Source organism: Leucopleurus acutus (assembly GCF_964270905.1).
Source record: "Leucopleurus acutus genome assembly, chromosome: 4".
Taxonomy (NCBI): domain Eukaryota; kingdom Metazoa; phylum Chordata; class Mammalia; order Artiodactyla; family Delphinidae; genus Leucopleurus; species Leucopleurus acutus.
The window spans coordinates 86,768,051-86,840,139 of NC_139146.1; the positions used below are offsets into that span (position 1 = coordinate 86,768,051).

Below are 72,089 nucleotides of genomic sequence, written 5' to 3' on the forward strand. Positions count from 1 at the left end.
GTACATAATAGTATTACTTACTATCTGTAACAATAATCATTTTACTGTGTCTTTGTTTCTTTCTTAAATATTAAAGAATTAAATACATTTTTTTCTGAGCTTAGTTTGGCCTCAAATCCTGAAAACGCTAAGTATTAATAAAGTTTGCCAAATTATATTTTAACTGTGTGAACTAGTGTATCAATACTAGAAGCTCAGTAGTAGAATTGAATTTTATTAGGTTATGTAATTTTTTTAGGCTACTAATTTGATTAGGTAATTTTCTAGCTCTTTTTTTTTCATTATTGTAAGATTCCAAACTTAAACGGCACATGTGAAATAATTACAGTTCCTCTTTAGATTAAAATATAGTTAATCTATGTTATAGATTCAAAGAGTAGTTTGTTCTTTTTTTATAATTATCCATTTAATTTTGGCTGAATAAAGATATTGATATTGGAGACCACATGTCACTGAAATACGCCTAACAAATTATTTCCTTGTTCTAAGTCTGCCTTTGAATAATTGACAGTGAGTTCAGAACATTTCTAGGAAATGCATTGTGTTTATTTTCCAAGCATTTTATCTGTGACATCTTAATTACCTAATGGTCATTTTAACTCCCCTTATGATTTCAAATTTGTGATTTTATGCCGAAAGCATAAAGTATTTTCACCACCATTTATCTATATTTTAACCCTTTTAAATAAAACTAACATCATTTCATAAAGAAATATCCATAAGCTTGCCATGTTTAGAGATCATAAAGCAATTAGTGTACTTTGAACTTTTACACATCAAAACGCTAACTTTAAATCAGTAGAGGTAGCAGAAATCAAAAAAAGAAAAATAAATTTGACTTCTTAAAATAAGAATAGCCCTAAAAAGTTCAGCATATTGATATAATGCATAATGACCTTTTTATTACTTAAGAATATTTAAATTATTATTGGGTAATCACATTTTATTTCTTTTAACCATCAAAGTTTTATTTATTGGCTAGAAAGTCAAGCTTTTAGGTATTTAGGGTGCATTAAATGAACAACACTGATAAAGATGTTTGTTTTTTGGTACTTATACATTCTAGAGGAATGTGGGCAGAAAGTAAACTTTTAATAGACTTATTTAAAAGTATACATTAGGATAGAAGATGGTACAGGCTATCAAAAAGAAAAAGAAAGAAAAGAAAAGAAGAGAAGGGAAGGGAAGGGAGAGGAAAGGAGAGGAGATGAGAGGAGAGGAGAGGACAGGAGGGGAGGGGAGGGGAGAGGAGGGGAGAGGAGAGGAGAGGAGAGGGGAGGAGAGGAGAGGAGAGGGGAGGAGAGGAGAGGAGAGGAGAGGGGAGGGGAGGAGAGAAGGCTAAACGGGGTCAGTATGTTGCGATGGCCAAGGGAGAATAAAGCTGAGGAGAACTCATTGTGAGAATGTGCAGGCCATATAGAAGGCATTTGCTAAACGGCACATGTCTTCCTTTTTGCTACCAATTTATTCATGATTTCAAGAAACAAAGTACTTCTGTAAAATTAGGTCTAACACCAGTGTAAATAATGTTTTCTGAAAGAATAGATTTGATCACTTGGACGTACTTCAAAGGTTATCACTTTTATTTTGTTATTTCCAAGTTCCAAGATTAAGTACATGCATTTGGAATAGCATTTGTTTAGTTTTGGACAAATGATAAAGGGCTATTCCTGTTTACATACCATCCTAACGTAGTTTAAAGCTAATTTTGAGTGACAGATTTTTGGCCAAGGGCTCAAGTCACATTTTAATTATGATATCATCAGCTGGGTTTATCTATGCAGTTCAACTATTTACAACAAAATAGTTAACTGGTTTTCATAGAAAGCTGTCTAAAACTTCAAAAAGTTACTATATAGTATACTACAGATTATTTCTTGTCTTTTCCTGTTTTTCTTTGCACGTCTTCTTATTTTATTTTCCTACTTTCCTTTATCGGCTAGCACACATACCAAGACTCTATCATCATTGAATGATAGAATAATTGCAGGATTCTTGTTGATGGGAATAATATGCACTGGAAGGACAAATATATACTAATAGCTGTTATTTGCACAGTGTTGGAACATTTGTTTCAGACCCATAAGCTGATCCTTAATTACAGATTGGAAGTTGCTGTCTCTGACGTACAAAAGGATGGTATATCTCAATCCAAGATAATATTTCCATGTTTTAAATATATTTATTTGCATATCTATTTAAAAATATCGCATCCTATTAGCTGCAACACACCTTGAGGGTTACAAGAATGAATAATAATGTTTAACCTGTCAAAGAAAGAAAGAGAGAAAGAGAAAGGAGGAAGGAGGGATGGAAGGAAGGAAGGAAGGGAGGAAGGGAGGGAGGGAGGCAGGGAGGGAGGGAGGAGGGAGGGAGGGGGAAGTATAAAGGGAGACAGGCAACAGTGCAACAGTCAACATTGCAACATTGTGCAACAGTCATTGTTATAGACATTATAACCCTATAATACCTTAAATACCTTAACAGAGGTCCAATATACTATAAAAGTTTAGAGTGAGTATAAATTACTTTCAGCTGAAGCAAGCAGGGAGGGTTTGTGGATGAGGACATAGCATTCTTCAAGGAGAGGGAAAGAGTGAGGAATAATTAATTTAAAGTTATTGGGCACCTCTATATTCCAGATATATTTCTAGGTCCCTTCCTTTTACAAATTTTATTTCACTTTATCTTTATAACAACCCCAGGAGTCATCATCATCTTCATCTCCACCTTTCAGGTAAAGTAAATAAAATTCAAAAAATCTAACTCTTCAAAATCACACAGTGAGTTTTCTCTTCTTCAGAGACTATTATTTTATGAGAATATCTTAATGAGACACCATAAAATCACATCCTGTGTGACCATAGAAAATTGAGACCCCTCTGGAATATTGCTGATGGCTTTTCTAAACATTTTTAATCCTCATTCTGAGCAAGTGCTCCTGGCACCAACTCTGGCAATTGCATCTAAACTTCACCAGTCAGAATGGCCATCATCAAAAAATCTAGAAACAATAAACGTTGGAGAGGGTGTGAAGAAAAGGGAACCCTCTTGCACTGTTGGTGGGAATGTAAATTGATACAGCCACTGTGGAGAACAGTATGGACGTTCCTTAAAAAACTACAAATAGAACTACCATATGACCCAGCAATCCCACTACTGGGCATATACTCTGAGAAAACCATAATTCAAAAAGAGTCATGTACCAAAATGTTCATTGTAACTCTATTTACAATAGCCCAGAGATGGAAACAACATAAGTGTCCATCATCGGATGAATGGATAAAGAAGATGTGGCACATTCATATTGAATTCTTCTTAATGTATTGTTTTCTTCCAAGCATGAACACATGCTTCCTTTACTCACTCAGATATCATTTACACAAGGCTGTTGAATTTGTTAGAATTTCATCACCACTTAATGATTTCAGAAGAGGACTTTTGTGTAGGGGAAAGAAAAAATAAAAACACCAAAACTGAATATTACTCTAAGTATCCCTAAAGACTATTAGCTAAAATCCAAGAGAGTCTTCACAAGATATGACTCTTCTTGACCCCAACATGCTCTCCTATGCTGTAGTTTGCCACTTTTGAAATCAGTTACCCATATTCTGTCATATCTAGCTAGATTCAAGGTCCCCAAAACCTTGTCTTGAGGTGCCCAATGGAAGTCAAAAATCAGCTAGCAGGTAAACATGTTTCTCACACTTAAAGGATATTCTTTTATATCATTTTGCTGAACAGTTCAACACCTCTTTAACCTAAACTTTATCAGTCAAGATTTTGTAAAAATAAACAAGGCGAAACAGGTTTTTAGGAGTGACAATGGAATGAAGAAATGTCTGCATTGTATTTTGTATCAAAGACAACTTTTATATCTTGCCTGAAGATGCCAGTATACAGAGCTTGATGCTGAACTAGTGTCTATTTTATTCCATATCTCATTTTTTACTATGTTTCTTTCACATAAAGTTAAGTATATTTCAGTAGTTTTGGAAAGAGAGTCATGAAGGAAGAGAAGGGAGGAAATTGAAGGCAAGTTTTAGAAAAAGCAATCGGCTAGTTGAATGAAGCACAGGTTATGTTAAGGAGGGTATTGTAAGAACTGATTGGAAAGATAATTCAATTTCACTCCAAATATGAATAACTAATAGTAAGATGTTTGGACACAATTCACCAGGCACCATGTAGCCAACAAAGTGGAAACTTGGGAAGATAAAAGAAGCAAGAGATAAAAGTTCCACAGCCTAATGTAAAAAATGGAGTTGCATCAGTTGTGTCCATATAACTAACCTGGAACAATTACTTATTCATCCACAGCATCCCACGTAACTGCCCACCCATGCCATTGCCTTAGTTCCAACTTTTGAATATACTATTCTATATATTGTCTAGACACTAGTGCAATATTCTCTTTTGGGATTTAGTAACTGTTCTACCTTTGCCCTAGTAGACTGGAGGATTCAGACTGTATTTACTTCCCGATATTGCCCCTGACTAGCTACCCCAACTGCCTTAGATAGAAAAATGAATAACAACCAAAACAGTATGCCTTATCTTTAGAAAAGTTTCATTAAATTAGTGTGCTTAAATGTTTACTTAATTTTTTATCTCTAACCACATGCTCTACTTTTTCCCATAAATTTTCAGTAAGGCACCAAAGATGAAATTATCTTTGTTTTTTCTATTGTATCTTCTCAGGAGGACTTCTAGTTTTCCTCAGAGTGGTTCTGTGTGCCCTATTGATTCATTATATTACTTGTCCAGTTGCTTTACCTATTTTAACCGTAGAATGAACTGGGCTCAGACAGAGGTATGTATCCATGATTTTACTTATAATTTTAAGTTCTCCCCCTCATTCTCTGGTTCTTTCAGACCTCTTACTTACAACAGCAAAAATTGGAGATGGAACTTTTTGATTTTAATTCAGCATAATGTGCACAATCATACAAAAAAATCAGGATTACCTTTTCTACATTTTCCTTCCCAGGGTATGTGTTAACAATATGGCATTCATCTTCTCACCATCCAAAACATTCATGAAGCCTCTGCAATGGCTGCTTTGATTAAAAGCTTCCAACAGAATGAGAACATCTCGATTAGATTAGAAAGGCCTATTCAGGTATTGCTAAACTATCTTTCTAAAAGAGTATATGTATGTTTTTTTTCCTTTGTTTCCTATGTGAAGAAGGTAGTAATAGGGACCTGTAATAGTATAGTCAACCAAGACACATATGCTCTTGATCTCTTGGTTTTTGTAATATTTCCCAATTTCAAGACATTGGACAATTATTAACTAAATTCCACATATTTTTAAGTTAGCAAACTCACAGTTCATGGAGAGTCTGAATTTCCTAAACTTGTCTTGGCAATCCAGGTGCAGCCGGTAGGCCACAGAGTTTTTTCTAAGAAAAGTATGATCAATGTACAATGTTTTGTATTGTGTGAGTTTATGGATATACTTCTATAAAAAAGATCAGCTTAATCTCCGCAATGTTTGCCAGATATTTGTCAGATGTGTTTTAAGAGTTAAAGAATATTCTAAGTGCATTAATAACTTTTAATCTACTCTGTTTGCCTGTGCAACATGATTTTATTGTTATATTACATGAATAATTCTATTACTGTAATAATATTGTATAAAATTCTGTTGCTATTATACTATTACAGCCAGAATATTCTTCTGAATACTTAAGGGACACAATATAAGTGCTGGAACATTGTCTCTATAAGCAGTCAATTTTATCAAAAAAATTTTTGACCTCTGTTCTTAGGGACTATGATCTCAGTATTTTAACTGGTCTTCTTTCATGTGTTTGTTCATTCATTCAAAAATAACATATTAGTGGAATCTGTCTGCATAGTACTTGACATCTACTGACCAATTACTAATTTATTTTTTATTACCATCTGAATTATAATTTTCTCAGCTAAGAGATAATATAGCCTATAAACTACACTAGTTCCTGGAAAGGTAATGTTCTATATCATGCCTTACAAATTATAAAAACCCTTGCTTTGTGGTTTATACCACATTTGTATTATAACATGACCAAAGAATATTCTGTCTTGGTTACTCTCAGCTTATTAACAAAAACTTCTTTTCCCCACTGGGAAGTCATCATTTTCTTTCAGAATAGCCAGTGGAAAATCATTTGTCGACCTAGATATGGACAACGTACACCACTAAAGGGCCAGGAAGTCACTATAAAAAATGAAGACTGTGTGGAACTTGTAACAACAGAAGATGAGAATATGTGATAATAATAATTTTTTTAAAAATCCGAGTTGCATCAAAAAGGCTTCTTCCAAATTATTTGTTCTAGTATTTCCCAAAAATTTCAAAGAGATGTAATTGATAAGTCGTAAAAGAAAGAGTTCCTTTATCAAATATGTTTTTGAAATACTACATTCTATAATGTTTCTCTAGGAAATTTATAAACACCTTAGTGACTTAAAGGCTCTGAAAACTCCTATAGTTTAAAAAAAAAAGCCTTTGATAGTCTTTAAACAACACTTATCAAATGTATTTGATCATAGTTTTTTTTCCCCCCTTACCTGGTAACATTTTGCAAAGTGCTATTTAGTTTGCAAAAATGCAGAGTCAGATTTATCAGTTGAGTACTGCAGGGAAAAATATAAGTAACAATCTCAAGACTGTTGGAAAACAACTGATTGTCACACAATTTTTAAAATTTATTTTATTCAGGATCCTTGAAGTAGAATAACCCTCACTGCCAAGAAAGAAGGCCCTTCTTGTGCCAAAACTTGTAAGTCTCCAAGGGTTAAGTTTCTAATTCAACCTTCTTGGAATTTGAAGGATACCCCATCTTACACTAATCACTTTCAGAGTTATAAGGATAAGAATACCTTCCATGGTGAATACAATATGTAAATACTCTTTTAGTGAGTTCTTTTCATAGATTTGAGAAGCCATATTTTTTCAAATAAAACACTTCCTGAGCAATGTTTTTTACATGATCAAAAGCCAGAAAGTCATAAAAATAGGTATGATTGCAGGGCACTTCAATTTTCAAATTAATTAATTATATGAGCATTATTATTGTATAATATGAAAAGAACTCAGAAAATAAAATTCATAGAACTTATTTTTCATTTCCTATCTATCTATGGAGATACATTCACTTCTCTATCTGGCACACATACCTCCAAGCATGGTGCTAGGCATTAAGATTAAGACAAAAAAGATTCTTGCTCATACTTTTACATGTACCTGTCCAGTTTTCCCAGAACCAGTTATTGAAGAGGCTATCCTTTCTCCACTGTACATTCCTGCCTCCTTTATCAAAGATAAGGTGACCATACATGTGTGGGTTTATCTCTGGGCTTTCTATCCTGTTCCATTGATCTATCTTTCTGTTTTTGTGCCAGTACCATACTGTCTTGATTACTGTAGCTTTGTAGTGAATTGAGATAACTTCTATCCACATTTGAGTAGGGTTTATATTGTCTAAAACTTCAAATTTCTACTTTTAAGTAGCTCTCTGAATTCCTTTTGGAGATATTGATTTCCTCTATTTTATGTAGTCTTAGTGTGAGGGCATGTACACATACCTGGTTTCCCACTAAGGAAGCTCAAAGAACAAGATCCTAGTTCTTCATGCTTTGTTATAGCCAACATGACCCAAGCTTGACAATCAGATCTTCTCTCCTGGAATTGTAAATCTTTACTGAGTAACCCCAATGTGAAGAGAAGTTTAGATATTATGGTCCAGCCACTGTGTAGGGTTCAGACTATTCCAGCTAGCTGCCCTTGCTGTTCTATCTTCTACCATTCAGAGCTACCTTTTAAATTCTCCTTGAGTTCTGAATCCTCCTCTCCAATAACATTTTGCTTAAGATAGCCAGAGCTGGTTTCAAGGGTTTGTAACCAAGGACCAAAAACATCAGGTGTTTGAAAAGCCCCTGATTCCTTAGTTTTAGAACAAAAATAGAGAAATTTAGATGCAAAGAGAAAAATGACAAAGCCTAAAAGTGGTGAAATTTCAAATTAGGCACTTACCTAGTCTTTCTCTGACCACATAGGTGTTATTATTTCACCAATACCACCAAGAACTGAATAATGTTATGTTACCCAGGCCCTCCCATAACATTACACCCCCTAAAAATCCACACAATCCAGTCACTTTCCTTTGCTACATCCACCAAATTCTAGGTGTCCTATGTCTCTCACTGGCATAATTCTAAAATCTTCTAAGTTACTGAGTCTGAAAAATAAAAAAAAAATTATTGAGTATGGAAAATCAAGTTAGATCTTGATAAGGAGTAATTAGGTGAAATACTACCTTTACCAAAATTTAGGATTTAAAACAGGTGAAGTTATGATTTTTGGTAAAACCCCATTATTATATCACCCAAACACAGCTACATAGGACTTCTCTATTATATGTCTTTTTTTTTAACATCTTTATTGGAGTATAATTGCTTTACAATGTTGTGTTAGTTTCTACTGTATAACAAAGTGAATCAGCTATACATATACATATATCACCAAATCCCCTCCTTCTTGTATCTCCCTCCCACCCTCCCTATCCCACCCCTCTAGGTGGTCACAAAGCACCGAGATGATCTCCCTGTGCTGTTTGTTTCATAAATTTTGTAGACTTACATATCTTCAGTAATAGTCCAAAAATTTCTATATTTATAGGCCCCTTCATTTAGAATATTAGATGAAAGAGAATAATGTCACAAAATTAAGCAAAGTAACTGAAAGTGATGAAAAAATCAATGACTATAAGTTAATCAAATCTTATGGTGGAATAAAAAAAAAAGCCACAACTAAGGAAGATAAAAAATTAGAGAAATGCCTTTTCACAAATGTAACTTCATAGTTCATTTTACTTCTTTTTATTCCCCTTTGTGTATTTCTCCCCCTCTTTTCTTTCACTGCTTCTTTCTCTCCTTTATTTTAGAAATTTTCCTTCCTTATTTCTGTTAACACTGGTGTACAAAATGATCAAGCCTAATGGGCATGTGGTCTCAAAAACCTTAACCTCTAACTAACTAAAATATGAATAATTATCAATAAAACTGAAAGTCTTGATTCACTACTTTTTGAAAAGTTTTGATAACTTTTTTGACTGATATAGAGTGCTTTCATATTTAAAAATCTTATTAAATTGTCATATTCACCATATTGTTTTCAAGATGCCAAGAGATTGAAAATTTCTTGATTTACATTTATTTTGAAACCCCTTTACACAAGTTATTGGTTTTGTGCCATAATATCAGTAATATTCCAAAACACTTAAGGAAATTATTCCTATGACAATTCTCATTCTCCAATGTAAATTTACTTAAGTCAATGAAAAAGAGCTTTGACATTTTATTCAGGCGGTGCCTTCATTCTTGTGTTTTGCTTTCTTGCTCATTGCTTTCCTCTTTATTTATTTTTTTTCAGAATCATTCATCAGAGAAAAGCTTGACCTCATTTCTGATGGCTTCCTTGGCATTCATCTCCTTCCTTATTACCTTCTGTCCCCAAATCAACAGCCCCAAACAAAATCTGCAAACTTGGCTTGATTAAAATATTTCCATTGAATGGACTCTGAAAGACTGTAAAATGTCTCAGGACCTCAGTTTCAGAAACTTTGAAGGGTCCATGATTTTATCCTACTTGTAACAAGATGGCCTGCCACAGTTCCAAGGATACCAGCAGAAGACTGCAACTCCTGAACAGAAGACTAAAGCTTTACTGGACGCAAGCAACCACAGGAGAGTATCAGCATTTGCACTCATTTCCCCAATTTTTACAGTGTTGTATGAAAAGGCACTGTATTACGGGGAAGAACTCTAAATGTAGGGAACTCAAATTTTTATAATGAGCAGTAAGTTTACCAGACTTTTACCCTGCAATGAAATATGATCTTTGTTATAACTGGACAGACGACAGCCTGCCCTTTATTCTGAACAGAGACACTATCTCTGTCTTTCGAAGATGTTTACTTAAAAAAAAAAATCCTTGGGAAGATGGTTGAAAACAAAGGCAGCCAGTGCCTCTACTTGCTGGACTTGAGGAAAAGCAAAAGATCCATGGGGGACTGTCTCTCAATAACTAGTGAAGGCCCAGAGTGGGTATCCAAATTCTTCTGTGAAGATAGATTCTATCCCAAACATTTTTAATTTTCCCTCATTTTTAAACTAATCCGTATTTTTAACTTTATGTAGTCTCTGCCAAAATGAATTCTGGATTTTAATATTGATTGGTGAGAGATTTATAGAAATAGTTGTTTGTTAGGCATATAGCACAGGCTCCCAACCCTTCTTCTCCAATATACATGGGTAAAAGAAATAAAAGATAATATAAAGGAACAGTTATGCTTCTTGTTTGTTTGTGCGTTTGTTTTAAGAGAATAGAAATGGAAGCATGGAAAAATCGTTGTATATCTGTATAAGATATAAGGTAAAGATTACATCCTACATTACCCTCTCCCCAAAATGTGAATGTGACATTAAAATAAGACTTTATAAAACAACTATTATGTTCAAAAGAAATTGATGTTTAATAAGTTTAAATCATATATACAGTACAATTTAACATAAAGATTCATGTATAACATAAATTACAAATGAATGATAATTTAGATTAAAAATTGCCCAAAGTTATATGATGTTTTTATTGAATTTAAATACTATAATATAGAAATTTATTGGTTGTCCTCTTTCTGAGTTAAAAAAATATTCTAATTAGATGTCATAAAGCGGATACTGTTCAGCCTTTAAATATTTCATTGTTGTGTCTTTTTTCCTCTTTTTTTTATTTGTGGTATGCGGGTCTCTCACTGTTGTGTCCTCTCCTGTTGCGGAGCTTGGGTTCTGGATGCGCAGGCCCAGAGGCCATGGCTCAAGGGCCCAGCCGCTCCGCGGCATGTGGGATCTTCCCGAACCGGGGCAGGAACCCGTGTCCCCTGCATCGGCAGGCGGACTCTCAACCACTGCGCCACCAGGGAAGCCCCTATTTCATTGTTCTGAAGAACTCTGATAAACTGTACAACCTACATGATTGAGACAAGGACATTTTTAAGGACCATATTTGATATACCACAGAAGAGCCATTGTTTTCTAGATGATGGATGCTTCCTTGTCTTGAATGACCTATCTTATATTATCCAGGATGATGCAGTAGCTTTAGGGCCAATGAAATGTCCTTGACCTCTGTCTTTAATGTCACCTTAAACAAAGATAGAGCTGAATATTTTGACTTCCTGTTTTGACTTAAAAATTTGTAACTCAGAAATAAATGTAAAGACTGAAACCAGAGAAAATAAATATATATAGTAATCTGAAATTAAAAAATAGGAAAGCCAGGATCAGAACTGGGTGTGAGGTTAAAGATACTCCCTCTGAAGGTTTGGATGCTTAGGATTTTCCCCTTCGATTTTGGAAAAAATAATTTTACTGCAGAAATATGAGTTTTTTAACCCATTAGAGAAAATTACATTTATTATATCAACACAGTGAATAAAACAATATAAAATTATGATAAATATATATATTTTAATTTCAGAGACAATAAATGCAGAAAAAAAAACACCATACAATGAAAATTTGATTTGTTTGATTATCTAGTGTTTGAATACTTCTCAATATCAAACCCATCATAACATTATATTTTGTGAAAATATGTCCACAAAATTAATGACTGACAAAGGTAAATATTTTTATGATTGAGTAAAAACTTACAAAAATATAAAAGCATTTCCCAAGAGAAAGGCAAAAGATACGAAATCATTCTAAAGGGTAGACACGGCCAACACACATGTGGAAAGTGGCCCACCCGGCTTATAATAAGTAAGATGCAACTCAATATTAAAATGATACAATTTTTTGTTCATCATTTTATGAAATTAACAAAGACATAAAACCCCCAAGTCAGATAAATAATATTTGGTGTAAAACTCATGGCCAAACAAGTACTTTCAAACATTAATTCTGCCTTTATAAATTGAAAATTTACTTTCTGAAGGGTATTTGGAAATATTAATGAAAGGTCAGAAATGTTTATACTCTTTGATCATGAATTTCCAATTCCTCTTCTAGAAATATATGCAAAAGACATTGCTAGAGGGTATGCAGTAAAATTCATGTACGTGTGTATATGTTACAGCCATATGCATAAAGACAGAAAACAAAACCAAACTCTGAAAATTAAAAAAAAGTCCTTTAAATGGTGATTAAATAAATTGTAATGTATCTAAAATACAGAAAATTGTGGCTCACAGAACCTGAAAAGAGCCCCAGGGAATGAAAAAGATTATATTCCATCAGGATTGGAAATATTCCAACCAAAGAAATACGCATTTATCTCTTACATTTCGAGCTTTAAAGAACAGGATCAGTTGCTTAAAATTTGTTACATATTAATAATCTATAAAAATGACACTAGGAAAAAGTGATAATGACATAACAAAACATGGGTTAAAAAAGTAGTTTATGGTCCCACGTGCCGCGCAGCGGCTGGGCCCGTGAGCCATGGCCGCTGGGCCTGCGCCTGCGAGTCCGGAGCCTGTGCTCCGCAGCGGGAGAGGCCACAACCACAAAAAAAAAAAAAAAAAAAAAGTAGTTTATGAAATCAAGGTAAGGTACTCTACACAAACACTTGTATATATAGTTAAAAAACATGCCACATTTTTACCAGTGACTTCTTATCTTTGGGTTGAGGGTTAATGAATTGTCTTTTCTTTTTTTTTCTCTTACTGATTTTTAAAAATTGTGTAAATATTTATTTAAATAGTTACTAAACTCAAATCTACAACTGTTCTATATTAAGTAAAAGCTTGTGACTCAAACCTTATACCTCATTTTACAAGTTAAATGTCAGAAACTCTAAAACTGACTTTAATGTTTCAATAATCTACTTGATTATAAATTTAAATAATAAAACAGAGAAATATGGTAAAGCCATTTGTTGAACTCTTATCTAGGACGCAGAAAGCCTTTGGGGGTACATTTTAAAAATAAAGCACAGTGCTGAAGAGTGGGATCTCTGGAATAAAATAGCCTGGTTCAAATTCCAGCTAGCCATCTATGTATTAACTTGGAAAAGTTGTTCAACTATTGTAAGCCTTAGTTTCTTCACCTCTAAAATTGAAATACAATAATATTTACTTCTCTGTGTTGCCGTGAGAAAAATCCTAGTAATGAGAAAATCCTTTAAAAGTACTAACACAGTGCTTGAGTGTCTGGCTTGTTAAAAGTGCTCAGTAAATGCCAGCTCACACTGCTGTTGGAAGAATATGATTACATTTGAGAGTTGGCACCACAATAATTGATACATTGAGGAGAATGCCCTTCCTTGTCTCCTCAGGTGAGTGCTTAGAAACAAGGGAAGCTGGAGGCCAGGAACATAACCTGTGAATTGTTGGAGCATAGAGGGATCTAGTTCCTTTATCCTTCTCAGAGAGTTTCCAGGCAGAGGAAGAGGAAGGTCCTGGAGGTACTTGGGCTGAAACAATCCATGACCATCTTGATTTAAAACAACAAAAGGAAGTTACAACACCCAGGAAGAGCTGGGATGAGGAGGAGTGGGGCAGATGTGAAGAGCACTGTAGAGCTTCACCTCAACACTCAAGAAGAGGGAGCCAGCCTTTCAGGCTTCTGCCTTCCTCAAAAGGAGAATTTACAATTCTCAAAATTCAAGTTCAAATTCTTCCTTGTACTGCATGGTCTTCTATGTCCTGCTTGCTGCCTTCCTTTTCAACTGTATCACTCATCACTTCCCTGGTGATTATGGTACACTTCAAACCAAGACCATTAACACACCTTCCCACCTCCACACGTAACCCCCCTCCCCTGTTTCCACATCTGAGTTCATACACTTGTACTCATCTCTCAGGACTCCTTTCCTAATCTTTTCATGTTGAGACTAACACTTGCTTTTTTGTGCCTTCAACATTCTTGTGTTCCTCAACAATTATAGTACCTTTCAATATATAAAATTTATTAATGTATAGATTTGTCTCCCCAACAGAATTATTTTTTAGTTTTAATTGCGTACCACTACACACTTGCCATTAGCACTTTCCTCATCTGTAAACCTCTCTTTCACTTCTCAACTTTCAAAATCTTACCCAAATATCAATAGTCACTTCAAATTTCAGGCCACTTCATTCCATCATATGCTGTCTGTCTTCTGGACTTCTATTGTACTTTACTTATTATATCAGCCACTTAGAAATTAAATCCTGAAATTACTTCTACTTGTTAGATTTTAAATGACTTTTCATGTGTCTCTGTGAAATCATTTCTACTCTACTACATTCTTCATCACTGTAGATTTTTTTTTTACATCTTTATTGGAGTATAATTGCTTTACAATGGTGTGTTAATTTCTGCTTTATAACAAAGTGAATCAGTTATACATATACATATGTTCCCACATCACTGTAGATTTTAATCATCAACCACGTTCAAAAAATCTCCAGCCTGGAACATACCAGCTCCACAGCCCCACAATAGTCTTTTTCACTGGGTCTATAAAAATTTAATTATATTGATAGTAATCCCTTTCATCGTCTTTATTTCCAAGAAAGACAGACATTTGAACTTGAATCTCCCAGAAAAAACTATCTCATTTTATTACCTTCTCAAAAGGGGGAAGGTATCCCTTCTGTGTTGTCACCTGTATCTGGAGGTCAGAGGAGGGGAAGGAATTGTCATTCTGCTTCTACTTCCACTTCCTGTTACTTTTTCTACTAGCTTTATTCAAGTAGCCTCCTTACCTTAAAGTCTCTGTTATTTTAAGTCTGGCCTATTTCTCATCTCACTGCTGCCACTGGTTTGTTCTCCGTTGCATCTTTAAACTCGCCATGATCCTGGACTATATCAGTGCCCACACAAATGGCCCAATCAAATTCCTGATGTCTTTTGCTTCAGCAACCTTCACCTCACTTCACTAGTTTAGCCCCTATGGTCATCAGCAAAAACTTGAAAGATTTTTAATCCTAAAATTTCCCTCTCTGCTCTAACATTTACACTTAGACACGTCAGTACTTCCATAAGAGTGGCAAACATTCTTACCAACTGTTAAGGATTAGTTAATCAATGAGGAAATATTATTATTATTGATTTTGCTGTAGTTAGTGTAAGAAAAAGGGTTAGAAGACTTTTGTTGGATAATGTTGGATCCAGGGAACTTTCCTATCTGAAAGGCTGCAGACTTGTGCAGAAGCATTTTGAAGTTTGTCTTTAGCAATGCTGAGACCTTTTTTCACTCTGCTAGGTCCTTTTACTCTAACACTAGCCTTGATGGCTTAAGTCAGTTCATCTTTTATGCATGTTAGGCATTCTCCACTTGCAGGGGTGTTCCTTCCTCCATTATCTATCCAAAGATATAACTTCTTGCATACATTAAGTATTTTTGAATAAAGGAGTTAGCAGCATGGTATATTAGAAAGAGCACAGGCTCTGGTGTTAGAAGATCAGAGTCATCATTTACTTGTTACCTGTTGCATGACCTTGTATGGAAATTAATTTACTTAACTTATAGAAGGTTTGTTTTCCTTATCTACAAAAGAAAGGATAATGTCTGCTTTCTCTACATGATTCTTGTAAGGAGTAAATGGATTAATAATTGTAAGAAGACTTTAGACATTGTAAAGAACCATATACATTGATTAATTAATGCATATATTCCACTCTACAGTTGGATGGCTTATTATCTTATCTGGTACACTATGGTCCTGATAGCTAGTAATGCATGTTAAATACATTATATCTTCATAATAACACTGTTGAACATGGGCAACCAGTGACTAGAGCCAGGAAAGCTTATCAATCATGAAAACCACATTTTGTCAAGTCAGAGGAAGAGAGATTTCTGATAGGAAAAAATCTATTTACCTGCCAAATTACACAGTCTTTCAGAAAGAACTCACTATGTAGGATTTAGTTAACATAGTTAAATTTTAGCCCATGTTTCCCAGGTGTCTTAAGTAGATGAAAGCCTCGTTAGTGTAAGATGAATGAATTTTTGGTTGGAGGTAAAAGGAGAGTAGTGGTATTAGTACAATATAGACAGATAAACTGTTACTAAAGGGATATCCTACCTACAAAATCATCTAGGGTTGGATAAGGCAATGCTTTATTTTAGACATTGTTATAAAGGTAAACACTTTCATGGAAACACAATTCAGCATTTTTAATGTCTTTGTCCTATATATGTTACATTGTTTTTATAATTTTCATGGTTTTCCTGTATATGTTACATATTTTTACAATGTTCATGTTTTTAAGTATTTCTTAATGGCATTTTGTATACAAACTTTCATTATTTGGTAAGTTTAAAAGAGAGGACTATACCTTACATTTTAAAATCTCCCAGTTCCTAGCTACTCAAAGTGTGTCACATAGATCACCAGCAATGACATCACCTGAGAACTTGCTAAAAATGCAGGAACTCATGATGCACCTCTGACCTACTAAATCTGAATCTGAATTTTAACAAGACACCTTGGTGATTCATAAGCACGTTAAAATTTGAGAAACACTGTCTTAGTTCACTGTTCTGTGAGAATATCAAATAATACAGGATTTCATTAATAAAAATTCTCATTAATAAAAGTAGAAAGTTCTTTCTATTCCCCTCTCATAGTCCATTCCAAGCTTTCTTTAATTTTGGTCACTATTAGAAATTTTGTCTTTACCCTTCCATACATTTTCTATGCATATATAAATGTAAAAATATAATTCATAAATTCTCAAAAGTTAACAAATCCATGAAGGAGGAAGATAATTTGGGCACAAAATAATTATTTGGGATTCTTCAAAAATCATGTTCTAATAATGCATAATTTTAAATGAGTACTTACTTTGTTTCAGGCACTCTTTTAAGTGAGTGACCTAATTTTTTCCTCTCAATCACATAGGAAGTGGATATTATTGAACAGATGAGAACATTGAGACACAGTGACTTTGCAAGATTACACTGCTGTCTTTGAGAGACAGAAATTAAACTTACAATTTGACCCTGAAGCCAGGGTCTTGCAACACTACATTATACCTCTTTACTTAGACTATGTGCTTCATTTAAGATCTCCAGAGACCTACTGACAGAGCACCAAGTTAAAAAGGACATTGTTCTAAATACAGACATAAAATCAAGCATAGGTTCCATATTTCCAGTGCTATCATATATTCATAATATACAACAACTTCCTGGAAATAACTCTATTTTAGTTCTGGGTGCCAAGGTTCTATTTGTACAATACCTAAAAGCAATTATTAATAATCTATTGTGAATCCTCTCTTAGATTCCAAATGGCATCTGGGTTTCTAGAGAAAAACAAAAATATCTTTCACATTTCTCAGTAAATTTCCTTCTGGAAGGTTAACTGTTTGTTACATAATTAAAGGACACTTTCCTACAAGACTCATCAGTAATAAACCCAAATGTTTCAGAGAGAATTTTGACAAACTAGCTTTGAAACTTATTATTCTTTGAATAATTCATGTTCTGAATTATTTACTGTCTCATACAAAAAGAGTCCTCCAAAGAGGTTTGAATCTGGACCAGAATATGTAACAACAGTGTACAGAACCTTGCAGAGTAAAGTGTACCTCTTGACTCATAGTTTTGTTTTGTTCTGTTTTTTTCAAAAATCTATGTCTATTGCTAATAATGTTTCCTTTCATTTTTGTGCTAGTTTTTCTAGTAAGTATGAATCCAAGAAAAAATATTTCAATATTTAAACTTGAAAGAAAAGAAAGCTTTCTACTTAGTTGTCCCTTATCTGACCTATCACCACTTTCATTTGTTTAGGGATTCTGTTGGATTTTCAAAACCAGTTGTGATATCACTAAAGTAGCTATGCCTTGGTGCACCTAAAATAGTCCTGGTTTATGTCTATTGTTTTGTTATAATTATTAAGAGTAGACCCTTTTATTATCATAAATGTTCAATGTTGGGTGAACAATTTTATGTTCACCCTACATATGACTCTATTACCTCAGAAAATTAATATTTTTCTTTACTCACAGGGCAAAGGTCCATTTGACTACAAATGGTCTAAATATGTGTCTCAAATTTGAACCTTGTTTTAGTGGTTGGAACCGAACAGCTTTAAGTGATAAAGCAAGTGGAAAATATCAATATAAAGCAAATAAATGTAAGCTAAAATTTTGCAGGGCTTGGCATTGTATAAATCTACAATGAACCTGTTTTCTCAAATTATAATGAGCAGTGATGTTTTACAATGATAAGAATGATTTATTTAAAAAACACAAAACCTAATAAACTATATTCAATACCTAGTTAAGACAAAGTGGAAATTGGTCCTTATCCATAGGGGATAGAAAAATATGGATTTTGAGTTCATGAGAATTCCCACAGTAGATTTACAAGTAGATATATACTTAGGGAAGAGGTGGCTTGTCTTATGACACAGATTAGACACTTTAAAAAGTCTGATTGTTCCCCTTTGATGGCAAGCCTTATTATCAAATCTATCTAAGAAGTCTTGTCTGATGTGGTCCCATCTCAGCTGTTCATAAGTATTCTGGAAGCCCTGTTCAAATCTCTTATTTTTGGATTATCAAAAGTATTAAAATTATTAGCTTCTTGTATATTAATTATCCATCATAGTATGAGACCAGGGATTTGTCTTGCTCTACTTTTACATCCGCCTTACATTGTCTAGTTTCTTCACTTCTGTGAATAAATAAGTAAATAAAAGAATGAATAAACAATGAAGATACAGTAGCTTTTCAAAAATTACTGTATGTTTCTGAGTTGGGAGTAAAATAAGTCAGTTCTCCTGGATACACTCCTGGGAAAAGACAAAAGCAGGGTATTATAATGCAGCAGCAGTTGCATGTTCTCAGCTCCTTGAATAAATCAGCCTAAATAGAAAACACTAGTACCTTGTTGAAATTGGTGTGATACAGGCAGCAAGGAAGATACTATCTAAAGAGAACTTCAATATGAAAAATTATAGTCTTTTCTATCCCCAGTGTGGAGAGCCTGAACCACTTTGAAATTTCTTTTAATCCAAAATGTTCCTGTCATATGACTGTGAATAGGCTGTAAATATCACTATAGATTTTTGTAATTTAAAATATATACTATGATTCCTTTCTTGTAAACAAGCAGTCACAATCAACAATTTTTAAAAACCCTATGTATAGATATTTTATTCAGCATATAATATTTTTCTATAATGTACAATACCAGTTAATTCTAGGAGTACAATTGGGAATTGGAGGGACAGATTTTTATTTTTTCCTTTTATTTATTGACTTTAAAAGATGGAAAATCAGAGTTATTGTTGATTTTTGCAGTATTTAAAAACTGTAATTCTTGAATAATTATTACTTTTAATTAATCAATCTATAATGAAATTAATGAATGCTATCACAACTGGTACACCCAAAACAAAGCAAACAAAAAATTACTTGGTGTAGTTAAAATACCACCAAAGTTTATAGGACAATTGCATTTTCTTTTTGGGAAAAAAATGATTAGACGACATATAATGTAAGTTACTTCACAAAGTAAATTCTTAGAATAAATAATAGGGAATAAATTGAGGTTTAAAAAGTGAAATAAATAATGAATTCTTCTCATGGTCTAGTATGTTGTTAAAAATTGAAAACTTTTGAAGACTCTCTTTTGTCCCAAGAATTTCTTTTATAGGTATTGAATTTCTCAAAAGATATAAAGGGAATTTTATTGATAAATTGGTCTTTCCAATTATTCATTTAACATAAAAGCATGCTCTCATAATCATAAATCTAGATTTTTTTATATTTTAATTTTGAATAATGCCATTCCATTTCCTGTATAATTTGCTATCATAGCATGAATCACTCTTTTGTTGAAAACTCTACTTTGAATTTCTTGGGAGAGGAATTGCACAGAAAATTAATTTCCTATTTGAGAGAATTCTTAGAATTTAAATGGACCTATTGGTTGAACTGAAACCACAAAATTAGCATTTTACTAATCGTTAGGTTTAAATATCTGTGAAGCAAAGAGATCTGCCATCACCTTGATCATCAACCCAGCTTGCTGCTTCTTCCCAGTCTTGGGTTCAAGGTATTACGTTTACATATAGCAAAATTACTATGATTTACTCTGTCTAATCTTTCTTTCATTCTTCCCTAATATGCATTTGTAACTCTTCTATGTGATTGCAAGTATTAATACTTTCCTATGATATACTGGTAGCTTAAAAATGCATTTGTGAATGTTGACACCATCCATCTCAGAGCTTTAGGTGAAAAATTAAATAGTTTTATAAAGACCAAATAATTTTTTGATTATTATTTGAATAAATTTTCATATATTGAAAAAGTAGATACATAATTTCATTATAGACTTGTGGTGAAGTAATTTGAATTACTTTTTCCAAATTCTGTGAAAAGTTGTTATGCAGAATAATTTATAATATTTTTAATTATCATAGTGAAGATCAATTCTGGTAGAATATTTCAAAACCATTTTTATTCTATGTCATTAGGTTAATAAAATTAATTTTATAAAGGATACATCAATGATAGACAATTAGATATAAAAGACTGCTTTTGTAAAGATGGTTAAATTAAGATACTAGGAAGGATACAAATGGATGAAAAAAGAAAATTTATTTTGGGCTTATAAATATGTCTTCTTTACTAATGCAGGTAGATTCCACAGTTTGTAAACTGAAACAGTATATATAAAATAAGCTGGTATTAGTTTGTTGACTAAGGTATAAACAAATTTCATGTATAATCTGATATTTTTCCTAATTTATCTGGAACCCATTTTTCCAGCACATATAAATGTAAGTATTTCTGGGTTCTTGTAATCTGATGGAACTGTAGAAGTCAAACCTGATAAGATATCTGAATCTTATGATTCTGTTCAGTTCAATCACCTTCATACAGTCATGTCATGGATATATCAGTGTAGCAAAACATAAAGTAATAACTAGATTCTTTTTTAAAAGATTGATGGAGGTTAATGGTTTCTACATAATGCACCTACAGTGTTTTTCATTGAAGACTCTAAAAGAGCAGGATGATTTTAAAAAGACTTAAAGGAGGGCTTTCCTGGTGACGCAGTGGTTGGGAATCCACCTGCCAATGCGGGGGACACGGGTTTGGGCCCTGGTCTGGGAGGATCCCACATGCTGCGGAGCAGCTGGGCCCATGTGCCACAACTGCTGAGCCTGCGCTCTGGAGCCCGCGAGCCACAACTACTGAGCCTGCACACCTAGAGCCCGTGCTCTGCAACGAGAGAAGGCACTGCAGTTAGAGGCCTGTGCACTGCAGTGGGGAGGAGTCCCCGCTCGCCAAAACTAAAGAAAGCCCGCATGCAGCAACAAGGACCCAATGCAGCCAAAAATAAATAAATTAAAAAAAAAAAGACTTAAAGGAGAAAGACATTTTCAAAAAATTTCAGATAAAATTAAATGCCATTTCCTAGTGGATTTTAGTGTATTATCAATTTTAGCAAGTCTGATGATCTAAGAAGATTTAAAATTTTTTTTAATTGTAGTATTTTAAAAGTCAGTAGTATTTAAATGATGATGCTTCTCTATTCCTCTGACAAAACCCTATTACTACTTCCAGGATCAAATGCTTTGTTTTAAAGTATAGTAGGATTGTTATCTCTTATCTCATATAAGCACTAAGCAAGATAATTTGAATGATAAATATTTATATTGAATAGCAAAATTAAACACTAAATGAATAAAAATACTACCTCTCAAATGAAACTACTTTTATCATAATATACTCCTCTGTTGGAAAATCAAGGATTTTTATTTTCATGAATCAAATTTTATTATAAGACCTGATGCTTTTTATTCTGTTTTCTTCCATAGGTCTTGACAACCATGAAACTTCTCATCCTTACCTGCCTTGTGACTGCTGCTCTTGCCAGGCCTGTGAGTACAGTAGAAAATTTAGAAGGTTCTAGATTCTTGCTTGAAATCACCTGGTATCTCATCAAACACATGACATTGAGGATAATAATCTTGAAGAATTGGATGGTCTCTAATTAGCTATTGAAATCTTGATCATAAAATTATGGTAATCCTTCACATTTTGATGATTATTATGTAGTTCATTCAAAGCCTTAACTCCAAATAGAATCTCTGATTTGAAATAAAAACACCTCACAATAAAAAAATTAAAAAGAAGAAGAAATAAGGGATTGAACAACATACTAAAGAACATCAAAGAATGTTATTAGGCTCTTTGCCTGGGTCCATTACAGAATTAACATATTTGTAAACATGTGTGTCCAATATTTTCTTACCGAATATACCATTAAGCCACATATTCCAGTGTATCTTACTCTTGGAGCCTAAGTCAAACCCTCATGTGAGATGGCTCATGCCAACCAATATTTCCCAAGATATAGAAAACTGGGCTCATTCTGCTGATTCAGACATCAAATTGCTTGGTCTCTGTAGACAGTAAAACTAGATAATGTAAAGTAAAATAACCTTTCTTCTCAAAAATAAAAGGAAAAGATTCTGTTACTTATGTGAAGCAAAAAGTTATTCTGTTCCCTTGTGATGTGTAGCTAGTGAGGGTGAAATAAATGAACAGGAATCACCTGATAGGAAAACAGTTTAAATAAGGTAATAGTCTTGGATATTTGGACACTGAAACTATCAAATATAGATGCAAAAGTTTCTGAAATGCTGAGATATTCTATTGATGAGACTCTTATTTTCTAAGTTTGTGATTGGGTCACTAATACCCAGCTTCTTAATCAATATTCTGTCTGTGCTGCACCCTAAGCACCAATAGAAAGAAGTATCTGACAGCAAGTTACAAAAAAAAACAGATCCAAGTTCTTCAGAAATGTGTCATTGGAGTAGTCCATATCTTCTCCTTTTACAAATGAAACGGATATAGGTTCCCCAGAAAACAGATTCTATAATCTTATTCCAAATAAAACATCATTTTTAATGCTTCAATTTAACAAACAAAAATCTTGTTCTCACAGTTAAAATTCAGATTGAGTTAAATTTTTATATAATTTAATTGATGATAAAAATAAAATCCAGACAAACAATATTTAATTAGTAAAACATATATTATTCTTCAAATATTTATCATGATTTAAAGTCACCTTTAAAACTACCATATAATATAAATAGTTCAGAAAATGTAATAATACCTTTATCATTCTGGATTAATTCAAACTAATTCAGGTTTGTGTTTTTTTCCATCTTTTTACATAGTTTTCTCAATTCTCCACCATGCTCTAAAGAGAGAAGATAATTTACTTTTCTTTGATTTTTGTCAGTAAAATCATTGTTTTATTCCTCCTAGGGAAACTTGGTGTCAGAAAAATTTAGATATTAAAATACAGACTTTTCTTAAATAACAATGTTAAATGTATAGTATTATATGTGTATTGTGATATTATTATTATTGTATTTTGATTGCTTTTTGTTTTACAATTCTTGCATTTTTTTTTCATAGAAACATCCTCTCAGGCACCGAGAACTCTTTCAAGTAAGTGCTCTATTCTATGTTCCAAGAACTCACTCTAATTGTGACACTCAAGTGATGATGGATTGGTAATACATAGACTCTAGTTCCGTTCCTCCCTTCTCTAGAAAACATCCAGTTTCACATTCACTGAGCTGTAATATCTTCAAGTATTGAACTGAATATAGATCTGCTCTCACAAACGTTTTTAGAGAGGAGGTTACATGGACTTACATATTTATGATTCATAATATTACTCAAGAGCAGTAGTTAATTAAACAGAATATGTTACCGTGGTTTATTTTAATGTATTATTGCTTCTTTCTGTGTTTTCTACTTGCACTCAAACATATGATTTGCAATTTGGTCTCATTTTACACACTGAATATTAAGTTAGATATCTCTACCACACCTTTCTACAAGAACCATTAATCCTCCACTCTATCCACTGATTGAATTAATGCCTTTTAATTTATTTTTTATTCTTTGCAGAATGAACCAGATAGCAGAGAGGTAAGATTCTTTCTTTCCCCCAACTAATCTCTCTTTCAGTAAGCTATGATGAATGTTGAATGTCTTCGTCGTTTCAATTTTTATTTAACTACAATTGTATCCAGGTACTCAGGTACTTGGATTAATCTCTCAATTTTCTGTTTTGATTACATTCTTATTCAATTCCTCCTTTGACATTTGATAAGGATGAACTTACTAAACCTTTAGACCTGGTAAAGAATGAACCAAATATGGTGTCTCCTTTAGATTTTAAAACTAGATCATAAAACTAAAACTAATTATCTTTTATTTTACCTAAGAGATATTTTGGTTTACCTAAGCAAATGAGGAACTTGTGTTCAAATGGAAAAACATGCTCCTTTTTGGTGTGTGTTTTTCATTTTTATAATTCACAATTTAATTTCTACAGGCAGTCCTCAAAGAAAGAAAGTTTCTCAGGTTTGCTGTGGCGGTAAGCATCATCCACTTATTCTTCTGAAATGACGAACATATTTTTCTCGAAAAATAAACTTAATTTTTGTTTATAAATATAGTTTTCACTTGACTTGATCAAACCTTTTCTTCTTTCACTCATCCAAGCACCCACAAAGAATATTGAAATTATATGTGCAAATATTAAAAAGCTGCTTTAAATAATAATTTGTACCTGTACTTTTGACTCTTTGCAAAACACTTATGCTTCCTTTTGCATAACCTATGTAGAGTTTTACAATTTTCATGCTCATTATGTTGGAATGTTCTGTATCTCTAAACGATACCCTGTGTGTGTTTTGTATATTATTTTCTGTAATTTTGCGACTGAATTGTCAAATAAAACACAAATAGAAATTTTACTTCAAGACCACTATTTAAAAGATTTGATAAGCAACCCAACTTTTTCTGAATGGTGTGTAACATAATTTTCCTTTTTTTTGTAGCCTTTATTAGAACAGCTTAGAAAGGTAAGAAATTCTCCACAGAATATGCTATAAGTTAGCAAAGGGAAGCAAGTTTTGTTCTGTCCAGTGAGTGTTGTGGCGGTGTGCCAATTCTTTATTGCCTTTTTATGGAAAAAAACACTAGATTATTGAATCAGACAGAAGAGATCAAGAGAACTCAGAGCTCTGACTTAAACAAGGTTAAATATAGTAACAGTAAAATTTAGTGGAACAAAATTTTAAAGTATTTTTAAGTGCACATTTACATACTGACAGCTTAAATTTAAAAAGCTTAGCAATGAGACACAAGGCAAGGAATTATATAGCAAGAAATATTAATGCATTCACAAAAAAAGCATATTTATTTTTTAATTTGCAGCAGAACAATGAAGGTACGTTTTCTCATAGATATTCATTTATTTATGTCCCTCTTTACTAACGTTTCTCTCTTTTTTTCTATCCTTAAGGAAAACATCAATGAACTGAGCAGGGTAAGGAATATCAATGATATTTAAATTATTTTAAAATTTAGTTCTTTCAAAAATGCATTTTATAACCTATACTTTATTGGTTTCAACAGAGAGAACTTCTGAGAGAAAAGCAGAGTGACGAACTCAAGGTAACAAAAATTTTCTTAAGACAGTGTGTCAAAAAATGTATTCTGCAGTAGGAAAAATGTGTTAATTTAGAAAAAAAGTTTTCCTGTGGCATTTATACTTTCCTTGAACTTTCAAAATGACTAATGAATTCTACTGAGATTCTATATTGATTTTATTGATTTAACTTTGTAACTAGGAGGAGACAAGGTATTAGTATAAATGAATGAATGGATGAATGAGTGAATGAATGAATGAGTGCAATTATGGACTGACCAACTGTTTGCACTTATCACCAAAACTGAATGAATGAATGGATTCATGAATGAATACTAAGAGTATTATATAAAGCAATATATCTGCTCCAAGAATGTTTTACATAGTCATGATTATTCACTTTCTTTAAACATGATTTTTTGATCTGGGTTGTCTATCAGGTTTTTAATAGATTTAGTATTAAGAGACCACACAGGTACTCAAAATTTATGAGATAAAATGTATATCCTTTTAATTATCCTTCATAGCTGAATGATCATCTTTTCTTGGCAGGATACCAGGAATGAATCAACTGAAGTAAGATTCTTTATTTTAAAACTATTAAATATAATATAAAGAAAAGAAGGAAGTAAAAACATTTCCTTTAAATACCCTAACCAAAATGAATGAATAATTCTCTTAGGTCAAAACTAAGAAAGATATCTCTAATTCAAAGAAAAAAAGATTCAACATATATGTTGGCCAGAATTATCTGGATAACTAAACCAATACTAATATTTTGAGCTTAAATTCTATGGTTCATGTCACTGCTCTCTATATTGCTATGGTCATGAAAACTGAACACAACATACTAGATGGAGAAAATCCATTTTTCTTAAATATTTATACATCGTTGAACCAATGTTTTGTGCACTTTTATTTACCACATGATCTTTAATCCAATGCTCTGTTTTGTCATCCAAAAGTCAAGTTAAAAAAAGATTAGGCTAGTTAAAGGAAAATGTAGGATTATTTACATAGATTTACCACTACATATAAGAAACTACAATAGTTTTTATTAAACTCTGAAATGCAGATTAAAGGGGTAAATTCTTTGGTTAGTCTGGTAGGTAGGCTTTTTTGTTTTCCTTATCATTTCACTATTGCCACACATTTCTATTTCCTTTGGCATCTATTTTATTTGGTAATTATCATTTTACATTTGAATGTTTGTCATGAAAAATAAAGTTAATTCTCTTTTCTTTTCTAAGGATCATGGCATGGAAGATCCTGAGGTAAGACCTTTATTTTAATAAACTCTGTGCTTATATATCATAGATAGTATACACTCTATGCTTTAAGAAAGCTATCTTCTCAAATCGAGCAAGATTGAACTTCTCAAACAGGGCTTTTATACCCAAGAATGTACAATGTTGAGCTAGATAAAGTTAAAATTAGAAGAGGAAATTTGTCATTTAAATGATAATCAGGAAGAACATTGCTTATTTATTTAAAAAAAGAGTAAAAAGCAAAATGTGTGTAAGTATTCAAAATGAAACATGAGACTCACCAAAATAAAACCCTGCTTCTGCCATCCTAGGGTATGAGCTCACTCTCGTATGTTGAGGGCGGTCCTCGGCAGACAGAATCTATTTCAGCAATTACCTTGGATCAATGGGCTATGCTACCTAATCTAAAAATATGGGGAAAACTCTCCCAAAAGACAAATAGCTTGTTGCATGTTAAAATTAATATTTTAGTATGTATTTGGGAACAAAAATTATATCCATATGTAAAGATAAACATCCATGACTTAGGAAAAAAACTAAATATTTCAAAGGGTAGGTGGTTTAGAAGCTAGTGTAATTTTATTCCATACTGAAATTGCTTGTTCTATTTTAATATTTCCAATTTATTCACATCAAAACTGCCCCAAGAGTATTAGAGAATAGAAACTCAACCCAGGGTTTCAGGCAAGCCAGCTCAACAGGGCTCTTCCTTCCAGGTTTCATTTTTACCACAGGAATATATGCATTTGCATTCTACTCAAGCATGTATCTGTGTTTGTCTTAAAAAAAATTGTTTTTAAGTTATCAGGTAAGTTATTATACTCCCCTCTCCAACATATTTTAAATAAAATGGACAATCCAAGAATGTACATTATATTGGCCTTAAATCTTTTCATACCAATTGTTGTAATTCTAAACAAGGAGTTAGCAACCCAGCGTGAAAGTGTGGAACTAGTTTCCTTCCAATTCTAAAAGTCACAGAGTCATGATTTTCTTTCTTTTAGCAAAGGGAATTTGGCAGCAGTTCATCAAGTGAGGTAAATCATTTTGATGTTAATTCAGTATCCCAATTAGAAAATGTTTATGAAAGCTTGTTGTACCACGAAGGTTACCTGTCCCCTAAGGTCTCATTGTACAAGACACTATGTATACAGCTCTATCCTAATTTTAACATACAAGGAGATCAACCCAACAAATGTAAGAAAGCAAATATTTGTCAGAAACAAAATTACAGAATTCTTTCTGGGCAAACAATACTATCTGTGTATCTTTGGTTCCCAAACTTTTTTTTTTCTAATATGTTTTGACCTTCCCAGATTTTGGTAGACCTAGATCTTGTTAAAAATTACAATAATGGCTATGCTTCTAAATCAATGATATAAACATGATATATCCTTTGTAGAAATCGATCAATTCTAGGTTAATCAGACACTGGAGTCCTTTGCTCTTTGTTAACCTGGAGGAGAAAAAGAGCAGGAATACAGGGTGATGAGGTCCTTCCTTTAACTTTGTGAGAAGACCTTCATCCAGGTTACAAAATAAACCCAACCCCATTATGTGGAGTTTCTGTGAGTTTGATAAAAGTGAATATTTCACATCGACCTCCAATATTCTGAATAACTTCCCTGGTGAAGGCGGTGAGAAGAGAAAAGAGAACCTTGGAAACGACATGTACCTTGAATTATTTATCTCGTCTAAGTTACCCAGGAATTTGTGGCTAAAATCAGTTTATCACAGTTAAGCAATGGAGTGTCTGGTTAATTGGTATTCTTACCTTGAATATAAATTAATGTCATAAAACTAACAATGCATGTTTTTATTTTTTAAGGAAGTTGTTCCCAATAACAATGAGGTGAGATATATTTAGTAAATTTAAAATATATTAACATTTTCTGGGATATGTTAAAATTTCCTTAAACTTTTTTTTTAGCAGAAGCGCTTTCAAGGGGAAGATGTGCCCTCTGAACGCTATCTGGTAAAATTTTATTAAAAGTTTATCAAAGGCAAATGTACCAAGGAATGAGTAAGAATCTTATATTGATAAATTATTTCTCCTTTTTAATATCTGCTAAACTTTAATACACAGTAAGCAGTCTAACAGACTCTAGATGTTTACTGATCCCTTCTGAAAATAAAAGTAACAACTTTTTTACCCCAGGTATTTAATTCATGCTTTCATTTGAATATTTGTGTGTTATAGTCTACTTTAGGATCTGAATAGCAGAGTATTGGAATGGCACTCTATAGATTTGGCCAGAATTGAGTTCGACTTTAAGCTCTACCTTTCACCAGCATGTGATGTTAGACGGTTTACTTGTCTGCTATAAGTCTATAATCTAAATTCTAAAATGACAACACAATAATAAATATTTAATCATGTAAAGCAATTAATACAAGCAAGACATAGCACAAAGTAAGCACTCAGTAAATGTGGCTTGTATTAGAAACATCATCTTTTCCCACTTCATCTAATATTCTAACTTACTCCGCAAAAACCAGAAAGCAAAAGCCACTTTCAATTTTTTTAGCAATTCTGACGTGACACACTGTAAGTGAAATTGCCTAAATACTCATTTATATCTTACTGCATTATAATTTATTTTAAGTTAAAAATAAGTTAAGAAAATAGTTTTTCTAATGGTTTAAAGAAAATAACTGGATTAGTCCAAATTCTCTGTGGTAGAAATAACACTAAAGTAGGATTACTAGTTCCTCATTCTTTACTCCTGGGAAAGGGCACTTTAGTATTCTACCTTTATTACTTGAAAATGATGGAAGTGGACTGAATGGTATCCACAAAATTGACAATATTTTTTCTTTTTGAATAGGAACAGCTTCTCAGACTGGACAAATACAACCTACACCAACTAGTAATATTTTATTATAATAATACAAAATAATATTCTGCAGAATTAAAATAATTAAATTTTAAATTGGGTCCACTTCTAAATATATAATTTTTTTTCAAGAAATTAGTTATTCTAGCCTTGCCATTAATAATAATTGACAAATGATCCATATGATTGCCTATGTATTTACTGTCACAGCTATTTCTTTCTACTTATGCCAAAACTAATGTTGTATATCATATCCATAATTGTTAACCAGGGAGAAATTTACTTTGACTAAATTCTACATCAAATCCTCTTAGAGCCTCCCAGATGATGCATTATATTCAGGAATTTATTCTGTTTATTTTCCCAAATTCAGTTCTGGATGGTGATTCCATAGATATGCCTCCTTGTGAAAGCACTGACATACCAAATAAACTTTCCATTTAAGGAAACAGTGTAGTCTCTGGAGAAAGAATCAGGAATCCTAAACATTCAAATTGCTTTTGTCAAAATTCTCTAAGGAGGAGCTGGCAAGTTGATTGATCTAATTGTCTCTGGACCTGTTTCCTTATGTGTGAAATGGAAATACAGTTATTCTCACTTCCTGGTGTTATTTTGAATATTGAATGAGCAATCTACTACTCAGCTATCCCTGAGTCTAGCTTGTAGCAAGTGCAATAAAATGTTCATTTCCACTTCTCCTGCCCCCACTCCCCAGTCTCTGTAAAATTTGCTGTGCTCATGCGATTTCTGACAACATTACGAAGGTCTTTCATCAGGATGTGCATTTGAACTATAACGTCATAAACTATCTGCTGATAGTATGGATAGATCAAAAACATATCAATTAGCACAACCCTCTCTTACTATTTAGCTTCGACTTTTTTGAGTATCATAGTCTTTCACTTGGGAGGCCAAAATTTTTTCTTTTAGTTATATAGCAAATAAACTTGACTTAATTAGGACTTTAGGGAAAAGGGCTTGTCTGAATTTAGCAAAATTACATTTTCACATTTTCTTCTGTTACAAATGTAAGGAGAAGGAAGTCAGTAATGAATTTAATTTGGACCTCAATTGTTACTCTTGTTTCAGTTTCCAAGTTGCTTGTGTTTATAGTCCAAATAAATTTAAATATATCAATATCCCACTGGAATGCATCATTACTGATTTAAGAAATTACCTGAATAATATATTTTAGTACCTTAGTTATGATATGACTAGGCTGTAACCTCCACAAGTGTTAGAACTACATGGTCCTGCTCATAGTGTTCATCACATTTCATAGTTGGTCCCCAGTATTTATCATAGACCCTAAGTGAATGAAGGTATCTAGTAAATGTCTGCTATTCGTACATGGATAAAATCAATACACTAAAACAAAATGTTCTCTCTTTCTTAGGAAGCTACTCATGATCATGTAAGATTATTTATTAAATCTAGAATATTTTAGTATTTTCTTCACACGTTATGCTTTTATAACATGTGCTCCTCTTTCTTTTTTTAAACAGAAGTATATTCCAAGAGAGAAAATTTTCTACCACCCATATCTGGTAATATTTTATTTAAAATTTACAAAAGATAAATTTTAAACAAGTGATTAATAGTCATGAACAGAAAATACGTAGTCCTAGGGAATTGGTGAGTTATTATTTTGCCCCCGGGTATGAGCCTTACAGATTCTTTATTCTTCCAAACTATAGTAAGTCTAGCCTTTAGTTGAATAATTTTCCTAAAGTTAGAAAATAAAAAGTGTATTGCTATTTTTCATAGTTTTGACATAGAATACTGCTTATCCTAAATTTCCTTGTATATTGTAAAATGAATGTGATGTACCAGAAGATGTCTAAGTAATTTGGAACATATTTCCTTCTACATAGGAACCACTTCACAGAACAAATGAGGAAGACCATGCCCAACTGGTAATATTTTGCTTAATAAATTATACAATGATATATTGTGAAGCTTAAATATGTTTGTTTTTAAATAGCCTCACACTTCTGAAGATATTTTTTTCTTCTCAGGCAGTTATTTCTCACTCCCAACTTTCTGAAATAATTTATATTAATCAATCTGAGAGAGGAGAATGATAGTCTTCTTTGGAATGGGAGCTGTCTGTTCTGTCTGTCTCACCTGATACGGGCAGCACATTTATAATTCTAAACACTATGAAGTGTTAGTTTCCATGGTTACATTAATTTGTCTCTTAAGATATTCCTTAATTTTATATCTTTATGTCCATGCTTTGATTCCTGAATTCAATTTACATCTAGGAAAGTCAAACTCACTTACAATTAGGCTCTTTTAAGCAAGCCATATTGGAGATTTACTATTTGACACATTTTGAAGAAAACATCTGGAGAGATATTAAATGTCTCTGTCAAAAAAACTTTCCAGTCCTGTTTTATCTCTCATCTGTGGCATGAGTTTATCTATAATACATAACAGAAACCATTTCTTCCCCTGTCCTACATTCCATTGATTCCATAGTGCTCCTGGGGCTTCTGATTTCGTTTTTAAGGTGACAGCCAGTTTCTGTGAAATATGTGCTGCTATTACAATTCTGATTCCTATCAACAGCTACACCAATTCCAATTCCAATCATGGAGCCCTTCAATCACTACTTGCCATTCAGTGAATCTTAAAAGAATTGTTGAGGATGTTTTATATGTCTTAGAAAAAATTGTATCTAGGTAATGCAATTGGCAAAATTATTAGGGTGAGTTCCCAGATCTCTAACATGAAAAGCATTTCAAAAAGTTTGCTTCTTACATCTTTGGTTTTATTCAGCCTTAAAAGTTAACCCTGATTGTCTTTTTCTTTCCAGAGAGAGCCTATGAGAGTAGTGAATCAGGTAAGTGTGTGTGTGTGTGTGTGTGTGTTTTATAATATTGCCCCAAACTATTAACAGTCTGTTTTTTGGAAATTATTGTACTAGTTGCATCATGAACTAGCGCTATGCTAGTATTTCTTAGTTGTTGATGAGTGTTGGACTCTCCAGTGCTGGTTCTAACATTGCTATGGAAGATCGGATCTAAGTTGCCAAGGAAAATGAAAGAATGATTCTTTGGCCATCCCTGAGTGAAGATAGCTTCAGGTCAACTTTTAAGTCAGAACAACCTCAACCAACTATTCGTGTTATTAAAATTTGACTTTTTATTAATCTATAGTACTGTGTAGTGAAAATAACTTGAGTTTTCAATCTTAGATCTGATACCTTCTAATCATATGATCTTGAGTAAATTGTGCTATTCTCTTTGAGCATTGCTTTTTCATTTGTGGAATTAGTATGGATCTATCAATTTATTTCTCCCCAAACTCCCATATCCTGATTTTTGCAGTGTTCTTTTGTGTCTTCACTTTTACAGGTAGTAACTGTGCATTCAATTCAGTTGCTTTGGTCCATTGATGCTTCAACATATATATGGCATGCTAAGTAAAAAAATAAAGCATGCAAAGAAAACCATGGAGTTTTCTCCATATGGACATGATTATGGATTAAAAACTTTCCTCAAGATTCAAAACATAGTAGTCATCAATCAATTTTATGATAATGAAGCTTCAAAACATAGTAGTCATCAATCAGTTTTATGATAATGATTCCTCACTGTGCGTCAGATTTTACTCTCAAATTTCTTCCAAAATTCTCTCATCACTCAAGGGCCAAAGTAAGAGGGAAGAAAAGGCAATTACTCACTTCATTTGAGCTCTAAGGAGTACACTATCTTCACCTTTCCATGTAATTAAAAAAAAAAGAGGGTGATAATTATAATCTTAATGAAAGTATTTGGTAGTAATATTTTAATCCATTATGGTATTTAACTGGATTTAAATCACAAAATTATTTTTACCTCTCTCTCTGTTAAGGAACTGGCCTACTTCTACCTTGAGGTAAATATATTTTATTTTATTTTTTTATATAAATGACTTAATAAAGAGAAAGTATCAGATATCATTATTTATTATAAACTTTACACAGGTAACCACAGCAAAATTTGAAATGCTTTCTTTGGTTTTTCTAATTCCATTGAAAAACACATATTTTCCACCTGAATATATAGAGAATTACATTAATACATAGAAGAAAGTAAAATCTCATGATAGATTAACAGATGCACCTATTCCAAAATTTCAGAAAGGAAAATAATGTTTTGGCACCAAAACCTTATGATTATGAAGGGGCACTGAGCTAGGAATTGGAGCATTCTTTTCTCTTTATTCCTGGCATTTCTGAAAGACCTGTATTGACCCTGGGTGGGAGGTTCTTCCCTTTCTTTGAGCTCAGTCTTTCATGGAAAATTAAACTATAAAATTAAATGGCAAAAATTATACTTTCCAGTCCAAATGTCCATAAGTTTATAAATTATATAATAATTAAATCCACACTACTACTTTCCTCTGGACTCCGGCAAATGGACCTGTGTTAGTAATGCAGGTTCTTAGAGTTCAACACTGAATATTGACCTTGAAGAAGTGATTTATTCATTGCCCCTCAGGTACCCTAAAAAAGTCCTTTCCAAAAATTCTTTTACCATGGTCCCCCATAGGGAACAGTGTGATTTCTCATTTTTTCTCACAGTGTAAACATCTCTTGTGATGCTAATAGCCATGTCTGAAATGAATGCAATGATTCATTTTCAGAGATTCAAAACAGCAATTTCTCATACACTGTTGCTTTTTCTATGGTCTTTCTCTCTAGCCTTTCCAACAATTCTATCAGCTTGATGCCCATCCCTATGGTGCCTGGTATTATCCTCCACAAGTCACACAATATATTGCTTCTCCATCATTCTTCGACATCCCTAAACGCGTTGCCTATGAGAACAGTGGAAAAACAATTATGCCACAGTGGTGGTAAGTTCATTTAAATTACTGCATGCTGATGTTCTATCAAAGGAAATAAAAGAAAATTGCTTACAGAACATACCATAAAAACATTTAGAATAAACATGACACATCATGCTTAGTGCCCCATACTAGAATTTTCTGAAATGGAAAATTGTTGATACTTTTTGGTATATGGTTAATGTTAAACTATTACTCAGGAATATGTGGAACAGTGCTATCTATTCTATAAGTGAAATTCAGTCTGATGAAGGTAGGGGAAAAACTTCTCTCCAAAATAAAAATACAATAATTCAACTTTATCCTCCTTGCACTTTTATTAATCTTTAAATGTCTTTCTTTTGATTATACGCATGATATATATTAGAAAGCAGTGCAGGGAATAAAGCACAGATTCTGGCATCCAGAAGTCCTAAATTCAAATCCTTATTTTTTCTGGTTACTTGAAATAATATAATGATGCTTGTTTTTATAACTCTGAAGGTGATTAAATATAATAATCTGTTAAGCATACTGCTGGGAAAATAAGTAGTGGTCATTTTTTGATTTAGAAAAATTTTATTGCCGACTACCTTCATCACATGATTTTAACAATTTTTGTTCCTTCAGAAGGATCAGTTGAATTCTCAGGAACTCCACAATTATGGTCTTTGGTAAGTTGGAAATTACTTGTCTAACCATTGATCCTCTTTTCATATGAGAACTCAGTACAAAGATATGACTGTATTCTACAAAGTTATTTTTTTTTTCCTGTAGTCTAGCTGCATGAAGACACATTAGCAGTTAGAAAATAATTAAATTGTCTTGGACATTTGCAAATTTTTGTTTCATAATAATAATAAATTTAAATAGCAATAAAAATTAGCTCATCTAATTAATATAATTTATTACATTGAAACTCCTATACAAGTATAAGAGTGTTGATGTTACTAATTTTCCATCAAGACTCTGGTGAACCCAACAGTGGAATCCTATTCTTTATGATCACTGCAGTAGAAATCCTTAGCAAGTCACATAGTAAAACCAAGTGTTTGTCTGTCAAAGAAAACAGACTTAAATGTCTCCAGGTTTGTTTTAATTACTTTAATCCAGTGTATTGAAGTTTCTAATTGTGTGTATGTGTGTGTGTGCATGTGCGTGTGTGTGCATGTGTGTGCGTTTTCCCTTTCCAGTGGTGGAATCTTCCCTTACAACAGATCAAAATAAGGAAAATGATAAAAGTCTGACATATGTGCAAGCTTTTTCTTTGAATTACCTTGCCACATTTTCTGTTACTGCAGAGGAAAATGCTACCTAGTAATAAATTGTCTGTAAAACTTAAAAATCAGGAGCAATGGGTATGTACATCAGTAACAGGAAAGCACAGATAACTTTGTGAGCTTCATCTTAAGATGAAGAAAAAACAACTTTTAAAATGTATCATATCATAACAGTGCCTATTCCCTTCAAAACATGTGACATAACTAACCACATATTTCTTTTTCTATTTACAGATGGGACTGAAAATTCCATGCTCTAAATTTCTTTCATCTATCATGTAAAACCATTCTATCCAAAGGTTTTGACTGCTATTTTAGAATAGGACAGTCCCAAATTGAAGGCACTCTTTCTTCTTGAGCTCTCTACTGTATATTAGATAGCATATCATCCTTAAGTGAAATTGTCCTAACAGTTTATTGTCTAAATTCCAGTTGTATCATGCCAGTATGAAAGCCACTGCGTCAGAGGGAATTAAAGTCTTTACTAAATTTCTGTATGGAAAATTTGTTTTAAAAGCCTTTGAATCACTTCTCCTGTAAGTGCCATCATTTCAAATAATTGTGTGCAGTGACTGAGATTTTTTCTTTCTTCTTTTCAATAAATTACATTTTAAGGCACCATTCTATTTTTTATCATTAATCCATTCAGCACAATTTACACAATCCTGTGAGTCTTTATGTATATAACATTTTGTTTCCACTGAACTTTTATGACACTTTCAATCAAATTTTAATGAAAAAAATTAAGTGTTCACTTCTAGCTGATGCTGGTAGATTATAAACTGGGTCTAAGATATTTCATTTGAAGTCAGCTGTTTATAGAATATTTTCTATGAGAACATAGGTGTGGCTGCAGAGAGGAACAAGTGTGGCAGTTGTGGGTGCATTAGGAATTTGAACAACCTAGTTATGCTGTTTACTTATGCCATCAGAACTTGTTTGGGCCCAGTTCATTTGATTATACTTGAGTTTATAACTAGGTAGATTAGATAACAATGATTTAAAGAATTAGCACAGGACACACAGTAACAAAGTATTCATGGTGAGCTGTTTAGTGTCCTCCAAAACTCCAATGAGGAGTTATTTCTCAAAATGACAATAGTTGCTTACTCTGATATCTTCAAATACCCAGGTGAAATTTACTTTCCAGGGTTTATTACAGGCTTCCCAACCAACCTAATCTGTCATGACTTTTTAAGAGCCTTGTATCCCCCAGATCACAAAACACAGGTAACAAGGTCTCTTGTACCACAGCTTAGATAATCTAGATAGCTATCAGTGGTTCTGTTTCTTATTAATTAAGTATATACATAGACATAACATCCAAACATGTATTTTTTGCCTTGAAAAATTTTTTAAAAAGCCATTTAACATTGGGTCTCCTGCCTTCTCTGTGTTAAGAAGTACAAGGTGAAACAACTTGTTATTCAATCTAGAGAAGGTTTGTCAACATACTCAGACTACTGGACCTGCAGGAAATAAATGGAATGTACAGATCACTATGTCTTCATAAAATGTATCTCCCAGCTTCTATCATCATGTCAGTTCCCAACAAATCAACAAAACACAGCTTCATGTGTTGTGAATCCTACAGGAATAAAGCCGTCGATTTAATGAATGCATGATGAACTGTAGTGCAATAAAACAGTCACATTTTTTGTAGACTAAACTGTGATGCAAGACTAGAGTAGACTTGTCCTTAAAAACTGTCCTATGCGAAAACAAGTTCTGTTTTTAAGATGAAAGCAAACTGCTACTGGTATTTTCTTCTTTTTCTTTAGTTTTTAAATCAGAATGGAGAAAAAATCATTTACTAGCTGTAAAATAAGTATCAGGAATTTATCTGATGTGTACCACATTAAAATACCACCTGTAATAGGTGTCATAATCTCATTAAATTTGAAATAATCTGTTGTTATTCTCCAAGAAGCTATTTCAAAGGCCAAGTGGGGAAGTAGAATAATGATGTAATCCATTATCTTTTAGTCTTTGCATCTTTTAGTGTTTAACAGTTGTTGTAATTCTCACAGAGATGCAAAATTATTATTTTCTTATAGAAAAAACCACAACAATGGTTTCTATTTGGTATTTTTTGACCTCCTTACACCATACATCAGGGAAGTAATATGGGGATTAGACCAGTTGCTAAGTATATCCAGTCAAACTATACACTCTGAACTTAGGACTTATCATAAATGGTTTAGACTATCACTAGGCTTGAAAGGAGGCAAACTTGGGTGGCAACACAAATTATTGCTTGACTCAAAGAAATCTCAACATGAACCAAAGATTATCAAGACAGTCTCCATTCCAAGTAATGAGTGGTAAGACAGAGCATGGAATCCAGAGTCTGTAAGAGGATCAGATAGTACCCTTTATCCAGGTAAATGCCCCAAATTCATAGTCTGAAGATAAGTACCAGGGTTGGAAATATGATGTTATAGCATGATCTTTCCTGTAGAATTTTGACATTCCCTTCATTCCAGAGATATAGATCTGTAAATTGATTCTTATTTGTAAATAGCAGGTGGGCGTCACTCTCTCTAATAGTAGCTTGAGCCAGAGTTTTGTTCACCAGAATATTTTTGTACTTATATATCAAAAAACAATGTGATAAGACAGCCATTAATTTTCCTAAGGATATAATAATGAGCCTCACACAGAGATCATGTCTGGTTTGACCATTTCTCATGGAATAATTACCCCATTCACTATATCTCTGAAATTTTAAATTATCACTTTGCTTCAGAGTTTACCAGTTATCACTTGGTTTGGTGACACTATTCTCCTTCCGTTTCCCCTGAGGTCAGAAATACAATTTCAGTTACTTTGCACCTCCCACTCGAGTTTTCAGTCAACTGTCGTTAGGCAGAAAATATTTTTATAAAAGTTTATTCTTCATGGAAAATTTAAAGGAGAGTCATTTATGCTTTGTCTATAGACACAGGGAAGTGATGGGCCATTTGAACTAGGCATATCTATTTACAGATGTTTAAATGTTTCCATTTGGATTATGGTTACCAAACTGCCTTCTAGAGCTTGACAAATAACACAAGTGAGTAAAAGAAATGGCTGTGAAAAAATGGTGCTGACAGTGAACTGAAGAATGTATGCATTCCTCTTCTGCTACTCCTTCCAATCCATTGTTGACATGCAGGAGTACACAGGTCGAGTGTGACCAAGTATTGGGAACTTCCAGTTCATATCAAGGTTGAATCCTGGTTATAGTGAAGCAAAAGTGAGAAGTGGGAAATTAAGGTAACGATTAGCTACAATAAACAAAGAAATCATGATTTCATCATGAAAAAGAGGCACAGTGAGACTTTCAGGAGCATTTGGGATCTGGAGTTTCTCTAAATTTTCCATCTCTTCCAACATATTTCACTTTCAGTAGTTGGGATCCTACTGTCCTAAATTTCACAAGACCTACTCAGTTTGAAAATTCAGGTCATTTTAATCACTATAGATTAAATGTTTGTGCTCCCCCAAATTCATATATTGAAGCCCTAATCCCCAATGTGATGTCATTTGGAGGCGGCATCTTTGGAGGCAATTAGGTCATGAAAGTGGAATGTAGGGGCTTCCCTGGTGGCACAGTGGTTGAGAGTCCGCCTGCCGATGCAGGGGACACGGGTTCGTGCCCCGTGCCGGGAAGATCCCACATGCCGCGGAGCAGCTAGGCCCGTGAGCCATGGCCGCTGAGCCTGTGCGTCCGGAGCCTGTGCTCCGCAACGGGAGAGGCCACAACAGTGAGAGGCCCGCGTACCACAAAAAAAAAAGAAAAAAAAAGTGGAATGTCTATGAGTGGGATTAGTGCCCTTACAAGAAAAGATATGAGAGAGATGATCTTTCATTCTGTCGTGTGAGGATACAGCCATCTGCAAGCCAGGAAGGGAGCCTTCATCAGACAAGATCTGCTGGCACCTTGATTTTGGACTCCTAGCCTTTGGAACTGTGAAAAATAAATGTTTGTTGTTTAAGCCATTCATTCTGTGGTGTTTTGTTATGAAATCCTGAACTAAAACATTAATTTTATAATTCAAAAACTCCATCTTGGATTTTTTTTCAAAAATATAAGCTGTATGGTCATAAGTGGTGAAAGATCCACTAACATAGAACCATGAGGTACAGAAACTTGGTTCTCTTCTGTCAGGAATCTTATGGTTCCAAGTGACATAAATAAATCTTATCTCAAAATAATGCAAAGAAGAAAGGAATTTATTAATTTATGCAAATAAAAATTGCAAGAGTAGAGTACAGTGGGATTTAGGAACTTGAAGGTAGTCATTAACACTTTTGTTCAAACTTCACCATCATTATTCCATGGACTGACTTACTTTGTAGATGTGGGTAGCCCACATCTCAGGGGTTTATGATCATTCAGGTCCTATAATCCTAGAGGAAGTGATAATATTGCAGTTTCTCTGAGTGTCTATGCATCAATAGAGGAATGTTAATTTTTCTGTTAGGTTCAAGAACCTCTCCCATTGGAGATAAGGGATTGTGGTATCATGATATTCTTGGCTTGGAACATATAGTCACTTCTTCATCCAAAAGCAATTAAAATATTCTAGCTACATTTTAAGATATACCAAATTGCAATTGTAGAAGTTCAAAATTAAATTTTATATGTTATTTGAGATTTCATTATTTCAAAAAAATTTCTTCCATGGGGAATAAATTTCAATGTCTTCCCATTTGCAAGCTTTGCTCTTAATAATTTTAGTAAGGCAGAACTTTTTTGGATCTCTACTTGTTAAATAATTTGATCAAAGATTTTCAGCTGATTTTTGAACAAAATGTAACCAAATTTTGTACATTTCATTGTATTTGTTTCCTAGGATTGCTATAACTCAAAAACATAAACTGGGTAGCTTAAAACAACAGAAATTTATTTTCTCAAAGTCTGGAGGCTAGAAGACAGAAATCAATGTATTGGTTAGGGCCATCTCCCCTCTGAAGGCTCTAGAGATCCTTCCTTGCCTCTTCGGAGCTTCTGGTGGTTGCCAAAAATTCTTGGCATCCATAATTTGTGGTTGTATCTTATAATTACATCACTCCACTTTCTGCTTCTGCCTTCTCATGGCTATCTTTCCTCTGTGTATATCTGTGTATGTCTCTGTCCAAATTTCCCTTTTCTTATAAGAACCACAGTCATTGGATTTAGGTCCCATACTCTAATCCAGTATGACCTTATCTTAACTTGATTACACCTACAAACAACCTATTTCCAAAAAACGTCACATTCACCGGTACCAGGGCTTAGGACTTGAACATAACTTTTGAGGGGAAAAAGTTCCATACACTATAGTCACTGATACAGAAAATTCAGTATTTTTGTAGTATAGTTAGATCAGTTTTCATATTGGTTCTCTCAAAGACTCAGGCATTTCTTCAATCTAACTGGTACTTATTAAAGAGAAAATACATTCTGTCATGTTAAAGTATTTCTTTAAATTCGGTATCAACTTTGTTACAATATTTTATGTTTATTCATTTTGTGTTTATATAATAAACATTTATAAATGTCTACAACTTCTGCTTCTATTTAGATTGATTGTTTACTGAAATTTGTTTGGAAGCAATTATAAATTATGTATATGCCTGTACCCTATGTAAATGGAGGTAAGGAAAGATGAAAGCAATGCAAGAACAACTTCACTACAAGTTGAAGGATAATCAGCAGGTGTGCTTTATCAGCACATAATATTTTTCCAGAAAGGCTGTGCATACCGTGGGTTAATCTCAGCTGGTCTGGATTGGCTGTATGTTTGTCTTCAGAGTTACTGACCCTTGGCCAACACTATGATATTTAATAACTGAAAGTAAATTGTATTCTGTAACCATATGTCTGTGAGTTGCTTCCAGCAGGATATATCAGCCTGTCAACATTGTTTAGTAATAGTTGAATATGGTTTGCACCAGATTTCAGTGGAATCTAGGAGTGGAGGAGCAAATTGGGGTTTGGCTTTCAACGGTTAAAACTAGTCATGTAGCTAGAATATGCCTGTATGACTAGCTTATTGTAAGAGATCCTCACAACAAATATTTTTGAGCTTCCTGGTATTGAGGTACTTTGCACACCCTCAATTATGGTTTAACATGTGAATATGAAACATATCTTTTGATACCAAGCAGTGGAAGGATAAATAATGTTTGCTCCTTAGATTTCAGTGCATACCCTTCTCCTGTTGTTGTTCTCTATCTTCTGCCTGTAATAAAGCTGTTCTGTTAATATAAACTGTTTGGGTCCTCTGAATTGTTTTAGCTATTAAAAATGGAAGGTGATTATTGTGTAATGACCACCTCTGAATAATATACAGAAAATAAAAGAAGGGAGAATTAATGTGCAAGTTCTCTCTTACCTCCTGCTTCTCATTTTAAAAATTTCAGCCCAGTGGGGGCTAAAACTATGCGTTTCACAGCAGCATTAACCAACTATTCCACAGCTTCTGAGGAAACCAGGTTTTATGCCCTAGTATGTAATTACATTCAAGTCCAAAAGCAAATAATTGATTCTGCATTGGTGAGGCCCCAACCACAGGGAAAAGGAAGAAGGTAGGCAATGTACTGAGTGCCCACATCTAAATGAATTACCACAGAGTACTCATCTTACAGGCTAAGGGAAAGAATTTCACTAATACCTGAGAGCACTTTCTCACATTCCCTATCAAGTTCTACCTTCCCTCAGATAACCAATAGTCTAGTTTATCTCATCAGATATTAATTGCTCATAGATTCTAATAGATTCTATTTATGGGGTTGTACATTCCACTATATTTTGTGTCCAGTTACTGTCATTCAGTGTTATTTATATAAAATTCATCCACGTTGTTTTGTGTGACAGTAACTCATTCATGTTAATTACAGTATAATATCCCTTTGCATTGTATACCACAATTTATTTATACAAAATACTGTTAATTCACACTTATGTTGATTTTAGTTTGGGATATTAATAATAACGTTGCTAAGAATATTGGTTAAATGTTTTACAGCATATATGTGTATATGTATATATGTATAAATGTCTTTAGAGCAAACATATATAAATATATTATATATATATATATTTATTTATTTATTTATTTTGGTTATATACCTAAGAGTGAAACTGCTAGTCATAAGATAAGCAGATGCTGATCTTCGACAAAGACTAATGCAGGTTTCCAAGTTGCTTGTACCAGTTAACATTTATTTTAGCTCTGCTTTTCATTCCTTTTGTTTGCTTGTTTTTGCAAATACTTGGTATTACCAATTCTTATCATTTCAGTCATTCTGGTGGTTGTGTCATGATATTATTCAGTATCTTTAATTTGCATTTTTTTCTGAGGACTAATGATGTTGAGCACTTTTTATATATTTATTGACCATTAAGATAACCTCTTTTGGTGAAGTGCCTATTCAGGTCTATTGCCTACATACTACTACATCAGTTGCCCTTGTTATTGAAATATGCCCAATTAAATTTTGAGCAAGTTGGGGACTGGATTCAGACAAAACTTTGTGCTTAGCCATATCACATTTGGGATATTAATTAGGTACTCAGATGTGGAGGCAAAGAATGCAGTTGAGTACGTGAGTTTGGGGTTCAGAAAAGAAGTAAGTTTGGAGACATACATGTGGAAGCTCTGAGCTCATGAATGGACTTAAAGCCTTGGAACTGAACAACATCAACAAAAGTAAGGCTAACTTCTAGGGTAGTCCAACCTTTAAAGTTTTGAAAAAGGAGAAAATGCCAAAAGGGAGACTGCAAACAAGTGGCTAGTGAGTTAAGAGAGAAACCAAAGGCTTATCAGGTTTAGGATTTCAAACGAAAAGAAGTGTGATATTTCAAAAAAGAAGGAATGGTCAACTCTACGAAATAACACTGAGAGGCTGGGTAAAATGAACACAGATTAGTAAGATAAAAGTTATTGGTAATCTTCAAAAAAGTGGTTTCCATAGGAATAAAATCTTGATTGGAGCAAGCTAATGAGAGAATAACAAGTGAAAAAATGGACACAGCAGTTTGGATACTTCTTTTATGATAGCCGTCATAGAGTAACCAAGAACTGTCAAGGATGGAATTTTTCTTTAAAAATAGGAGATATTATGCCTAAGCACAGCTTGGACTTGATCCTGTGGTGAGGAAAACATTGAGGATGCAGGAAAGATGAAATTAGACAAGTCATTGTGTAAACTCAAAGGGATGGAATTGTGTATAAAAAGGTAGGATTTGGTAGACAGATAATTCATCATGATGAAATAATTACTCCACAGACAGAGACAATAGATATCAGAGCTTCACATAAGTCTGCTCTCTTGTGTATTAATTGCTAAAATCACATAACTCAGCTCATTCTGATTGTGATACTGGCTCTTGCTGCTCTGGTGTAAGTGAAGTCAGGAACATGGGGCAACCAGGAACACCTATCATGTACCGTGTAGTGCACTATTCACATTACAACTTCAATAAAACCCCTTAAATTGACTATTTTATAGATGTAGAAATGGAACCTCTTAGAGACTAACATGCAGCACCATTTAGCTACCACATTATAGAGCTGTGATTCAGATATCACATTTGAAGCTTTTTTTTCCTATTTATTAGGTCATAAATAAATTAGGTCATAAATTCCTAATTTATGACCATAAAATTTAACAGCTAATGCTGAATACTTCTGAAAGTGAAAGGCACAAGTGTAATAGTTCAACTGAAATAATAGGTATAAACCAAGACTTTCTAGAGTATATGCAGCATATGATCACCCTATCTTTTCCTCCACCTTTTGATATCCTCTGGTATTCAATTCAAAGCATTCTATTCAATTTCAATTTTTCCACGGCTATTTTTAATGCCAATAATAACTTTAAGTTAAAAATAAAGAGGCCAATTACATCTGAAAAATTATAATAAAGACAGGAAAGCTTAAATATGCCTAAGGATTAATTTATTGAAATGACTGGTTAGGAAAGAGATTCTTAAAGAAATAATAAACACAAATCCAGAAATTATTTTTATACATATTTTTGATATGTTTATGGTATTTCCCACTTAAAGTTGAAATTTTGTTGAATTAAACTTTTGAAAATATAGAGTTTATAAGTCAAATTCAAATTAAGATGAATGCCATATAAAGCATAAAATAAATAAAGGAATAAAGTTGCATATTTTTCCATGTTGATTCATTTAAAAACTATTTTGGTAGCATGATGCAAGGATTGAAATGTTGCCACATTTCCAGTCACAGTCAATTCTGTGGAATAGAGAACAAATATAGAATTAGTTATATGGTATAACTCTTCATCTCTCCCCATTTGTAATTTTGGTGGGACTAATTCATAAGAGAAATTTTATTACAAATGCACCATGTTGTGCCCTATCTTGGAGGCATATAAAAGTTCCTCTAGGACCAAATATCAGCTCACTTGGAATTGTTTTATGTCTACTGGATCATGATCACAAGAGTATTCACATCTTAAGAATCTCAAAACTATATTCTATTCCCTTTTTAAGCCTTATGTCTGGAATAAGAAACTGTATTTTTACTCATAAATTAAAAGACAATATATAAATTTTAACTGATAACTAATTGAAGTTCATAAAGCCTAAGTTAGAAATGTGAATGCAGTTGATCTTTAGAATAAGCTCTAACATGTTTACAAAAGTAGAAATTATTTTCAGTTTTTCCTAAAAATGATGATAATCAAGCATAAGGATATAGGCAATTGAAAGAAAAATAATCAAATCTGTCAACAGCACATACATACAATTTTGAATTATTTGAAATATAAAAGATACAAAATTTCAGGTGCATAATTAATAGTCAGTCATTGAGAATAAATTGATAATTAATAATTAAGTTGGTATATTGATGGAAGTTGCCACTATTTGGGGCTTATCCAGGAAAATGAAATGTAATAAGATATTAACTATAAAAATGATCAGCCTATCTGAAACTCCTAAAGCTTACCAAAAGTGAGGAGGGGGCATTAATTTTGAAATCCTCTTAGACCTTAACAATTAAAAAATAAATGAATAAATATACAATTCACCTTTTGGCAAGAACACTTTCCCTAAGAATTTCATGAGTATTGAAATAAACACCTCAGTATTTTGCCCTCATATGCTCATACATCAAAAACAAGATGTGAAATGAGGCATGTGGGGAAATAATTGTGCACAAGCAAAACTTCAAAATTGTAGAAAATAACAAACTTTCTTAGGTTTGTTATTCCCAACCAAATGAGGTTATCAAATTTAATTCTGGCTTTAGTACACCTTAATCCTCTTTATCTAAATTATCAACAGACCAGTTAAATCATAGTCCCTGAAATTATTTCTTCCCAATATTCAGTTTCTTCTACATAGAAAGAACAATTATATCAGAATCTCCATGGGTAAGCCTAGACATTGAGATTTAGGTGTGTGTGTGTGGGAAGTTCTCCAGGTTATTCTATTTGTAGCTAATGTTGAGAACCACTGATCTAAACTATACGCATTTTGGAACCATTCATTATTCATTTTCTCTTTTATTCTAGAGCTTTCAATTACTCTAACATCATAGAAACATCATAAGTGAAACAGCACAATTAGTAAATTTGGACTTACAATAACAGGGTAGAGCCCCCGGATAGGACCAAGTACAGGCTCCTGGTACAGCAGAAGGGCCTGGATGGGCATATCTCTCTGGAGGTAGGGCACCACTTGCTGGGGAATAGGCAGGACTTTGGGCTGAGAAAGGGACTGCAGTGGCTGAGGAGGAAACATGGGGGTAGGAGGAAGACGATGGGGAGGCTGGTGCATCAAGGACTTGAGCAGAGGCAGAGGAAGGTGCAGATTTTCAAGATCAGTGAGAGTCAGGCTCTGGCTTTCAATAAAGGGCTCTACTGGAGATTTAGGGAAGCGCATTTCTTTATGCTTAGGAAGGATAGTCTCCTTAGCTTTGGGGACTTCCATTATTTCAGGCTGAGGGAAAGGCACCACCACAGGGGGCTGAGCAAGAGGCAGGATGTTTTGTGTAAGAATAGGGTAAGGGATTGGCCCAGTGTAGGAATAGACTAGAGGCTGTGGCTGGGAAAAGTGGTGGATTTTATCCTGGCGTTCATCCTGGAAAGAAGGAAAAATAGTCTTTGCGTCTGTAACTCAGTTATAATTGTCATTCATGATGAATTAACCTCCTCTCTTTTGAACAATAATTCAGTGAAAAGAGAGAAAGAAAATCTTTCCCTTACTTTGGTTAAGAAACTATTTGGGGTCCTGTGAAGATTAATGAGTAAAATGCCCACTAAGGGATTTCTCATTAAGCCACTTCCTTCATAGGTAAATCCACAGAGCCAAAAGAAATCAATGTTTGGAGATTTCAAGACTTGTTTCACCTTTTCCTGAGTTGCCTGCAGAGCTGTAGCTATATACTTTGGTCTTCAGAGGGTACAGACTTTTCAACAATGTGTTGATAATAGTCAAAATTGTTTTCATATAATGAATGAAGATCTATTTTAAAAAGACTTAAAGGGATAACTCCAAGGTTTATTTTTTTTGTTTTAATGAAAAGTAAGTCTTAGTTTGTTTTCTTAATTCAAGGAATTATTTAACAACAGCAAACTTCTAGCACTACTTCCCTTGGTAGAAGGTGGTAATCTTGAGTCTTTAAAGAGGCATCAATTTGTAAATTCATTTTGATTTAGCAAATATTTGGTGTAAGTTCCAGACAATCTAACTTCATTAGTAAAACAGGAAAGCTTAAATATCACAATAGAGTAAGTATGTTACCACAAAAGTAATTTATTTACATAATTTTATGCTGTTCCCAATTCTTATTTTTAAGCAAGCTCTGCTATTTAATAACTATGTGATATTGCCACACAACTGTGTACTCAATTGTTCTGTACCTCACTTCTCTCATCTGTGTAATGGAAATACTTTTAGGAACTTCACACATTCATAAATGTGAGTATAAAAGCTACAGAATGCTAATGTAAAATCACTGAATATTCACTGTGTGCCAGCTCATCAATCCTGGGGATTTATGAATATTCTCAATTTACAGGTGAAGAAATTGAGGTACAGATAAACTTGGAGCCAAGGTTATACAGCTGATAAATTAGGATTTTTGCCACATTCCTTCCCTCCTCTCTTTCCTCACCATACCCATCTTGAGAATAAGGGGATCACAGTCCCCTATCCAGAAATGTTCCTACCAATGTGCACTTATTGAATACAGGTATACTGTTAGTAAAATGAATAAACCAATAGTTATTCTTAGGAATTTATTCTAAATTCTGGAAGCTGATTATGTGTTTAAAAATGTGTTTAAGTCTTTAAAAATATTTTCACCTTCTCAAAGTTTAATTTCTTCCACTGATGTTTATATTATTACCATTCTTTAGACTGGACATAATTATTATAAGTATGTTTTCATGTATTATATTTCATTATAATTTTCAAAATACACTAATCATGAAAAAATTACCTCTGTTTGCTGCTGTTCCTCATGTTTAAACTTCTCAATTTTCTGCTAAAAAACAATTACACATAAAGAATTGTTATTATTTGTAAAAACCAAACAGGAAATTTTGAATATATGTACATTTAAATATGACGGTTTTACCTCATTGATGTGCATAACAGATTCCTTTGGAAGAAAAAAATAAAATCACGTTTAGTTTTAATGAACTATTCTTAGTTGTCAACATACATCAGAAAATGAAGACATTTAATAGGTTAATGCAGACATATTGTTTGATAATATCATTATTTTAATTGCTGAAACTTTATGTTACACTATTCTGAATAAATCTATGTATAAAAGAACAGATGATGCAGTCAAGAAAGAAAAGAAAATTAGTGAGCATAATACCAAAAGAGGCATTTAACAGAAGCTAATTTCTCTTTATCACCCTGTTCCCTTCTTATGACAACAAATGATCTCTAATACCCTCATCTAGTTCTAGAAGAATAGTCATTGAATATATATGATAATAACCATTGATGCATTTGTTAATCATTCTTAGTTCCCTTGTTATGTTTAGGTTTCAAACGAATTGTAAGAAATACATACCCTCCCCTAAGGACCTTATAACCTTTGCAAAGAGACAAAGTATATTGATGTACCATTTAACTAACAGGTGATAACAGACCCAAAAAAGAGTGGTGCAAGCATTAATTTCTACATGACTCCCCCAGGCAGATTTAGGACTACACTAATTCTCACTGCCTCTTATTTACTAGATTGCTATTACAATAACAAAATATGTCCATTTGCATGTCTCTCCACTCTTTACTAAGGGCATCCCTCTTTCCAGTTTGTACCACAGCTCCTAGTCAAAGTCTGATACAGAAAGTGCTCAATAAATGTCAAAACAGGGAAAGAGGTTAACATAGAGTTCAAGATAGAAAAGAGGACTGTATGTATAGTTCATCAAAAAAAAAAAAAAAAGCAAGGCACAGTGACACAATTTAAGTAGCAGGCAAACTTAGAAACTGCTAGAATACTAAATCTTCTAGACATTTATTCTGTCTTTAAACATATACAGTGGAAATTTACATTAGTTACCTGTCAGAACATAGCTACATTGGCTTAACTGCCCTAATGTAATACAAAAAGAAAGTACAGTATTTTTTTGTTCTAAATTTGGGAAATTGCCTCCGAATGAAGGTTGTCTTACCTCACTGCTTGAAAGGCTTTTCACAGTCTGTAAAGGAAAAAAGAAATCAATAATCAGTTGAGTCTCCTACTAGATCATCAGAAAGTGTTATTACTTTATGGTTGGAAATTTTTCTCTGAAGAAAAATATCTTACCTCACTGGATACAATGAGTTCTTCTTTCTATAGAGAAAAAACAACACCATTTTAGTTCCCATAGCTAACCCATTATTAAACATTTTTCCTACCTAATTTTTACCTTCCTTATGGAGAGCTATTTCACAAATTTGAGAAATAAAAAATGTTATATGTCTTTTGAAAGACTTGTAATTGCTTTTACGGCTTTCAAATTTAGTACCATTTTATTGGTAGATTTTTATTTTACCTTAATGAAGAGTCTTTTTTATGGGTAACAGAAAAGGAGTTATTTTAATTTGTATTGAACACTTTTTATTATGATTATGAATATGTTTATGATTATTCATCTTCTGGAGTACCATCCTCTGTTGAATATACACAGGTAAGAATCAGCCCAGTTCCCTAGAGTAAGAGATATGTATATTTCTTCACTGGAATAAGATATATTTATCAAGATTGCACATGCATGCAATTGTATTTGTGCAATATTACTCATGTTTTTGTTCTTATGTGTGTTTCTTCTTGTTTGTCTGCTGCTTATTGGTCTGTTTGCTTTTCCTTTAGGTACTGGTGGCACAATACTGTAGAAGAATTTGACCCAGATTTGTGGTCCTATAGGATTCTGTTGAGATAGTGGGTGAATGTAAATGATTTTCTTAGAAGTCAAAAAAAAAATCTGGGATCCTGCATTATTTATACATTTAAAATGTTGGTAATACTACATTCTGCAAATAGGCAGATAGTACTATTTCTTAGTTATTTCAAGATATTTTTCTGTACTTACCTCTCTTGCAAGGGCAAGAGCCAACAAGCAGGCAAGGATGAGGACCTTCATGGCTATTAAGTCCTGTGAATGGGGAAATGAGGAAATGGTATATTACTTGTCAATCTAATGCATTTTCTTATTTAGGTAGGATTACTTTCCTTTAAAAGAAACCAAAGATAATGTAAAACAAAAATGTCTGGGGACTTCCCTGGTGGTCCCGTGGTTAAGATTCCATGCTTCCACTGCAGGGGGTGTGGTTCAATCACTGGTTGGTGAATTAGGATGCCGCATGCCACATGGCATGACCAAAAAAAGAAAAAAAAAGAAGAAGAAAATGTCTGTATTGTAGAAAAAATACTAATAGAAGTTTTATCGTATGACCAAGGTCAAAATCTACTATGGCTCCTTAATCTTACATACCAAGTTTATATTTCATTGCCAGCCATTCAGATATTTTCAGCTAACAGCCCTATGCTACTTTATTCGTTTTCATCTCATTCATGGTACTTATGAGGGCTTTTTAGAAAGACAGAAAAAAAGTTACAAATATTTACAGAGAGATTAATTAGTTGATTCATTTATTCAAAAATAGTTATTTAGGGGCTTCCCTGGTGGTGCAGTGGTTAAGAATTCGCCTGCCAATGCAGGGGAGATGGGTTCGAGCCCTGACCCGGGAAGATCCCACATGCCACGGAGCAACTAAGCCCGTGCACCACAACTACCGAGCCTGCGCTCTAGACCTGCGAGCCACAACTACTGAGCCCACGTGCCACAACTACTGAAGCCCACACGCCTAGAGCCTATGCTCCACAACAAGAGAGGCCACCACAATGAGAAGCCTGCACACTGCAACGAAGACCCAATGCAGCCAAAAATAAATAAAAATAAAATTTTAAAATATATATATTTATTTAGCACCTTTTATTGTCAGACATTGCTTAGGTGCTGGGATTTTAGCAGTGAGCAAAATATTAAGGTCTCAGTCCTGTTGGAGCTTCAGTTCTATTGAGAGGCAACTGATCAAAGAAAATGTATACAAAGAAGAAGATCATATTTTATTTTTATATTATTCATATCTTATTCATATCTTTATTTCCAATAAGACCACCATTTTCATTTTAGCATTTCTTTTATTTGCTCCACTTATACAGACATTTTCTTGGACTGATTGAACTATCTCTTCTTCATGTATATCCACCTCTCAATCTTCATCCCCACATGCCTAATGCCATCTCTTCTCATTTGTCGCACATAATTTTAGAGATCACACACTCTGTTTATTTTCCCTCCATAAAAATGTGTACTTATCCCTTGATGATTTACCAAGGTGTCAGGTTCTTTGGTCCAATCCCCACTCTAGGCTACTTCTCCTTGGAGCATAACATAAAATATGTTATCACTTTTCACCAAAATGTACTAAATGGTTGGTCTTGTTGCATTTCTATAAGTTCTTGTAAAAAATAATGTTTGTGTCACCAATATCCCTTGACACACAATCTTCAATCCCAGATTTTCAAACTAAATTAAAAAATTTTTTTCTAGATTTTTCTCATGGGTGCTAATTCTATATTAGTTTTACTTTACCTAACACTTCTATAAATTTCTAAATAATTTTTTATTGTCATGACTCAAAAAAAGAGTATGGTACTATACTAGAATTCATTACAAGTAGGAAAATATTATTACATTTTCTTTATTTTATAATTAACATTTTATATACAGATTTTCAAGCAAGAATTTTATTATTGACTAATATACTTTGAGCTATTCTTTCTTTCAGATCATATATTTCCTTAATTTTTGTTTCCTGGTCATCTCTGTCAGATCTAGAATTTTTGTACAAAGTAAAACACTTTGTTTCTTTTTAACTTAATTCTGTGTTTCATGTATCTATTTTAATATTTTTAAATAGTATAAACTAAATGATAAACTGGGAATTTGGATGTTCTAAACAATTTTGATAAATACACTCTTCTTCTAAAAATATTGTCCATTTCTTGACTACTCTATTTCTTGACTCAGTATGCTACTTCTATAAACTATTTGTTGGCTAACACTTTCTCAGTGAAGAACCTAGGGGTAAGACGAGAATAAAGACACAGACCTACTAGAGAATGGACTTGAGGATATGTGGAGGGGGAAGGGTAAGCTGGGACAAAGTGAGAGAGTGGCATGGACATATATACACTACCAAACGTAAAATAGATAGTTAGTGGGAAGCAGCCGCATAGCACAGGGAGATCAGCTTGGTGCTTTGTGATCTCCTAGAGGGGTGGGATAGAGAGGGTGGGAGGGAGGGAGACGCAAGAGGGAAGAGATATGGGAACATATGTGTATGTATAGCTGATTCACTTTGTTATAAAGCAGAAACTACCACACCATTGTAAAGCAATTATACTCCAATAAAGATGTTTAAAAAAATTAAAAAATAAAAAATATTTACTTCAAGAAATAGATCTTTTAATATAGCCTGTTAACTAGTCATGTACTAAAGAAAATAGCAATCACTGTTACTACATTTTGTTAGACTCAGAAAACATATGCTGTCATTATAATTTTTATCAAATCTTTATAGGTACTTCTATTTTTTCAAGCTAAGTGCTAAAAATATTGTTAGAACTATCTTAAATACTCTAACGTTTAAAGATATATTTTAAGTAATTATATTCTTTCTATATCTCAACTTAGTTTGAAATAAAGATGAGGAGAGGATATATTGAATTATCTGAAATTCTTACCTTTTTTCTGAAGTAGAGGAAAAGAAGTGAAGAAGGAGCTGAGTGGATAATGGTCTGCTTTTGTGGCTCTTTATATACAGTATTTAATGGCATGCTAATTTTGTGGTTGAAATAAAATCAATAGTGAGTTTGAATTCCAAGAAGTCTGCATGATTAGAAAATGAATTCTTCCTCTTATCTGTCCCCAGAAATTCTGGGGATCATTTTAACAAGGGAATAATTCACAATCTGATAAAGGAAGTGAAACTGTCCAGTACTTACAGACATTGGCTGGGGGACAGTGATGTTCTGGCCCAGTCCCCAAGTTATTGTAACCACAATAAAGTCTCTTAGTACTTGGTGGGTCTTCAAGATCTTAATTGTGGGGAAATCCTAATAGACACCAGAGAGACACAAGCCACACAAAGGACACAATTTCGTGCTAACCAGAATAGCTGTAGTGTTTTATGCTATAATGCAGAAAATGACAAGCTAACAAGTCCATGACGGTAGCTTAGACCCAAAGAGGGAAGAGAGTTATAGGCTAAAAAGAAAGGAAGAATAGGGTCTTGAATATGAGAAAGAAGACACTACAATTAAATCAAGTAGCGAATCTGGGTCATGAATTGCAAGGAGTAGGGAGTAAATGGAGATAAGAAGAGAGAAAGAGAAAGGGGTCAGATAATGATGGGCAAAGCATATAATGATCCTAAGGAACCTAAATTTTATTCTCTAGATAGTGCGGATTTGTTGAAGGGTATTAAGACAGAAAGTAACATTTAGAGAATACTTCTACAAAATGAATGATAGTGGTACAAATTTATTAAAATGGGGCAGCCCAGGTTTGGCCTCATATCTTTTACAGTGAGTCAATATTTATCAGCTAGTATACATGGAAGGACAAATGAGGGAAGGAAGGAAGAAATAAAATGAAAACCCAAACAGGAGGAGGGTCTTACCCAAAGTACTACAATAGAGTCTGAGTCAGACCTCAAAAGTACTTTTTAGGTGCCCATTTACAAAAGCAGTCTTCAAGTTTCTTTGCCTCTTTAGCAATTGATGTTCATAAATGTAGTTGTATTTGACACTACTCATTTTTAGAAGGTTTGTTTCTTCTATTCATTGCCTGTAATAGATATATTCAGGGCTTCAGGACAGATAGATGCCCTTCTAAAGTAAGCACTTTAGCATAATTAATAATTTTTCTTCACAATATACTTCGCATTCATATCATGCTAGATGTGTGTGGGAGAGGAACACACCTGACTATCATACAAGTTTTGTATTGCTTAGAAAACCCAAGTCAATGTCTGCTATGTATTTGAATTATTCAGCTAATCTTCATTTTAAGACTGTTCATAGGGAGCCAGGAGGAAGCCATGAAAAGAAATGATGAAATGACTTCAGTGTCATAGGTTTAACTAAAAAAGGCCTTGGCTGCTCCATGTGCCTTTATGTGTTAGCTCTTGGTTGCCAAGGCCACAGCCAAAAAAGTGTGATTTCTGAGAAAAGGAATACAAAAGCAAGCATGCTCTACTCATTCAATACTTCCTTTTTATTTTCTCAGCAAGATAGTTTACATATTGTGCAATAAACACAGCATTGCCTTATGACTGTCTCTCACCAAGTTTGAATTATATTAATTGTTATATTTATGGACTCAATTGGGTCAGAAAAGTAGGTTAAAACCTTGATCAAGGAAATCACTAACAATACACTAGAGAAAGGAGCTTGTCCAAGGGAACATTAAAAAGACTGAGATTTAAGATGACATCAGGTGCCACTGGCCAGGTAAGCTTCAGAACACAAAGACAAATAAGAAGCAAAGTGCCATGTGGGCAACTCAAGCTTTTGCAATGTATAACTTAAGAGTTACCATTTTTATAAGGCAAAATGAGAATTTCGTACAGGGAAATTTTATAAGATAATCCTGGGTGAGGAGCAAGATATAATCTAAGCAAGATGTTCTAGTACTATTTGTTATAAGCAGAATTTGTTCAGCCAATGCTTTTTCCCATATTGAATGATGGATCTGAAATATGCAGTCATTCGTTTTGGATATATTCTAGCTGAAACCATGTAAGTAATACCCTCAAGAAAGAGAGCAATAGAAAAGTTGGATAAAGAGTACAATAAAGGGACCAAAAAATGTTCAGAAAATAAGAACTAGAAGAGATATCAGGAATTCCCTAGTGGTCCAGTGATTAGGACTCTGCGTTCCCATTGTGGCAGGCATGGGTTTGATCCCTGGTCAGGAAACTAAGATCCTGCAAGCTGTGTGGCATCGCCAAAAAAAAAAAAAGTTAAGAGATATCATCCATATGATGTCTTAAATATATTTTAGAGAAGAGGAAAATGAGGACCTGGGAATTTGTATTATTTTTTCAGGATACTATAGCTATTTAGAGATAGAGCTATTAACTAAAAACTTCAGTTTCCTAAAAAATATTTGAGGTACTGTTTAATAACTTCTAAAACATGGGGGCAGGGAGAAGGAAAATAAATAGGATTTATATAATAATTTAGACTTAGGAACAACAGAACACAGAATTACTTAATTCTGACAAATTATTAGGTAGGGATAGATAGTTTAGCTTAGCATTATTTATATAGTTGGAGTATTTTAATTCTTTCCATTTGATTATCCAAATATAATAAAATAACATCTTGTCTATGTGAAATATAGCTATTAAGATTAATTTATAAAGTTAATCAAGAATCAGGGAATAAGAAATATGTTCTGTGAGCAAGCAGACACCATGAAAGCATAAAACCCAGAACCCTGATTCATAGGACACACTCTTAATCCTAATTACTCTCCCTTTACATATGAATCACCACTCAAGTTCAAGATACATTTATTGAGCACATACTAGACCAGTATTTTTCAACCTTCATGCTATTGATATTTTGGGCAGGAGAATTCTTTGTTGTGGGGGTTATCCTGTGTGTTGTAGGATGTTTAGCAACTTCCCTGGCCTCACCCATAAGAAGCCAGTAGCACCAACCACACAGTTATTAGAACCCAAAATGTCTCAAGAAATTTCCAAATGTCTCCTGGGGCAGGACAGTGAAAAGTCATCTCACATTTAGAAGCACTGTACTGGATGACTTGAAAAGTCACACAAAGAAAAAAGACAAAGATGGTGTGGTTCCATCCTGTCAGTGTTTCAGTGCCTTTGAATTCCTTATGTCTATATGCCCCTCTTTTCCCACTTTGAATTTCAAGGGAATTGCTATTATCACACTTGTATACAGATATTCAAATCCCCTACTTGTCTCTGATTTTACTATACTGTCTTACCTAAATCATATCCCAGGTTAATCCGAATTCTACCTTCTGCCCCTGTGAATGTAGCTGACAAAACATATTCAACCATGGCAATTGTTCTCACTATAAAATGAAGTGCAGCAGTCACATATTCTCCCCAACTTTCTTAGACTATTTAACATTCAAAGCAACAACACCTCTACATACTGCCTTTCATTGGTTTCCTGACACTCCCAGATTAAAATCCAAAAGTCATTACAATGACCTAAAATACCTTACATCATCAGGCCCCCTGTTGCCTCTTTGACCTCATGTTCTGTATATTCTCAGTCTAGTTCCTGCTCTGTCCTGCTGGCCTCTTTGCTATTCCTCCTTGCTATTCCTTGCTATTCCTCTTTGCTATTCCTCCTTGCTATTCCTTTTGCTATCAGGTGAGCTGCCACCTGATAGCTTTCCATTAGTCTTTTCCTCAGTCCGGAATTCTTTCCCCAGGTAAATGCATGGACCACTCCCCACTCTTCTCTTATGTCTCTACTTAATTTTTCTGTGAGGCTTTTCCTGGCCATCTTCCCCAGTACTCCTCCTGACATTTCCTACCCCACTTCCTTTACCTATTTTTCTTCTTTTCATATAATATAATGTAAATACTATACATTTTACTTTTTATCGTGATTTTTTTTTTGCTACTTGTCTTCAATTGTTTGTGTTTCTGTAGCTCTGTACACTTATAAATCTGTTTCCCTTAAAAGAATGTAAGTTTCATGAGGGCTATATCCCAGGAGCCTAGAATAATACATCTAGTTACTTGTAAATAAGTCTAAGTAGCTTATGTAATAAAATTAAATTCATTTATTTACATAGTTTAAATAACTGTTGACTGAGTAAATGAATTAATTAACATATGACTGACTAAAATACAGCATCAGTGTAAATACTCTCTTAAAGAACACACCAAATAAGCAAGCACTAGACCTACCCGAGGCTTGGAGGATATTGTCACAGAAATGTTCAAATTTCAACTTTGTCTTGGAAAATACATAGGAGTTTGTAAGTCAGAGAATGTGAAGAGAGAGCATTCTCTGTCAGAAGGAAAGACATGAAGACATGAAATTATGGAATGGAAAAGTTGTATATGAGACATAAGGAGAGGCAAGAAGTAAGGCCAGAAATATCTCCCCAGAAAGCTGTGAAATGGTCTTGAATGCTGTGTTAAGACCTTGGATATTATTCCATATATAATATGAAACAATTAAAATAGTTTTTGCAGTAAAATGGCTTCTCACAACAGTTTTTGCAAAATAATTCTGAGAATAATGTGGATAATGACCTAGAAAACTGTTAGAAGTGGAAAGACCAATTAGGAAACAAATTACAATTACCTAAGAAAGAACAAAAGATGTGAATGAGGTGAAAGTTGAATGTACAAGTTATGGAGCAAAATCTACAAATGTAAATCTTTTCGGTTGCTCATCTAAGTATTTGATGGTAACTGGTAGGAGAAAACTGGTGATGTAGCTGAAGAAACAGGAAATTATGAGACAGTATTTGTAGAATATAGAATGGGGCAAAACTGATGGTTTGTCTAGGCTAAAGAAAGACCACTGGAAATGAAGCAAAGATGTAAGAGAGAAAAGGGATAAAATAGAATGGTGATGATCATGTAGGAGGTATTAAGAGCCGATCTACCCAAGACAAATGACTGATTCAGAGCTTCTCTGGAGAGTTAGAGAAATGAACAAGCATGGTTGTGAAGCCCCCAAACTAATGGATGGAGATGCAAAAATGATTAAAACAGATCAGATATCTTGCCCTCAGGAAACAAAGCTTTTTAAAATAGATCCATACAAAACATTATGACTGATAAGCAGTCATAAAAATGCATAAGCAAAACAATATGGTTAATAGGAGACATAAAAATCAGAAACAGGAAAAAAAGCAATTTCAGGAAAATAATTTTATGGTGCTGAACTACTTTAAATTTGTCAATGACTGTAAATAACATATATATATATATATAAATTCATTATATTTAGTGTTTCAGAATGTAGTAAGGTGTGGTAAATTTTAAAAATTCTTCTACATAAAATAATTAGGAAATTAAAAAATATCATTATGCTTAAAAGTTAATTTTTAAGTTGATTCCACTTAGCTTGCCAGAATGATTCATTCTCCAGTAACACAGAATCACATTTGTGATCTCTTTATTTTAGCAAACCCAGCCCTTCAATGTGTTTTTTTGGCAAAGAAGATATTTTAAGGCATGTTTCAAATTTGTTGATAGGCTGTAAATATCAGAAGAATTCACATTTAAAAAACTCCAGACTTCTGATTTATCTCCTAAAATAATTTGCAGAATCTGGTAATACAGAGTAATAATTTTTCCATGTCAAAAACTGGCTGGAGCTGAATATTGACTGCTTCCTTCGACCCAGGCTCGAACTTTCTAGGAGGCCATAATCCATATTTTATCTTACCTTTTTTTTTTTTTTTTTTTTGCGCTACGTGGGCCTCTCACTGTTGTGGCCTCTCCCATTGTGGAGCACAGGCTCCAGACGCGCAGGCCCAGCGACCATGGCTCATGGGCCTAGCCGCTCTGCCGCATGTGGGATCTTCTGGACCGGGGTACGAACCCATGTCCCCTGCACGGACCCCCCACCACTGTGCCACCAGGGAAGCCCTATCTTACCTTTTTTATGTCTAGTGCTGTTTTATTCATTTAAATCACTTGGTTGGTCTCTATGGTTATTTGAATTTGTAAATATTTTCTGATTTAGCATCTTCCACCTAAAAAATAATATTTTCTATTACATACACTATTGCTAAACTTTGCAATAATACACACACACACATATATTTAATTGACACCATCTTACAGATGAAAAACCTGAAGACAAAACTTATCTACTCAGTTTATAGTGCTAATAAGTAGTGGATACAAGTCATTACATTGTGTGGCTTGTCATTTAGGTAGACCAAGTTTTTATATTTGATAGATGGCTACCAAGCTTCAGTTCTTCATTCATTCAAATAATGAAGCACATTTATTTTTATAATAATGAAATTTTATTACATATCCAAATGTTTTTCAGATACGTGTTCAAAGAAAATAGAAAACAGATCTGCGAAATTCTTTTTGCCTGTAGCCAACTAAATTTATGCAAATGAGAAAATGAGACTAGGAAAGACTTATGAACTTCCTTGAACCAAAAAACTAGACCATGGCAGAGGTGAGGCTACATAAAAACAGAATGTTAATAATCAATGAACGTAATAACGTCTTCATTTCCTCTAATCATGTTCTAAATCATCCTGTATGAAATACTCCTTAGAATATGTGGGTACAAAAATTGGTCAGAAAAACAACATGTGATCGTAGTGAGTTCTTCTTAGAATTCAAGTAGGTTACTTGTATTTTAAACCACAGAATTACCACATGATAGAGAAACAAGGTTTAAATAGTATTAAGATAAACTATCTTAGCACATTCACTGTCTGGACTTCTTTTCTTTGTTTTACAAAACAAGGTAATATTTTCATATATCTTTTCTCTCATACTTCTTACCTATGAAGAATATCTGTACAACAAATACTATTATTTAGAAAAAAATACAAACAGTATTTTAAAAGGTAATAAAATGTTTTAAAGAAGGTTTCTTCTAATTAGCCCAAGACTCTTATTTATCATTCTTTACCAGGTTTTTCTTGATGAAACTGACATTTAGACACTAGAAACAGTTTATTGTATTTTTTTTTATTATTATGTGCTCAGACCTTGCTTTTGATGCAGGTAATTCAAAATAAAGATTACAGAAACTCAGGAAAATCTTCATCTGTAAAATAGAAAAAAAATTATTCACCTTACATTACTCTGGTGCAGAAAATACACATAACATGACTAGCAGAGTGAAAATAGCAGATGCTGAGTGATTAGTAGATCTTTTGTTTTATTTTTTAAACCTACATTTTAAGAAAATTTGTTTCTCATTTAATTTTTTATGATACAATTTATTTCATTAATCTAAAGAAAATTCCTAACTATAACATATTGGGAACAGCTGTGGTGAATAAGCTTATTTCACATCATTAAATGTCACATAATATTAAAGATGTTCTAATGAAAATGTCCTTTGTTATATGAAATTTAACTTTAATGTGCAATGTTAGGGAAAATACAATTTTAATCTGTCTACTTAAATATAAGTAAATTTATTTATTTATATCAAAACTATGCAACAAATATACTATATAAAAAGAGAAATTATGCAGCTTACTACCTGGAAATTATTTATTAATGTAAATCTTAAGATAGAAAATTGAGGGAAGGAGCTTCAAGATGGCTGAAGAGTAAGACGCGGAGATCACCTTCCTCCACACAAGTACATCAGAAATACATCTACGTGTGGAACAACTCCTACAGAACACCTACTGAATGCTGGCAGAAGATCTCAGACCTCCCTAAAGGCAAGAAACTCCCCACGTACCTGGGTAGGGCAAAAGAAAAAAGAAAAGACAAAAGAATAGGCACGGGACCTTGCACCAGTGGGAGGGAGCTGTGAAGGAGGAAAGGTTTCCACACTCTAGAAGCCCCTTCGTGGGGCGGAGACTGTGGGGGGGCAGAGGGGGAAGCTTCAGAGCTATGGAGGAGAGCGCAGCAACAGGGGTGCAGAGGGCAAAGTGGAGAGATTCTCGCACAGAACATCGCTGCTGACCAGCACTCACCAGCCCGAGAGGCTTGTCTGCTCACCCGCTGGGACAGGTGGGGGCTGGGAGCTGATGCACGGCCTTCAGAGGTCAGATCCCAGGGAGAGGACTGGGGTTGGCTGTGTGAACACAGCCTGAAGGGGGCTAGTGCACCACAGCTAGCCGGGAGGGCGTCCAGGAAAAGGTCTGGAGCTGCTGAAGAGGCAAGAGACTTTTTCTTGCCTCTTTGTTTCCTGGTGTGAGAGGAGAGGGGATTCAGAACACCGCTTAAAGGAGCTCCAGAGATGGGTGCGAGCTGCGGCTATCAGCGCGGATCTCAGAGACGAGCATGAGCCGCTAAGTTTGCTGCTGCTGCAGCCACCAAGAACCCTGTGTGCGAGCACAGGTCACTATCCACACTGTCCCTCCCGGGAGCCTGTGCAGCCTGCCACTGCCAGGGTCCTGTGATTCAGGCAGAGGTGAGGCTTACCCAGGAGAACAAACAGCAGGCCTCAGACTGCTGCAACATCACGCCGGCCTCTGCCACCGCAGGCTCACCCTGAACTCTGTACACCTCCCTCCCCCCAGCCTGAGGGAGCCAGAGCCCACGAACCAGCTACTCCTTTAACCCCATCCTGTCTGAGTGAAAAACAGATGCCCTCAGGCGACCTACATGCAGAGGTGGGTCCAAATCCAAAGCTGAACCCCGGGAGCTGTGAGAAAAAGAAGAGAAAAGGAAATTTCTCCCAGCAGCCTCAGGAGGAGCGGATTAAATCTCCACAGTGAACTCGATGTACCCTGCATCTGTGGAATACCTGAAGAGACAACGAATTATCCAAAATTGAGGAGGTGGACTTTGGGAGCAACGATATACTTTTTTTTTTTTCTCTCTCTCTTTTTCTCTTTTTGTGAGTGTGTACTTGTATGCTTCTGAGTGTGATTTTGTCTGTATAGCTTTGCTTTTACCATTTGTCCCAGGGTTCTTCTGTCCGTTTTTTGTTTTGTTTTGTTTTTTAGTACAGTTCTTAGTACTTGTAATCATTGGTGGATTTGTTTTTTGGTTTGGTTACACTCTTCTTTTGTTCTTTCTTTTTTGTTACTTCTTAAATTTCTTTTAATAATTATTTTTTGTTTTAATTATTTTATTTTACTTTATGTCATTTTACATTATTTTATTTTATCTTCTTCTTTCTTTCCTTCTTTATTTCCTCCCTTTTATTCTGATCTGTGGGGATGACAGGTTCCTGGCGCTCCAGCCAGGCATCAGGGCTGTGCCTCTGAGGTGGGAAAGCCAAGTTCAGGACACTGGACCACAAGAGACCTCCCAGCTCCATGTAATATCAAATGGTGAAAACCTCCCAGAGATCTCCATCTCAACGCCAAGACCCAGCTCCACTCAATGACCAGCAAGCTATAGTGCTGGACACCCTATGCCAAACAAGTAGCAAGACAGGAAAAAAACACCATCCATTGGCAGAGAGGCTGACTAAAATCATAATAAGGCCACAGACACCACAAAACACACCACCAGACATGGACCTGCCCATGAGAAAGAAAAGATCTGGCCTCATCCACCAGAACACAGGCACTAGTACCCTCCACCAGGAAGCTTACACAACACACTGAACCAACCTTAGCCACTGGGGACATACAGCCTGCGAAAAGGAGACCCCAAACAGAGTAAGCGAAGCAAAATGAGAAGACAGAGAAACACACCACAGATGAAGGAGCAAGGCAAAAACTCACCAGACCTGAAAAATGAAGAGGAAATAAACAGTCTACCTGAAAAATAATTCAGAATAATAATAGTAAAGATGATCCAAAATCTTGGAAATAAAATGGAGAACATACATGAAAAGCTTAACAGAAACCTAGAAGAACTAAAGAGCAAACAAACAGTGATGAACAACACAATAAATGAAATTAAAAATTCTCTAGAAGGGATCAATAGCAGAATAACTGAGGCAGAAGAACGGATAAGTGACCTGGAAGATAAAATAGTGGAAATAACTACTGCAGAGCAGAATAAAGAAAAAGGAATGAAAAGAATTGAGGACAGTCCCAGAGACTTCAGAGACAACATTAAACACACCAACAGTCGAATTATATGGGTCCCAGAAGAATAAGAGAAAAAGAAAGGGACTGAGAAAATATTTGAAGATATTATACTTGAAAACTTCCCTAATATGGGAAAGGAAATAGTTAATCAAGTCCAGGAAGCACAGAGAGTCCCATACAGGATAAATCCAAGGAGAAACACACCAAGACACATATTATTCAAGCTATCAAAAATTAAATACAAAAAAAAAACTATTAAAAGCAGCAAGGGAAAAACAACAAGTAACACATAAGGGAATCTCCATAAGGTTAACAGCTGATCTTTCAGCAGAAACTCTGCAAGCCAGAAGGGCATGCCAGGACATATTTAAAGTGATGAAGGAGAAAAACCTACAACCAAGATTACTCTACCCAGCAAGGACCTCATTCAGACTTGATGAAGAAATTTAAAGCTTTACAGACAAGCAAAACATAAGAGAATTCAGCACCACTACACCAGCTTTACAAGTGCAAAGGAACTTCTCTAGGCAGAAAACACAAAAGAAGGAAAAGACTTACAATAATAAACCCAAAACAATTAAGAAAATGGTAATAGGAATACACATATCGATAATTACCTTAAATGTAAATGGATTAAATGTTCCAACTGAAAGACATAGACTGGCTGAATGGATACAAAAATAAGACCTGTGTATATGCTGTCTACAAGAGACCCACTTCAAACCTAGGGACACATACAGACTGAAAGTGAGGGGATGGAAAAAGATATTGCATGCAAAGGGAAATCAAAAGAAAGTTAGAGGGCTTCCCTGGTGGTGCAGTGGTTGAGAGTCTGCCTGCCAATGCAGGGGACACGGGTTCATGCCCCGGTCCGGGAAGATCCCACATGCCGTGGAGCGGCTGGGCCCGTGAGCCATGGCTGCTGATCCTGCGCATCTGGAGCCTGTGCTCCACAACGGGAGAGGCCACAACAGTGAGGGGCCCGCATACCACCACCCCCAAAATAAAAAGCTATAGTAGCAATTCTCATAACAGACAAAATAGACTTTAAAACAAAGACTATTACAAGAGACAAAGAAGGACACTACATAATGATCAAGGGATCAATCCAAGAAGAAGATATAACAATTGTAAATATTCATGCACCAAACATAGCAGCACCTCAATACATAAGGCAAATACTAACAGGCATAAAACGGGAAATCAACAGTAACACAATCATAGTAGGGGACTTTAACACCACACTTTCACCAATGCAAAGATCAACCAAAATGAAAATAAATAAGGAAACACAAGCTTTAAATGATACATTATACAGGATGGAATTCATTGATATTTATAGGACATTCCTTCCAAAAACAATAGAATACACATTCTTCTCAAGTGCTTATGGAACATTCTTCAGGATAGATCATATCTTGGGTCACAAATCAAGCTTTGGTAAATTTAAGAAAATTGAAATCATATCATGTATCTTTTCCAACCACAATGCTATGCAACTAGATATCAATTACAGGAAAAAATTTGTAAGCAATAAAAACACGTGGAGGCTAAACAACACACTACTTAATAACCAAGAGATCACTGAAGAAATCAAAGAGGAAATCAAAAAATTCTTAGAAAAAAATGACAATGAAAACACAATGACCCAAAACCTATGAGATGCAGCAAAAGCAGTTCTAAGAGGGACTTTTATAGCAATACAATCCTACCTCAAAAAACAAGAAACATCTCAAATAAACAACCTAAAGCAAGTAGAGAAAGAAAAACAAAAAAAACAAGAGTTAGCAGAAGGAAAGAAATCATATAGATCAGATCAGAAATAAATGAAAAAGAAATGAATGAAATGATAGCAAAGATCAATAAAACTGAAAGCTGGTTCTTTGAGAAGATAAACTCAATTGATAAGCCATTAGCCAGACTGATCAAGGAAAAAAGGGAGGGCTTCCCTGGTGATGCAGTGGTTGGGAATCTTCCTGCCAATGCAGGGGACACGGGGTCGAACCCTGGTCTGGGAAGATCCCACATGCCGTGAAGCAACTAGGCCCGTGAGCCACAACTGCTGAGCCTGCGTGTCTGGAGCCTGTGCCCTGCAACAAGAGAGGCTGCGACAGTGAAAGACCCGTGCACCGTGATGAAGAGTGGCCCCCACTTGCCACAACTAGAAAAAACCCTCACACAGAAATGAAGACCCAACACAGCCAAAAATAAAAATAAATAAATACAAATTAAAAGAAAAATGTATAGCATTGTCTAGAGTCTGTGCCTGTACGTTATTTCTAAAAAAAAGAAAAAAAGGGAGAAGATTAAAAACAGCAGAATTAGAAATGAAAAAGGAAAAGTACCAAATGACACTGCAGAAATACAAAGAATCATGAGAGATTACTATAAGCGACTATATGCCAATAAAATGGACAACCTGGACTAAATGGACAAATTCTTAGAAATGCACAACCTTCAGAGACTTAACCAGGAAGAAATAGAAAATATGAACAGACCAATGACAAGCACTGAAATTGAAACTGTGATTAAAAATCTTCCAACAAACAAAAGCCCAGGACCAGATGGCTTCACAGGGGAATTCTATCAAACATTTAGAGAAGAGCTAACACCTATCCTTCTCAAACTCTTCCAAAATATAGCAGAGATAGGAACACTCCCAAACTCATTCTACGAGGCCACCATCACCCTGATTCCAAAACCAGACAAAGATGTCACAAAGAAAGAAAACTACAGGCCAATATCACTGATGAACATAGATGTAAAAATCCTCAACAAAATACTTGCAAAAAGAATCCAACAGAACATTAAAAGGATCATACACCATGAATAAGTGAGGTTTATCCCAGGAATGAAAGGTTTCTTCAATATATGCAAATCAATCAATGTGATACACCATATTAACAAATTGAAGGAGAAAAAACATATGATTATCTCAATAGATGCAGAGAAAACTTTTGACAAAATTCAACACCGATTTATGATAAAAACCCTCCAGAAAGTAGGCATAGAGGGAAATTTCCTCAACATAATAAAGGCTATATATGACAAACCCACAGCCAACATCGTCCTCAATGGTGAAAAAATGAAACAATTTCCACTAAGATCAGGAACAAGACAAGGTTGCCCACTCTCACCACTATTATTCAACATAGTTTTGGAAGCTGTAGCCACAGTAATCAGAGAGGAAAAGAAATAAAAGGAATCCAAATCAGAAAAGAAGAAGTAAAGCTGTCACTGTTTGCAGGTGACTTGATTCTATACATAGAGAATCCTAAAGATGCCACCAGAAAACTACTAGAGCTAATCAATGAATTAAGTAAAGTAGCAGGATACAAAATTAATGTACAGATTTCTTGCATTCCTATACATTAATGATGAAAAATCTGAAAGTGAAATAAAGAAAACACTCCCATTTACCATTGCAAAAGGAATAAAATATCTAGGAATAAACGTACCTAAGGAGACAAAAGACTATGCAGAAAATTACAAGACACTGATGAAAGAAATTAAAGATGATACAAAGAGATGGAGAGATATACTATGTTCTTGGATTGGAAGAATCAACACACTGAAAATTACTATACTACCCAAAGCAATCAGTAGATTCAATGAAATCCCTATCAAACTACCACTGGCATTTTTCACAGAACCAGAACAAAAATTTTCACAATTTGTATGGAAACATAAAAGACCCTGAAGAGCAAAAGCAATATTGAGAAATTAACACAGAGCTGGAGGAATCAGGCTCCCTGACTTCAGACTATACTACAAAGCTACAGTAATCAAGACAGTATGGTACTGGCACAAAAAAAAGAAATATAGATCAATGGAACAGGATAGAAAGCCCAGAGATAAACCAACACACCTATGGTCACCTTATATTTGCAAAAGTAGGCAAGAATATACAGTGGAGAAAGGACAGCCTCTTCAATAAGTGGTGCTGGGAAAACTGGACAGCATGTAAAAGAATGAAATTAGAACACTCCCTAACACCATACACAAAAATAAACTCAAAATACATTAAAGACTTAAATGTAAGGCCAGACACCATGAAACTGTTAGAGGAAAACATAGGCAGAACACTCTATGACATAAATCACAGCAAGATCCTTTTTGACCCACCTCCTAGAGAAATGGAAATAAAAACAAAACTAAACAAATGGGACCTAATGAAACAAATGCTTTTGCAAAGCAAAGGAAACCATAAACAAGACCAAAAGACAACCCTCAGAATGGGAGAAAATATTTGCAAATGAAGCAACTGACAAATGATTAATCTCCAAAATTTACAAGTAGATCATGCAGCTCAATATCAAAAAAAAAAAAAAAAACAACCCAATCCAAAAATGGGCAGAAGACCTAAATAGACATTTCTCCAAAGAAGATATACAGATTGCCAACAAACACATGAAAGAATGCTCAACATCTTTAATCATTAGTGAAATCCAAATCAAAACTACAATGAGATATCATCTCACACCAGTCAGAATGGCCATTATCAAAAAATCTAGAAACAATAAATGCTGGAGAGGGTGTGGAGAAAAGGGAACACTCTTGCACTTTTGGTGGGAATGTGAATTGATACAGCCACTATGGAGAACAGTATGAAAGTTCCTTAAAAAACTAAAAATAGAACTACCTTACGACCCAGCAATCCCACTACTGGGCATACACACTGAGAAAACCATAATTCAAAAAGAGTCATGTACGAAAATATTCACTGCAGCTCTATTTACAATAGCCAGGACATGGAAACAACCAAAGTGTCCATCAACAGTTGAATGGATAAAGAAGAAGTGGCACATATATACAATGGAATATTACTCAGCCATAAAAAGAAATGAAATTGAGTTATTTGTAGTGAGGTGGATGGACCTAGAGTCTGTCGTACAGAGTGAAGCAAGTCAGAAAGAGATAAACAAATACCATATGCTAACACGTATATATGGAATCTAAAAAAAAAAAAAAATGGTCATGAAGAACCTAGGGGCAACACGGGAATAAAGACCCAGACCTACTAGAGAAAGGACTTGAGGATACAGGGAGGGGTAAGGGTAAGCTGGGACAAAATGAGTGGCATGGACATATATACACTACCAAACGTAAAATAGATAGCTAGTGGGAAGCAGCCGCATAGCACAGGGAGATCAGCTCGGTGCTTTTTGACCACCTAGAGGGGTGGGATAGGGAGGGTGGGAGGGAGGGAGACACAAGAGGGAAGAGATTTGGGAACATATGTATATGTATAACTGATTCACTTTGTTATAAAGCAGAAACTAACACTCCATTGTAAAGCAATTATAGTCCAATAGAGATGTTAAAATAAATAAATACATAAATAAATAAATAAATAAATAAATAAATAAATAAAATAAAGATACAGTTTTGTAAAAAAAAAAAAAGAAAAAGATTGCTCAGTAAAGAAGTGGGGTGACAGAATACTCTTGAATATAAAAATCATTGGAATAAAAGTCAGTGTTTCCTTGCATGAGTCCAACTGTGTCTTTATACTCATCAGAAGACTTCCCTGGACCTCACTTCCACTTATGGTAAAATTAGAGAACCTTCTACCTCAGGTATTCCTTGTATCTAATTACTAGGAACATCATACACAATTAGTGGCAATACTCCAAATACTAACACATGCTGTATTCTGAGTTTAAAATTACAAATGAATTATGAAACTATCATTTACTACCACCTCATATGGCATGGAAAAGAAAGGGGGGGAAAACAGAAAAGAAGAAAAATAAGCAGTTTAATGAGCCTATCAGTAAAGCAAATATTTGAATTTAAGAAATTCTTGTTTTTTGAAACTGGGAAACATCTTTATTTTAATATGTCATCACTAGTTATATAATGTCTTTAAATAGAATTTGTTTAATATACAAATTATCGAATGATCTGTATCAATTCTATGTTTAATCATGATAGTGGCACTGTGGTCATTTTAATTTTACCTTAGGAAATTATTTGACAGTCTATGTAACTATTCAATGTGCATATACCATATGACACAGCCATACCATTCCTCTGCCTTATCAGAGATTAAAAAAAAAGTCTTCAAAAATCCTTGTACAAATAATATTATAATATCTTTATTCATGATAGTCCCAAACTAGAAATAGCCATGGTGTCCTTCTAGAGGAGAGGCATAAACAAAGTGCATACATTCTTACAATAGACAACTCAGCAATAATTACCCTGGATAAATCTCAAAAACATTATGTCATGAGACAAAAGCTAGATACCACAAAGTATATGCTTTATGATTACATACAAAAGATGCTCTAAAACAGAAAAAATGAATTATTGATCAATTCAGATGAGTGATGGTTTCTGAGAGGGGTGATCAAGTGGGAAAGGGTAGGAGGAAACTTCATGGGATAATAGGAAAGTAACATACTTCGACCATGGTAACTGATCCACCTATACACTTAAAATATGTGCATTTCATCACTCATAAATAATACTTTATTAAAAGACTTTAGTTAATGAAAAGAAAATAAATTTTGTCACTACAACTGAAGCTTCATTGTCCCCACTCAATTCCATTCCCATCCCTAACTCCTCAGAGGTAATCAGGATTTTGAAATTAGTATGTATGTTTCCCAGGCATTATATTACGCCTGTACTACACATGCATATAGCTCTTCCAATAGATAGCAGACATTTCATTTAAAAGGGTTTTTTTCTGTGTAATAAAGTAACATTTTGACATTAAAAATAGAAATAACTGGGCTTCCCTGGTGGCGCAGTAGTTGAGAGTCCGCCTGCTGATGCAGAGGACACGGGTTCGTGCCCCGGTCCGGGAAGATCCCACATGCCGTGGAGCAGCTAGGCCCGTGAGCCATGGCCACTGAACCTGCGCGTCTGGAGCCTGTGTTCCGCAACGGGAGAGGCCACAACAGTGAGAGGCCCGCATAACGCAAAAAAAAAAAAAAAAAAGAAAGAACTGTGTATGTTTTAAGTTTTCATAAGACTACATTCATGGATTTCTCAAAGTGTATAAAATATATTGAATTAAACTTCTTTTTAGAAAAAATGGTTAGATACATTTCCCATAAGTCATTCTTCACAGCTTACATAGCTAATGTATTTTTCTGCCAGAGACCATTTCATTTTAGACTTAGAAACTAATGAAAGTTTCCACGTTTTCAATGAGCCAATATTCACTAATCAAGTAGTAACATTTTTTAATGATAATTAACATTTATTGAATTATTTCTAGCTCTTATGAACCTGTGTTCAAGTTTCATTTCCATCCTCAGAGGTCTGTTGGCCTTTTTGTTTGCTTATGACCTAACTCTCAATTCCCTCAACTTTGCACAAACTCCCTCCATTCATTATTTTCTTTCTGGACTACCTGATTCTTATACTTATGGACAGTTCTGTATATAAGTAAGTGTCTTGATGAACTATCGATATAGTCATTGTAATGTATTAAACATATGACAAGATATATATACCCATTGAAATAATATGGGACTTCCTATATTTTAGGATTTCCTTTCTTTCTTTATTTACTTATATCCTACAGAACTTATCTACTCCAGGCCTTTTATTTCTAACTGGTGGTAAGATTTTCCTTTTCTTTATGTTCTCATATTAGTTGTACATCAGTAGCATCAGAAAAGGCTGAAATCATGATGGTTGGTAACACTGATAAGAGCTTTGCCTGTAGTCTGTTCTTTAATAATTTTCATCAATCCCGTTAGGTAGTTAAGTATTGTACACTGTTTACTCTGTATTCCAACCTAAATTTCTAACTGGAACTTCAAATTTAACTTTTATAAAACTAAACTCCTAAAAGAATAGATATATGTGTATATATAACTGAATCACTTTGCTGTACACCTGAAATAACACAACATTGTAACTCCCATGTAAAATAAATATTTAAAAATTTAAAATTAAACACATAAATAAGATAAGGGGGGAAAAATATCTAAGCTCCTAATAGTTTTCCCCTAAACTAGCTCCTCTCTCAATATTTGTCATATCAGTAGGTAGTAACTACATTATTCCAGGTGATCAGAACAAAAACCTGGAGTAATTGTTGACCTTTTCCTTTCTCTCACACCTCACCTTTAATCTATTAAATTCTATTTTCTTTAAGTTTCAAAGTATATCTAGAATATTACAATTTCTCACCGTCCCCTCTGCTGGCATAAACACATCTAGATTATTACAATAGGCTCCAAATTGATCATATTTCTTCCTTTGACCCTTTCAGTCTACTTTTTAGTAGGTAATCCCAAGTTATCTTCTACTTGACATCACTTTCCAGTCAGTGTAACTGTTTCCTAAAGTCTTTTCAATACCTAAGAACCTTGCCTTATTGGTCCCATTTGCCCCTTTGACTTTGTTTCCACCAAATTCACTATTTTTCAACCATGCTGGTTTATCCAAAAATTTTCAAACTTGCCAGGAATACTCATAAATCAGGGCCTTTGCAGATGAGTTCTTCCCGAACTATCTACAGTACAAGGTTTATCTCCTTTAAGTTTTTACTCTTTTGCTCATGGAGACATTTCCTGGCCACACTATCTAACAGTGACCACCCCATCCCTGCTAATACTTCCTATCCTCTTTCTCCAGTTTTCTCCTTAGCATGCATCATAATCAAACCAAGAATGTCTTACCTATCATGGGTCTATCTCTTTCAGCCAGTTGAAGTATAAGCCCCATGAAAGCAGAGATTTCTCTTTTGTTTATGGCTTTCTCCTAGATGCTTAGAATAATTCCTGGCACATACTCAAGAATTATTCACCGATTATATCTTAACTACATTTCCAACTTCAACAACTGTCCAAATATTTCATTCATAGCATATATTAACAAGTTCAAGTACATCGAAGATTTGGGAAATCTTTTCACAGATGGCTCAAATTTCAACTGTATCTTCAGGAACACTTGGGCATTTGCAAGGCAGGTAATGTAATAGAAGTGCATTCCCAGTCAGAAGGATCATGGGACATTTCATGGTGCCCTGGAAAGATTGTGAATGAGGAATACAACATGTCAAGAAATGAGGCCAGAAAAATCTCCTGGGAAGATTTTGAATGACCTTGAATTCTATGTTAAATATCTTGAACATTGCCCTCCACAGTATTAAAAAAACATAGAAATGTTTTGATTCAGTAAA

The 72,089-nt window shown here is 34.2% G+C and overlaps 2 protein-coding genes across 2 annotated transcripts; one reads left to right on the top strand and one right to left on the bottom strand.

Annotated features, from left to right (window-relative positions):
* Positions 1-4,792: 4,792 nt before the first annotated feature.
* On the top strand, positions 4,793-34,434 carry CSN1S1 (casein alpha s1; the record flags this gene model as incomplete). Its single annotated transcript, XM_082838155.1, has 11 exons — positions 4,793-4,813; positions 21,828-21,890; positions 23,446-23,478; positions 23,947-23,967; positions 24,885-24,908; positions 25,352-25,375; positions 25,465-25,503; positions 26,728-26,751; positions 28,676-28,720; positions 32,404-32,430; positions 34,276-34,434. The coding sequence occupies 11 exons, from the start codon at positions 4,793-4,795 to the stop codon at positions 34,432-34,434; spliced, it is 480 nt and encodes a 159-aa protein (XP_082694281.1).
* Positions 34,435-46,235: 11,801 nt separating this feature from the next.
* On the bottom strand, positions 46,236-50,281 carry CSN2 (casein beta; the record flags this gene model as incomplete). The annotated part of the gene is made up of 6 exons (XM_082838156.1): positions 46,236-46,772; positions 48,136-48,177; positions 48,274-48,297; positions 49,331-49,357; positions 49,465-49,491; positions 50,231-50,281. 6 exons carry the CDS (start codon positions 50,279-50,281, stop codon positions 46,236-46,238), a joined length of 708 nt encoding a protein of 235 aa, XP_082694282.1.
* Between the last annotated feature and the right edge of the window lie 21,808 nt (positions 50,282-72,089).